Source organism: Athene noctua, chromosome 24 (assembly GCF_965140245.1).
Source record: "Athene noctua chromosome 24, bAthNoc1.hap1.1, whole genome shotgun sequence".
NCBI lineage: Eukaryota > Metazoa > Chordata > Aves > Strigiformes > Strigidae > Athene > Athene noctua.
Genome location: NC_134060.1, coordinates 6,147,803 through 6,203,676, shown reverse-complemented (window position 1 = coordinate 6,203,676; position 55,874 = coordinate 6,147,803). Strand labels below are relative to the sequence as shown.

At 45.2% G+C, this 55,874-nt stretch overlaps 1 protein-coding gene across 1 annotated transcript; it reads left to right on the top strand.

Annotated features, from left to right (window-relative positions):
• The first annotated feature begins 9,108 nt into the window (after positions 1–9,108).
• On the top strand, positions 9,109–30,240 carry MATN1 (matrilin 1). The gene is made up of 8 exons (XM_074926209.1): positions 9,109–9,196; positions 12,378–12,724; positions 20,436–20,658; positions 23,170–23,295; positions 23,585–23,998; positions 25,880–26,032; positions 28,600–28,680; positions 30,191–30,240. The coding sequence occupies exons 1-8, from the start codon at positions 9,109–9,111 to the stop codon at positions 30,238–30,240; spliced, it is 1,482 nt and encodes a 493-aa protein (XP_074782310.1).
• Positions 30,241–55,874: the final 25,634 nt, after the last annotated feature.

Sequence of the window (55,874 nt, the reverse complement as noted above, 5' to 3'; positions counted from 1 at the left end):
GCAGAGGTCAGTCTCCGTAGATGTTGGTCAATAGTGTTGCTGATGACAGTTGAAAGATATCTGGAATTTAGCATCTGCTAATGTTTTGGGGTCATTGTCTGCTTTTTAAAACAACTCAGTATGAAAGTGTAATTTGCTCAGTAAAAACTATTCCAGCATCATTCACAGTGTGGACCACAGCCTGGGGTCTTTCTTCTGCTCTGAAACAAAACAAAACAACAAGTTTCAATGGGAGATTTGCCAAAATATAAATAAGAAATGTCAGTGCTGCCCCATGCTCTTTTCACTGGATGTGTATTTATGTATATGGAGATGAAGATAGTGTTGTAGGTCATACACTTTCGATCTGGTTTTCTCATCACTGAAGAGGAGTGATGATTCCCTTTGTGCTTCACCCCCAGCTTGTTCTGCCAACCAGGATACTCACCAACAGACATGAAGTCTGGAAGGGTGTACCACAATGACATCTTAATGTCTCCAGTGCTTTTAAACATGCTTAAAACCACTCACAAAAGTACAAATCCCTCAAATTTTTCAAGCAGAAAATAGTTTTTCTGACCCTAAGTCTGGCAATTGTTTAACTGTAACCAAAGAGCAAGAGACCAACCCAAAATTCAACCAGAAAAACTTGCAGAAGCACGTGAGGAGCTCAGCTTCTTGCATCAAGGTCCAGGCCAGTCTCTTGCTTAACTAGGTGGAGAGAGAAAACATTCTTTGAAATACGAATAATCAATAGGCTACAGTACCTTGCAGACAACACCTGTCGTCCCTCTTGGTCATAGTCCCGAAGGCCAGGCTGGGTGCTGAAACTGGCTGCTTCTCGTTTCTCACCAGCTACCTGCCCACCTTGCTCAAAGCCACGTCTGGAGGAGGCCAAGGGTAGGCTACCTGGGTGGAGCTTCTCTCCTTGTTCATTTAGGGAGGTATTTGAAAGCACAGTCCTTCCCTTAAGATTCCTCACCAGAGTCTGTAGGTGCTGAGATAGTGTGTGACAACCATCACAGCACTGGGACACCCTCACCAGACTGCCTTCCACTGGCCAGGGGTGGCCAAAAGCCAGTTAACTGAGTCTGCCCAGAATATGGTTTTATATCCTGGCAATTCATTTGGCTTCTAAACCAGAAGAGGTTTCCTCAATATGATCTAACTAAATTGTGTTAAAAATCCTTTTCCATCTCTTTAAATGGTTCAAATTATACCTCTAATTAAATTCTCTTTAATAATGCTCTTGGCTATTTAGTTACTGCAGCAGGGTTAAACATTCCCTAAGCCTCTTGGTTTAATTGACTTTGATAATGCAGCTAAAGCAGCTCAAGTATGCTCGACACATCCCTTGCAGAGATGGGGTTTGTTTCAATGTGTATGAGGGGTCAAGCATTTGGGTACACACCTGATCCCCTAAAAGAACCTGATGTTTCATGGCTCTTAGCAAGCCAGACGATCCTTCTGCTTCATGCAGTATTTTCTGTCCAGGGCTCAGAATAGTTCCCGGTGAAAGCCTGGCTCAAAAAAACCCCTGAAATCTGATAAAATGTATAGATTTATTGTGAGTTTCCAGCCAGGTCAGGGGCTGAGTTCTAGACGGGAAGTGGTTTTGGTTTTCTGAAATGTTAGATGATTTGGCCAACACAAACTGAGCACAGCTGTCCCAAGGCTGTTAATAAGTCAGACGATGGCGCTATCAATGCTGGTTTTGAGACTGATAAAAGACCCTTTTAATATGCTACTGTTATACTGTTTTTTCTTCTCTGATTTACTGATTTACTGATGTCTCTCCAATACAGGCTGAGAACGTGTTAACACAACTATGCTTAATGCTGCCCCAGACATTGCTTATTTTTTCCCAATGCAGAGGAGAAATGAGCAGCAATTCTCTGATGTAGAGAGTAGGTTGAGCTGATGATCTCAGCACTGACAAAACAGATATGCAAGAAGGACTTGACCGCCTTTAGAAGCAGCAGCATCTCATGGAGATGCTCCAGGACTACAGAGACGTCCATTACATTACCTGACTGACTGTGGCTTTTCCCCCACATCTGACCCAGAGAGAAAGCTCCAGTAGAAAAAGGACTTTTTGCTCTGAGTGTATGTGTGCTGCTTTGAGCACTTCTGCTTTCTTTAATGTCTCGTTCTTCTCTAGGCATTCTGGTGCCACTGCCCTCAGTTGGAGGAGACATGCCTCTCCCTCTGCTCTGAAAAAAGAAACAACCAAACACACTTCACTGATCTCCCTATTCCACAGAAAGGGAAACTGAGGTATGAAGGAAAAGGAAATAACTCATGGACCCAGTCAGAGGAGGGAGAGAAATTGCAGAATGGGTGCAAGTGATGCTGGTCTGCTCTCAAAAGCAGGCTCAGCACCTGAGGCTGCAAGAAAAGCCTCTAAAAGTCTAAACAAAATCCTAGAGACTGCCTGCAGGTGGTCCTCACGGCTGGGTGAGATGGAGTTGTGCTCTACGCCATTGCAGAGGTGGTTTGTTTTATTGACACAGGATAGCCCTTCCTGAGGCTCCTTCCCCCAGCCTTGAGCTTGCACCAATCCCTTGCACCATTCTCAGACTTTTAGCCAAATGGTTGATAAAGCTGTCCGCTGACAGGAAAAGTTTCCAGATGAAGGTAACCAGCACAGGTTGCTCCAGCAATCCAGGCCACAACTTCTTGCGAGACACAATTTAACATAGAAACTCAGTAAAACTTCTGATTCTACAAATCCTCCTGGATGTTAAATGGCGCCAATGCTGGCAGAAAACACAGTGCCAGTAAAGAGCCTGGGGAGGATCGGAAGCATTTTTCTAGTGCCGGCTTCTATCAGACTTTGAAATGGCATCCGGGAACATGATGAAGCTGCTAGAAACTTGGCAAAAATAATGCATAATGCAATAGGAACAACAGCGCTCAAAACCAGGCAGATTGAGTTGTAACGTCCACTATGATGGAAAGGTCTCTCTTACCCCAAGGGTGTTCTGATGTCCATGAGTGGGTATAAATAGACCTTGAAGAGGGCAAAGACAGCAACTTGGCAGCATTCCCTGGCATCTCCCCGAGCTGATGTAAGCCAATGTGCTGACTGGCCCTGGAGCAGCGGAGGGAATCCCGAGTGATGGACGTGCAGCGTTTCTCCAGGAGCCTGTCACTGCAGGCTGTCCTGCACCACAGGGACTGTGCCTCCCTTCTTGGCTTTCTTCCTGCCTTGATTCCTGCTGATTTGAATGACAACTATAAACCTTAAGGATTCAGACCCTAGAGCCTGGGACAGACACCATTATGATTGCATAAATCAAACATCATTTAAAAAAAGGAAAAAAAAAAAAAAAAAGACAGGCTTTGCTTTAGCTTTCCCGGACAGTCCATTAAGATAATTACTCACTTGTATCAGTCAAACGAAGTCACTGCAAGTGCTGTCCCCCATGGTAGAAATTGGCGGCGTGGTCATGCATCAGCCCAAATCCTTTTGCTGCTGTTTGTGTGCCGTGTGTCCGTCAGGCCAGACACCCCCACGGACTCCAGCTGAGGATCTCTTTCATCCATGTGTCTGCCCACAGGATTTTTGTAATGTTTCTGCTAGTGAAAGTTCTTTTACAAAGATATTCCTCTTCTTGGGTGATCCCAGAGCCTTTATTATTACATCTTCTTCCCTTTGTATGGTTTGCCTTGACCCGGTTGGTATGTTGGCTCAATCACCTTAGAGAAAACGAGCTTCCCACATGGTGACTTTCATCTTCACAAGTCTTATACTGCTGTTTCATTCATAAAATTTAGTAGGACAGACATAACCTGAGAGACTTCTGGGCCAGGCCAGCACTGTTGGTGTCTCTGTACAGGTGGAGAAGTGGAGGCGTGGAAGGAGGACATGAGCTGCCCAGAGATTTGCAGGTGGTCAGCAGGAGAGCCAGGAATAGTGCCCAGGAGGCAACTCAGTCCCAGGGCGGAGATGTGGGCAAGGTTAACATGGCAAATAAAAAAAATGATCCCTCTGAAATAACTGTGACCCATAAAATACATAAACATTGACTAGCCATAAACAGCATGTACTATTTACAGCATCAGAACACAAGGATATTTGCCAGCCATTTGCAGCTTAAAGGATAAACAGCAGTTCTTTTGAACCTGAGTTGTCAAAAAGTTTATATTTAAAGCCATTCATTTCTCCCCGGTCTTTCACCCTTTACATCACTTGGTTTATGCTTCGCACTGATCCCACTGCTGTAAATATCATTTTTGCAGTACAGTGGCAATGCAGTAAATATCCTTTCTGGTAATGAAGCAGGCTGGGAGGGACTCCTCCACTCCCTGTAACAAACTGAAATAGAAACACCGTGGGGATAAAATACAAGAATTGGAACTTTGACTAAACGGCAGCTTTTGTCACCATTTCTCTGAGCATTTGAAAAATGGAAGTGTGAATCCAGATCAGAAACACTCACCTGGGAACATCAAAGGAAGCCTGACAAGACAAAAAAATTTTGCAAAAAATTGAGCATTTTGCTAAACCTTGGATTTTTCTGGTGGCTGGAGGGCAAGAAAGCTGTGTTTACTACAACTAACAGGTTTGTTTAGAATGAAATAAAAATCAACAGTAAACTACTCAGGATTTGGCTGCTTGTCCCTTCCCAAAACTCTTCTTGCTCTGCTGCCTAACTTGCATGACTTAGCCACATCTCCAGGTCCCTTCTGAGAAGTATTTATGGTCAGGGCTACAAACACTGTGCTTTTTTTAAAAAAAGAAAAATCCAATATTTTAAATACCTTCTGTTTGAACTCTATTGGAATTTTGGAAATGTCTTGAGATCCCTGAAGTCTGATTTCCTTTTTTTCCGCACAGAAAACCTTTAAATTCTTCTGGGTCCCTTACACAGAAGCGCCTTAGGGACTGATTCATTTTGATTTTATCATTTTGGTTTGTTACAGTGTGAAATTTATATTAAGATATTAAATGTAATAATGGTATGTTTATTGGAAATATGTAAATATAAAACTAAAATACTGGTTTAAAATAAAACTTGAGCAAAACAAATTGGAAAAGTAAAATACCAAATCAAAACAAAGCATGTCTGTACTATTGAAACTAAAATGTCATTTCTCTTGGCTTTTCCCATCTGATCTCCGTTCTTGTGAAATGTTATGTATATAGTGATAGAGAAAGACTCTGCATTTATATAGTTTATTTGTCTCATGATAAATGAGAAGTTACCACCTCTCCCAGCTGTATTACTATGTGCTTGATTTTTAGTACTTCTAGTATTTACTCTTAAACCGGGCTTTGCTCTTTCCTGGCCCATCCCAAGGGTGGCAGATTTGACAATCCAAAGAATGAAGGCATCCAGCAGAGTGGTATTTTAGCATCAGGATTTTACAAACCAGGAAATGTTGTTAGAAAAAGAAGGGAAGATAGGAAGGAGAATGCAGCACCATAAGCCATGCATAAGATTGGGTCATCGTGCACAACTTTGAGGTTCCAGATACTGAAAGAAAAACCTCTCCCTTGCCTGGGTGATGAGGATGATGCTTCCCCGATTGGTCGTGCTGGGGAGAACAAGCTGTATCTCCTGACTTCACACTGGAGTCTTCTGCTGGACCTGGCTACCTTTGGAAAGCCATTTATTTTAATTCAGTCTCATCCACCTGCAGGCAGGAGCCTTGGCTGCAGTTAGGCCGTGCTGTTTGTGAGGGCAGTGCAAAGGCTCTCCAGCTCTGCTCAGCACTTACAATATTATTGTTTTCCAGCTGAAGCGTCCCAGCAGTTCAAGCATGCTGACAGATAGCGTCACGCTGCCGTGTCATTAAACGTGGCTCATCCACGCTGTGACATCCAGACAAGCTTAGTTCAGGCAAGCTCAGCCATCCGACCTGGCTGAAAACAGGCATCAACAGCCAGGGTCTCACACCAGGGACAAGCAGATGACCTCAGCACCTCCAGCCCCTCTGCCCAGCACAGAGATCGTTTTTACCCATAGGACTGGTGGAGCAGAGCAGTTCACCCCATCTGGAGACTTCTCCAGAAAATTATATTTGTCACCTCCATCCTGAGAATAGTCCCGATGGTCATAATCTGAACAGAGATGTGGAGCGCAAGGGACCAGGGTGCAAACCCAGGTCAGGAAAACCCATACGGATGCAGGTGTTGTCTTTCACTATCGCCTTCTTTGCCTTGATACAAAGCATCTACATGCCTTTTCTCCTCCATCTTCACTCAGATAATAAGACAATGGGACTGTTGTTTGGGGAAAAAAAACCTCCCTGGCTATCCGCCACAACTTCCCATCAGCCTGAAGCATTTGATTTCAGCAAGAGCAACGTGGGGCCGGTCCCATCCAGCAGTGGAAGGAAACAGGGGATCTGGTATTTAATCAAGCACTTTTTTAGTAAGGAGACACGGACATGAATGTGCTGGAGGGAGAAGCAGCCCTTCTTTGTGCCAGGACACGTGAAGCCTACAATAGCAGCTCTGCAGAATGGCAGGGCTGCTCTGGGGCCAGCATGGGCCATTAATGGTTTGTCTGTTTACGGGAAGAGCTTTAAATGCATATTTTCCTCTTGAAATATTGAATCCAGTGTTTTCATTTTTGGAGGCCTGGGGAAAAATTATGTTTCATATTTTAAAAATAAACACTGCTTTTACAGAGGTATAAATGCAGACCTACAGTATCCAGCACACCTTTGCCTCTCACCTTATTTTCAAAGCTTTAATGTTGCTTGTGTGCCACAACCTCTGCTAGTGAAAATATTCACCTGAAATGTATTTATCTTTCTTTGCTAATTAAGAGCAAAATGACACAGAGAAACTTTATATTTTTCTCAGCAAGAACAGCCATAGAGCCTTCATTTACGGAGGGCTCTGAATGATCCCTATTCATGGCAAGCAAGTACTGTCTGCACCAATAGATCCTTGTATGCATGGCAGAGCAACAGGAGAAACCCCGTCGGAGACAGGGCTGGAGGGAAAATCTCCTGGATTTTATGTTTTTATATCACTTTGTTCCCTAATAGTTGCAAATGTATGGGTGTAGCTGTTGTATATATTTGGGGAGCAAACATCCCTATGTGCATATAATCACACAACGATATCGGCGAATAGTATTTATACATATCTAAACATATCACTAAACATAACACATCGACACATACATGTCTATACATATCACTCATCTAAATCCACACACATATAAACACATCTGTGAAAAGCCTGCACAGAGGACAGTGATATGTCTGCATATATATTCACACATACATATTTATACACATAAGCACATACGTGCAATCATGTTTATGTGCATGTATGGTCACATGTTACATATTTATGCATCCATTTATGCATCCATTCACAGGCATAAGCATTTATACATGACGTTTTTATACTGGGCTCTTTGTGCATGTAGATGTATACGTGAAGGTCTGCACGTGTTTTCTATACTACTCCACCATCATTATCTGCAATTTTCGATCCTGCGTGGTAGCCCTTTTAATCCCAGGGGCTCTGAAATAACAAGCAAAGCAAATAAGATGCCACCGAGCTTGGAAAAAGGCCTCAATGACAGAAGGAGGTGAAATGGGAGAAAAAAAAGAAAAAAAAAAAAAAAAAAAGCTCATCTGAAGCATTTGATCTTTCTGGCTAAAAATTTCCAGCTAGCTCCAGAGATAGTGGAAGGTCTGTGATTGATGGTGTGTACCTGGGAAGATAGCAGTGGGGCAAATCCATGCTGATTTTGCATGAGAACATAACCATCTCTTAATATTTTAATTAACACTTTTTAATGTTGAAAGAGTCAAGAATAACCTGGAAACGTCACTAAGGACAGGTCCTTTTTTTCCTAATCAAAGACCCTTTCTCCACGGGAGCTCTCAGTCTCTCTTGCAGCACTTTCGGAGTAAAGAGCGACTCTGGATAAGGGAAGAGAAACTGGGCTTTGAATTACAGGTAGTTTGCCATGGCACTGCACTAACACAATGCAGATTAAATGGATGAGTGCTTCCAGGGGGTGCGGCTGGAAAGGTGAGCAAAGACTAATCCATCAAAGGAGAAGGGCTTTAATCAACTGACAATAGTGTAATACAGTAGTTAAAAAAAAAAAAAAAAAAAGAAAATAGATGCACTGCTTTGTGATGAACCCATCATTAAATTCATTTTACTCTGGTACCAAATCTCCCTGCTGCTCTTCCATAAAGAAAACATTGGATTTCTGCTCACTTGTAGCATCATCAGTCTTATTTGTGGATTTAGATTATTGGCTTTTTGTGGCAGGAGCTGTATCTCCCTTGTGTGTACAGACCTGAATGCTACGCTCTAAAAAATAAATCAAACTTCTAATCTGTCTGTCTATCCTGAGTTCCTTGTCTGTTTATCTAGTTTAGGCTACTGAGTTCCTTCTTTCCCTCCCTGCTGTCCTGCACAGGGGGCACAGCCTCACAGAAAAGTGACTGTTTCCTGCAGGAATTCATTCTGCATCCTACGCCTTCACCCATGTCTCCCCAAGCCTTGCTCTCCTCCTCCTCTCCCCTCCTCCTGCCACTGAGAATTTGCCTGCAAAGGAAGCCAAGGCAGAGAAGCCCCCTGATCCCACAGGCTGGCTTCCAGCCCTGCACTTGGCAAACTCGGGAACTGAGAGATGATTTGTGTGACGCTATACCCGTCCCCCCCTCCCACCACCTCCCCCTCCCCGGGCTTTGCTGAAGGAAGGACACAAACCTGACACACCGCAGACCATTTGCTTACCGTGGCAAAGGCCAGGATTTGCAGACGGGAGCTGGTGATTGACAGGTTAACCCCAGTTCCCCAGGGCTGGTTTCACTGGTCCCACTGTTACAGACCCAGATTCCCCACATACCATGCCCTTGCGGGTCTCTTTATAGCTTCCCATCCCTTCGCTGAGCAATGAAGCCATTGTGGAGGCGATGGGGGCCGGCAGGGCTGGACATCCTCCTCCCTCCCCACCTTCATGCAATATTTTCTCCTAGTCCTTCTTGCTTGTCCCTCTCCCCTCGGTGCCCCCCCCGGCGCTTCACACGTGTCAGGGGCTGGCCCCATGCCTCCCCGAGAAAGGGCAGGTTAATACCTCTGGGCCAAGGCTCTTGCTTGCCACTCTGCATCCAGCCTCCGGCTCCTCCGCAGCCATGGACAGGATTTTCTCTGCCTTGCTGCTCTCTTTGCTGCTTCTTCTCCAGAGCTATGGAGTTTGCGGGGCACCTCCGCAGCCGAGAGGTAAGTGGGGAGCTCAGTGGTGGGATGCATGGTGTCTGTTGGTCCTCTACCTCCTTGCCACCAGCCTGCTTTGTGACTGGGAAGGCGATGAAGGGAGAAGAAATGCCCAACATCAATCAGGGAAGCAAAGGAGCTTTCTCAAATAGTTTCCCAAGGCAGCAAAACCTGGAGATGTGTTTGCTGGTGCCTGTTACATCGCTTTAGAGGAACAGTGGGAGTCTGTACAGGGGTACAGCAAAGGTGGCATCAGGTCAGCCCTGGCGCCCAGCATAGCAGCAGCCTTGGGGCTCCCTGCTTTTGGCTGGAGGAGGCCCAGGCAGGAGAAGCGCTCTTCTCTGCCTCCCAAAACTGCTTCTCCTCTTCACAGCTCTGCAGAGGGCTGGTTTTGCTGGGAGTGCAAGAAGGAGTTGGCCAGACACTCCAAGTTCTGGTTAACCTCACGGAGCAGGAAGGTCTGGGTCAGGTTGCTGAGGATGGGCCTTTCCTAGGTTTTACTTCATCCGTTCCTTGAGCAAAATCCTGCTCTGTTTGTCTTTCCAAGTGGGCTGTAGAGCAGCCAGATGGGAGATGAGCTGCCTGCTCTTTAGGTTGCACAGTCTCTAACTCCTAGTCTGCAATTAGTGTCAGCAAGTACTGAACACAAAGGGAGGGGCTGAAGGCTCTGGTAGTGAGGAACATCTCTCCTCTGCCAGGGCGGGATGCTGCCAGGGGCTCCGGCCAACCTGGGGAACTCACCGCAGGAGAGGTGGCCAAGGCAAAAATTACTGTTGGGTTTTAAAAACGTTTGAATGATCTTATGACGATGCATAATGCATATACCTGGGCAGATTGACAACTGTAAAATAGGCATGACAGTAACTGCAGTGTTAGCTGCTGCTTATGGAGGGGAGTTTTCGGATATACTGACCTGGTTCTCCTTAGCAATTTGGAAAAGGAGAATTATCTTTGCTGCAGAACCACTAAGCACTGCCCAAGTCAGGAAACTAAACAGACCAGTCATTCAGCTCAGCCCTACTGTGAGCAATTGCTATTTCTAAAATAAACACCTTTTAATTCTGAGTTACTAGGCAGGTTTCCTGTTTATTTTTAATGAATATGGCAAAGATGCCCAAAGAGATATTTTCTGCTAAATCAGTGCATGAGGTTCAGCTATTCCCGAATAACTTCAAATGTGGACATTTTTAAAAATAGAGGAGGATTTTATTTTTGGTTTAATTCAACTTTAAAATAAACTATGCTGAGTCAAGATGTCAATCAGATCAAGCGTGCCTGACTGTCACCTCCTGGAGGTAACCAAGGCCTGTCCTTCAGACCCTGATGTGTGCACAGTGGCTGTGACCAGACAGGCTGAAATCCCAAAGCTGCCATCTGATATCTTCTTTTCTCTCTTCATTACCTTGAAATATACTTCACTCTCATAGAAAGAGGTTAAAAATGTTATTTACAGCAAAATCACAGAGCTTCCATGCAAAAAAAAAAAAGAAAATATACTTCAAAACTTCTATTGCATCCAACTGTTCCTAAAAAAAAACCAACCCCAAAAACTTTTCTTCCTTTGTTTGTCACTAAAACCAGAGGTGATTCATTAGCTACAGTGACAAAGAGGAACTTGCACTTTATTTCTGGAGGAACTGATTGTGAGACTTTGAGTCTTTCTCTGTACCTTAATTTCTCACCTGTAAAATGGGCATAACCAACCCCTGGTAAAGGGATTTGCAGTACTGCAGATGGACTGCCAACAGAGTTTTTCCTTCCTCTGCAATGAATTATGGTGGCAAAGTGAAGTCACCTGTGTGGGAAAAGGTTATATCGCATTTCAGTGGAAACTAGAGCATCTGACAAAGTAACCACTGCCTGCTTCCCTTCCACACACAGCATCTTTTGGAGAGACCTTTCTGGGAGCCAAAAACAGATTCGTTATTAGTGTCTCTCAGGAAACTAACCTGATTATATTCTTTATGGATATATCACAGGGTATTTATTTTCATCTGTCTGAAAGACTGAAAGCTCCATTAGATTTCACACTGAGGACTAGCTATAATATTTATGTCATAATTTGGAACAGATTTGTTGGCACAAAAGCTCACATTTAAAAATCTGTCCTCAGAAATCTCCCTTATGATATAACCTATATGGTCCCTCTCTGCGAAAATCAAATATTAAGAGCACTTGATGCCCCTGCAGAGACAGGCTAAACGATAGAAAAAAGTTAAAAGAACAGAATGCTATAGATCTGGTGGGGAAAATGGGACAATTCATTTAGAAAATCATAAAAAAATATCAGTCTTTTTTATGTTTTGCCAGAGTTGAAAATGAAGATGGAAAACAGCATGAAAATGAGAACTTAAAAAAAATAAAAACCAAACAACAACCCCCTGAGCTCTTTGCATTGCCAGTGCTTCCTGTTTATGCCATTTACTTTCTACAGTGGATATTCATGTCTTACTATGGGGTTGTAGAGATTAACTATCAATTACGTCGTTCTACATCTCTCTATTGTATTCTCCCTCACCAGCTCACAGAAATAAAACAACGCTGGTCTTTGCTGCGTTACAGTATTTCATTATTAGTGCCACTAGCTGAAAAAACATGAGACTGGTTCGTGTTATGTTGGATAGTTAATCTGGGCATCTTGATTCACAACCAAATCTGAACTGCTGAGTTTCATGCCCACTTCTGGTCATGCATGATGAAGATATAATCTCATTAATTAATATTTATGTGAATTGCTTATCCATGTCCAAAATGTAATAACTCCTTCTGAGACTTTGTTTGGTGCAGAGTTGCATGCTCAGGCTTCAGTTCACAGCTTTGTTCCTCCCTCTGCACTGCCGTAAGTGAATTAAGTTTCATGTAGACATTAGCAACAGCCTGGGGTGACAAGTGGGTAACCTGCTCCCACAAGTGCAGGGCTGGTATCTCATCAGCTCACTCCCTCAGGAGTACATGTTGTCAACCAGTAACTGTGCTTTTCTTACAGATGCTTTCCTATGAAAGGAAAAAGAACATTTAGAAATATTAGGTTAAAGTGGTCTCACTGGGCCTCTCGGAGACAGGCAGAGAAAGGATTGAAGCCTGCCGGTCCTCTACCCTCAGCTGCTGCTCTAACAAGCCCATTCTTTCCCTCCTAGGATACTTTTCTTTTTCTTTTATTTTTCTCCTCCTTCCTTATCCTTTCCAGGCACCCTGTGTAGAACCAAACCCACTGACTTGGTGTTCGTCATCGACAGCTCTCGAAGCGTGCGCCCACACGAGTTTGAGAAAGTCAAAGTGTTCATGTCCCGGGTGATTGAAGGTCTGGACGTGGGCCCCAACTCCACCCGGGTGGGTGTGATCAATTATGCCAGTGCCGTCAAGAATGAGTTTTCCCTCAAGACCTACCAAACCAAAGCCAGGCTTCTGCAAGCGGTCCGAAGGATAGAGCCGCTCTCCACTGGGACTATGACTGGCCTGGCTATCCAGTTTGCCATTAGCCGGGCTTTTAGTGACTCAGAAGGGGCCAGGGTGAGGTCTCCCAATGTTAATAAGGTAAGCAAATTAGTCATTTCTAGAAAGCTCTTTCTTTCTTGTGACTCATCATGGAGTGTTTGGAAAAATTGGAAAAGGAGGAAAGGTGATTGTCCCTGTGCTTTGATTGTGTGGGGACAAGTGGGGGTTAATCGTCAAAGGTTTCCAGCTCCTGACTCATCTTGAAAACAAAGCTCAACTTTCTTTTGGGCAGAGCTGGCCAGAAGCTGTCAGGCTAAATTTAATCCAGTTTCACTAGCTCTCCTCTCTGCCTGGAGCGTCTGTCCTTTGGGACATGGCTCCCTGCTTCCAGTGTGCCTGCAACAACAGACTGCCCTGAGATGATGGCCTCAGCCAGGTTTGCTAGGCATGAACAAACTAGGATTAACAATGGTCATCTTCCCAAAAATATTGTAATAAAGATGCTTCAGAATCCACCATAGTAAAAAACGAGAAAACCTTCTGAAAGTTTCCTTTGAAGTGGCCCCTTTCAGCTGCAGATGTAAAGCAAAGTGCTGTTTCAATGCCCTCCACTGCTCTTCCAGTCTTCCAGAGGCTGGCTGATAGCTATGTTTTCCATTCTGGGTATTCTCTTCAGGTGCACAAACTTTAATGAGCATTTAAGGCTGTGGTATAAGGTCAGCTTAACTCTACATGTGGTTGCAATGGGCATTGCCGCTCCTGACCCATATTCCTTGTCCAGGAAGATCAGTCTTAAAAAAAATATTCCCCAGATACCTCGTTCACGCCTTTGGATTTGACCATGAATGAAATCAAACCTCAACCCAGTGACTGTCATCAGCAAAGCTCTCTTCTGAGCACGTGGAGAATGTATATTCTTGACAACACGTGCTTTAACTAAACATCGTGAACACACTTCCTAGGCCTTTGTGTTCCATGCCAGCTCCACTGGCTCTGTGCTATGAGGCTGGACCAGAAAAATAAGCAAAGGAGTGAGCAAGCAGCTCGAGCTTTCCACCAGCTGGATAGAAGTCCAACTGTTGGAGTGAGGAAGCCTGGGATTTTTCTCCTGACTACAACATTTTTGGAACGCCAGTCACTTTCCATTTCTCTCGCTGCTAGGAATGCTCTAGAGAAGGCTGAGCACAACACAGAAAAGATGCCCAGAGTTGGCAAGTCAAAAATAATCCTGAAAAGTGAAACATTGGCACTGGTAAATATCAGCCAACTCCAAAAATCATCAACCTGAAGGCTCTGCTGGTCTGGAATTCACAAGATACCCCTAAAAGTGAGGCAGTCACCTACAAGGATGATCTTGTGTGCCCCCTCACCATGTTGAACTAATTTTGAAACAAATTTGCAAGCAGCTTGCAAATATGAATGAATCCATCCTCATACAGTCTTTTATTGCAGGGTTCAGAGTCGGGAAAACTCTCTCAATTTTAGCCTAAATCTGGTTTGATGCAATAGGAAGAAAACCAGGAGTAATAACAGGAGAAAAACGCACTCTAAGAAACTTTCACGAAGACTCATTGGCAATCAGTTCCAGAAAGAGAAGCTCATCTGATGAGCCGTCATGATTACATCTTTACTCAAGCTTACGAGTCGCCTGGTGCAAGATCTAACAGCCCAGCTCTTGCAGGGAAACTCTGAGACCTAATTGCAATGGTTTTTATTCAAAAGAAGGAACACTGGTTTTGTTTGTCAAATTCTTTGAGGTTCACTCAAAGAAATCATTGCAGAATTGAAAGGCGTTATTAATACTGTGTTGTTATCGTTATTTTTTAGTAAAGAGCTTTAAAATCCTTTAGGTGCAAGACTAATTGTTCTCATTCATTTGGCTGAACTAATTCAAAGAGATCAAGCGTGGATTCAGGCTTTAGCTCAAATCTGCTATTTTCTAGAGGTTCAAGCAACTGTCTGTTGCTGCCACGGTGCCTTTTGCTTTCCCCCACTTCCCCAGCAGCAGTAAATCTGCTGCAGGGTCGCAGGAGAGGCAGCAGCGATCCATGCTCTCCACTCCCACTGGTCTCAAAAGACTTTGGGAAAGATTCATTTCTCAGAGAGCTCAGGCTGCCCGGTTTCTCCATGGATGACTTCACTGAAGAGCTGTTTCGGATACCGCATGGGAAAGAGCTGTTTCCTCCAGTGAAACGGCTCCAGAGGAGCTGGTGGGCAGGTGACAGGCCTCCAGCAGAGCCCTCCTGCCATCTCAGCCTGGCCAAATGGTGGAAAAATGCGAGGAGAGTGGGAGCTGCAGGTCTCCCCTAAGCAGGATCATCCATAGGCGCACACAGGCCTTTTGGTGCAGGAGAGTGCTTGGTTTTGTTAGGTGTTGTTTAGCACAAAAGCAGACAGCTGAGCTGAAACAAAAAACCAAAAAAATCTGGATGATAATATCTATTTCTGCTTTTTCAGAAATTTTTACTGTGATTGGAGTGCAAAAATTGTTTAATGAGAAAGAAAACACAAAAAAATCCCCACAGTTTGAATGCCAGAGCACAGAAACATTTCAATTCTTGAGTATCGATAGGGAAAAAAGACATTGACTTCTCACTACTTCTAATATGCCCTTGTGAAAAAGCTTATTTCTCATCTCACGTCATTAATTGTTGTTCCAATGTCCAGAAGTGCCAGAATCTCCAGGCAGGAGGGAGGCTCAGATGTGCTTGTCCTGCCTCCTACAGTACCAGCAGTAGCTGCCCACTATGTAACAGTAAATGTGGCGGCAGTCAAGAAGAGGGTGGATGCTGGCCCTTTCCTTGAGGTGGTCAGCTCGCACTGGGGGAATGATCAAAGCATTCATTTCCATGTCTCGTGTCATCAGACAGATCAGCAGAAATTACAGGCAGTTGCTAATTTGCCCTTTGGTGGACTTTGGGACCTAAGAACTCAAGGTTGTCACTGGAGTGAAGCTCTTCCTCAGGCTCCATCCCTCTACCCTCATCAGCCCAGAAGATTTACTTGTAGTCAGGGCCATCAAGGTGGCTGAAGCCGTTCTCCTCTTTCCAACACTTGTCCTGTGAGCAAAGGAGGGTGGCAGAGGAACAGCAAAGGGAGTTAAGGCTGTGCCATGTATCTGCTATCTTCCACATGAGGAGCTGCTGGAAGAGCAATTCCAACAGCCTCCATGGCACCAGTGATCCCACACGGAGCACAACCCTGACACAGCTCCAGCAGCACCCACAGAGCCCTCAGATCTCAGAGCTGGGCAGACATCTTCACCCGAAGGCAGGGGAAATCGAGAAACAGGAAACCTATGGCCAGTCATTGCACCTAGAATGGCACCTGGGTTAGGAATGAGGGATCCTGAGGGAGGGGTCAGATTTCCTGTCTTGTTGCATGAAGGCAGCTCCCGTTGCTTTCATTGGTTTTCTTATTATTTACCTTTCAAATGGAACAAATAATGGCATCTTTTTAGATCCACTTTCCTCTAAGACCACTACCCAATTCATTCACAAACCTTAGACATCTCACCATACTTCTTTATCTTCTCATGATTTTATCTAATTTCTCAATGTCTATTTAAAGACAAGGCGATCATGTTTAAGTCAAGACTGGGACACAGTCCTGATTTATACAGTATTATTGTAATACTTTCAGTATTAGTCTCTATTTTTTCCTTAATAAAGCCTGACACGCAGCATTGACCATTACTGTAGACTGAAGAGACATTTTCACTGAGCTGTCTATCCAAATGCCTGGATCCTTATCTAACTAATCTCTTCCACACCATTTAAGTAACCTGTTTCCTTGCGTACTCTTTTCCTGCTCTTGTCTCTTCTGCAGCTGGGCTGCCAGACAACTCTCTCAACATGATCTTGCGATCATTGTGGTTTTCTGTCATCTCAATACACATAAGAGCTGCTATGTCCTGCTAACGCACCAAACAAGCCTTTAGCTTAAATATCTGAACGCTTGAAAAAAAAAAATCAAATTTATTTAGTGGCTTTGATGCAGTAGCATGGCTAAAGCATCAATGTTTCTGTGGACGGTGGTACAAAGAACTCTGAAGTTGCTTTGTCTCGCTGCAGCTTTATTTCCTGGACATCTAAAAAAGGTGGAATAACAGTAATGGTCTTTTTCATTATTTATCTTAGGCATTAAAAAAAGAAGGGGGAAAAAATCACTACCGGCTTTTCCCTCTTTCCTTCCACTTTGGATCTGGTCAAAGAGGTAGAATCACAGAAGGGTGGGGGGTGGAAGGGACCTCTGCAGGTCATATGGACCCACATCCCCTGCTCAAGCAGGGCCACCTGGACCTGACTGCCCAGGACCGTGTCCAGATGGCTTTTGAATACCTCCAAGCTGGGAGTCTAAAACCATTTGCATTCCTTGGTTCCCTGGTTATTTTTTGCTTTTTCCCATGATGACTTGAAGTCCAGCAAACTTTTCCCTTCTGTGACCCCCACGCTCTTCAGGATGGTCCCATCACCTACCTGGAAGGATAAATAGGTCACGCAGTAATTTATGGAGATGAAGCTTCCAGAAGCATTGGACACGGTCCTTGCTCCTTCACACAACAGATGTCCAGAAGACCTTGTGAAACTGTGCTGTGATTGTCAGCCATGTGGGATACTGGTCAAAGCATCACAAGATCATTAGATTTTGCTGTGGTCTGTGCAGCAAATGTCACCCCAGAACAGGGAAAAACACTATTTGTTTCTGTAGAGGCTCAGAATAAAGTCTGTTTATACCTTTATCAAAAACTACAGGGGTGCCCAATTACTTTTATCTTTCTTTAGGAGGAACAACAAATAGATTTTCAAATTGCTGAGAAAATCAAGGGCTTATTCAACTTTCTGCCCAATTCCCCTTTCAGTGCTGCTACAACATTCATGTTATACACTGCATAATGAGACATAGCTACCTCATTAGCTGCTGGATTGCCTACACATGGCAGCCCTGAAATATGAATACCTAGGGATGCCTGTGAATACTCTGGTGTCTTAGTTAACCAAAAATAAATTGTGTCACGAGAACATGGGGGATTTCTATATCCAGAAAGTTAGGAATTCACGGGAAAATGAAAGGTAGTGGTTAAGATGAGTAGAAGTTTTGACCTTGAAAAGCAAAAATTTCTGAGTTTCCTTAGGGCAAAACTGGAGATCCTGTACAGCTATTTGAGACAGCAAAAGCATTCACCCTTTCTTAATTCTTCTCACATGGCCACCTGCTGAGTCGGGCACAAGCCCTCAGCTGCGGAGCAGTGTCAGCCTCTCCAGGCTGTGGCAGCTGCTTCTTTCTTCCAACCTGTCTCTTGCTCTTTACCAAACAAGGCACATACAAGGTCTGTAAGCTTTCTAAATGAGGCAAGGTCACAATACAGAGCATTACAGAGATCCTGTGACTGCAAATAATTTGGAGGTAGGTTTAGAAAAAAAAAACCCACCTTTTTTTCCATGCTGAAACTCACTGCCTCAGGCTGGCAGGGAGGGAAAATGTCTAGATGGAGAATCCTAGGAAAAAAAATCAGGATTTCCTGATTATCAAGATCACTATGTATGATAACAAGATCACTTTATATTTATTCTATTTCTTACAGTCTTTCTTTAAGTACCTGGTCCTGGTCACAGTCACAGACAGGCTCCCTGGTTCGTTGGTGCTTGGTCTGACTCACTGTTATGTTCATTTCAGCCATGGCTTCACTGATTAGTTCTGGATGCCTGATCCGGACTCTTTGTACCTCTAAGTTTTGTTCTCTCCAACAGCAGGTCAGAAGCAACATGAATTTTGAGTGCTCTATAGTAGATTTTCACATAGATCCATTGTGAAGATCTTGCCCATCAGATCCGAATGTGGATGCTGCTACCAGGTACCTCCTGGGTCATATCTGGGGCTCAGGCCTATGTAAAGGTGTCACCCTGGACATGAAGGACAAAAGGATCGGGTTAAACTAGGAAAGCCACTTTATTTAGACAGAGAAATGCCAGGAGGACGTGTAACATCTCCATCCTGTGAGCAAGATACGCAGCTACTGACAGAAACCTGTTCGTAGGGTGGTGTGGCTTGCAGAAGCGACGTGATAATGCATCTTGTTTCCTGACAGGGTGGCTTTTGATAAGCTCTAATTGACAGCCCCCACCTCAGAGCTGCTGCTGCACGCAGAAAGCAGAGCTGAGCGGCTGAGTCGCGGGCTCTCTCTCCTGGCAGAAAGCACGACTGCACGGCTGGCTCTGCTCCCGGGCCTGGCTGCTGGGGCACAGACAGCCCCCGTGCTCCTTTTGGATGACCTTTGATTGGCATGTTCATTCCCCTTTACCACACACACTGACATCTGCCACAGGTGACACTTCTCCTTGTTTTGGCCACAAGCAGAAGACAAATATTTGAATTTTTATTCCCCCCACCACCACCACCTTGGAAGCAGCTAGTTACATCATTGGGATGTTACGAGGAGTTTTTCATTTTGTAGCCCGTAGGAAGTGCTGATAAACACCTGAACTTACAGACCTGCACTAGACTGAAAAGCTCTACGTTTTTCCTGGTTCACCTGTATTTTGCACAGAAGGAAAGCTCTCAACAGGGCAGCAGATTACTTTGGTATCGCAATATCACTCTGGGGCGGATGTGCAGCATTCAGCCACCCCTCAGCTGAAGGGTGGGCAGAGGGGGAAGGAAACGCTTCATCTGCATGGCCAGCACCCCTTTGATGTGTGGGGCAGGGAACCCCCCTCCTGACCTTATCTGAGGTGACATTTTTCTACCCGAGAAAAAAAAAGCCATTGCACTGACCTAACTGAGCAGCTGGTGGGTCTGATTTTATCTTCAGAAAGATGGAGAGTATATATGGCATCGAGGAGAATAGCAAATACTGCCTTCATGACCAGATGATAACTCGTTCAAACTCACTGTTCCTGCCAGATTTTTTTTCTGCCTTTTTCATTTGATGTTTCTTTACTTTCTGTATTACTGAGGGTATTTGCCTGCAATGTGAAGGTTTTTTCTGCTTAGCAGCTCACCCCTTCCTGGTGATTATATTTCTCCATACTGCATTACATCCCAATCAGTTGCTCTGGAGCTGACAGTAGTGCCACAATAAAACAGTTGTAAGGGAAAGTGGCAGGAGCAGATGAATTAGCAAAGAACAAAAATTAAGATTTTGTGACAATGCCACTCATCAGAAGAAAAATAGAGGAAAATGGACAAACTAGCAACAGGAGCAGGGCTCTTGGAGGCTTTCCACTGGTTCAGGGCTCCATCCAAGCCAAGGTGAAGTCCAGTTCCTGATTATTTTGTCTCTGCTATTTATTGTGGGACAGGGAATCAGAAATCATGGCAAGCACTGACACAGTGTGGCCTTGGGCAGATCTCTTCCCCTCTTTGCTTCAGCTTCTCCATCTATAAAATGGGGAAGAGTCTTCATCTCATGATGCTTCCATGACATCACCTGAGATTCTTTAGAGTCCCATACTGAGTTAAAGTTGTCCTTAGTGGCAGCTGGGGGTTCATGAATATAGTTTGGCTTGAGCATTAGTTGGCGTATGAGGGACATAACCTTTACTTTGGTTTCCTTAGGGCGAGATGCATCAGTTGTCCCTTAACTAAATCAGTCAGGTCCCGGGCAGTTCGACCTTTTCCAGCTCAGAAGGAAACAAACTGCACATGAAAGAATGACTTGTGTGATCTCAGGAAGAACGGGAAGAGGGGAAGGCATTTCCTTTTTCTTTAATTTTAGTAATGTGAAACCTTCTTTACTAACCCAGCCTGTTCCACAAGCAACAGAGATATTAACAGAGCATACACCTTGCCTCTGCCCTCCTCTGCGTAGGTGGCGATCGTTGTGACCGACGGACGGCCCCAGGATGGAGTGCAGGATGTGTCAGCAAGGGCCAGGGCAGCTGGCATCGAGATCTTTGCCATCGGGGTTGGACGGGTGGACATGCACACGCTGCGGCAAATTGCTAGCGAGCCCCTGGATGATCATGTGGACTATGTGGAGAGCTACAGTGTTATAGAGAAGCTGACCCACAAGTTTCAAGAAGCTTTCTGTGGTAAGTCCTTGCCGCAACCCCTGGGGTCCTAGCCAAGAGCTGCAAGTGGCTGCCAGCAGGCTTTTTACGTGGAGGTTTTATGTGTGATCACCCTTCATCCATCTGCTTCCTTGTTCCAAGGACTTGGGTCTGCAGGAGCACGGAGTGGGATGGAAAACAGATGGTCTTTGAAGTTTCCTTTCAGAATTTCAGGTTTTGCTTAGGAAATTTCAGATTTTAGTTAGTCTCCAGACTTCCTCGGCACAGAAGAGTTTGTAAACATAACCCACATACTCCTCGAGGCATTGAAAAAGAACCTGGATAAACCTGATCTTTATATAGCTAAAACCATTGTCCTTATGTTTAAGCATACCTGGGCAGATCTGAGAATCTGGTTTGTAATTTTCCCCACCAGTATTGTCTTCTGAATTCCCAGTCAAGCAAGGGACGTTTTCATTTCCCTGATAGAGGCTAAAACCGCCCTTGCCTGGCTATGCTGTTGTTTTTGCAAGCTTTGTGAGGCAGGAAACTCTCCTGGTTGGTGCAGTATCTAATGCCTTCCTGCGCAGCATATAAAAAGAGCCTGACTATCCTACAAACACGCAGTCACTCCTACATGAACTGGTGAATGGAGTGAGAAAGCTTTATTACTTGCAAACGTACCCACAAGACTGTAGGAGATGGTCTATAAATATCCGTTTTATGTGTCAGGAAGAGAGGCCTGGGGGTTTGGCACACCCATCCTGCCAAGCAAAGACGTGTGGCAACACTTTTTAAAAGGTGTGATACACCACGGTGCCTGTGGCAAGGCATTGCAAACACATACACACAGACAGACCTGTAAAACTCTCTGATACCAATTTCTTCGAGGTGTAAAATTTCATGATTCAACCTCCAAGCTGAAAATGATGGGGGTGAGCAGTCAAGGGAAATTTCTTCCTCTGTAGGAAGGAGGAAAATTTTGAATATACAGTGAGTCATGTATTATAATCAGCACCAGAAACTGATGAAAGAGGGGAACAAATATACTAAAGGGGTGATATAGACAAAATATGAGAAAGTGGAATCCAGGCCATGAATATTTGTGAGAGTTTGTGTTGGCTGCCCTAGAGTCAGGAGTCAGCCAGAGAGGGAGAGGCCAGGCAATGTGTTCTGAAGTTTTGGCATTTGGTGTCATTCAAAAGATAAAGAGAAAAAAATCCTTTCTGTGCCTTGCTTTTCAAATTCATAACGTGCAGATGACAAAGTTCTCCCCATGGTAAAAAACCCTCAGAGATGCCTGGAAGGGAAGTGCTGTGCTAAGGGTTATTATAGCTAACAGAGAATAGCACCATATTAACTGCCAAGCGGGCTGTTATCGTGCTATGCAAGCAGCTGCACAAAACTGTCCTTGGAGATGTACCCAAACACCACCTGCTATTGCAGAGCACAGTTTGTGGGTACTGACAGCAGGAAGAACTGTGCAGCACTGTCCAAGCTGTTTCCCATAATGCTCAACAAACACATGGGGAAAAAAGGGAGACCCTCCCTCGGTGATTCAGTCACTAGTTAGACTAATAAAATCTCCATAGGTTTCAGAGAACTCAACCTGAGATCCCAACGTTACCGCCGTCTGCATGGTTACTAATTCTCCTAGTGATATGAGCTACATATACGCTGGAAAGGTCTACCAGTGTTGGCACAATATGCCGACACCTGAACTGGGAAGGCCAGAAGTACAAAATACAGGCAGAGCAGAACACAAATGGCTTGAAATAATTAATAGAAGCCCTTAACTTTGAAAGACTTTGTGCCACATTCGATCATTTTGATAAAACTCAACACTCAGTTTTCTGCACAGATTTCTTGCGTATTTGTAAACAAATTTGCTTCAACCAGATCTGTTTACTTTCAAGTTTGTTTTCCATCATCATTGCTGTAGCTGTGACAGGACTGTCAGTCACTGAATGCTGCTGGCTCAGACTGCTGCAATTCAGCTTCTGTTTGCTCAGCATCTCAGGAGTCAGATCCAGGTTAAGATCAGCAGGCAGAAATGTTTGTAAAGAGGGAATCTGAAAGCTGCACAGACGAGGGTAGCTCTGAAGTGAATTCCAAGTATGTTTGCAGATGAATCCCATCCAGGAAAGACAACTGTACATGGGGCTGAACTCACTATTCATAATTGTACTACATAGATGGGAAAAATGGGTATTGGCCAGCCCAGATGGTAGGTTGAAAACCAAAGCTCATCCAGTAGCTTTCAAGAGTGAAGTATATTGTGATATGCTCAACAGACAGCTGGTTCTTGCCCTCAGTATGGAGACTAGTCCTGGCTGTGCCTTGAAGTCAGGCGACCTGGGAAGATTTCTCCTTGCCTCTTGTATCCCAGTCACTATCCAAGAGTAATGACTTCTGCTTTGTCTTGCTGCAGAGTGGATTTAGTTATCACTGAGCGTAAGGGACAAATACAATGCTTTGTGCATGGGCTGCGTAGGGTCTGGGTTGAGAAGCCTTGGCATGGCCTTTGGTTTTAATCTGCACCTTTGCTTACAGTGGTGTCAGACCTGTGTGCCACTGGAGACCATGACTGTGAGCAGATCTGTGTCAGCACCCCAGGAACGTACAAATGTGCTTGTAAAGAGGGTTTCACGCTGAACAGTGATGGGAAGACCTGTAGCGGTATGTAATGATTTTCAGTTGCACTGAGCTGAGCTGTGATCTGCAGTGCTATGGTGGGGATAGGATTGAGACGGAGTAGATGTGTCCTGTTCAAAAAAGGCAGAAAAGGAAACCATGTACTTATAACCAAGAATCATTTTGAAAACATTAGTGTGAACTGTTGTTGAGTTTTGATTCATTAAACCTATTTCATTAGCAACAAAACGACACTAGGTTTATATTTTTCTACATAATTAATCGGGGTCTTAGTGGCTGTCTTTTTTCCCCCTCTTCTCATATCTTGCTTCAGCTTGCAGTGGAGGGTCAGGATCTGCTCTGGATCTTGTTTTCCTGATCGATGGCTCCAAGAGTGTGCGGCCTGAGAACTTTGAGCTGGTGAAGAAATTCATCAACCAAATTGTGGACTCCCTGGAGGTGTCAGACAAACAGGCCCAAGTTGGCCTTGTTCAGTACTCCAGTTCTGTCAGACAGGAGTTTCCACTGGGGCAGTTCAAGAACAAGAAGGACATCAAAGCAGCAGTCAAGAAAATGGCCTACATGGAGAAAGGAACAATGACAGGCCAGGCTCTGAAATACCTCATTGACAGTTCCTTTTCCATCATCAATGGAGCTAGGCCTGGGGTCCCCAAGGTGGGCATAGTCTTCACTGATGGGCGGTCACAAGATTACATCACTGATGCTGCTAAGAAAGCCAAAGACTTAGGTAGGTCTCCTGAATTCTCACTGAATTGTTTCTCCCTTGGACCAGGTGCTACATCTAGTATCAACCTAGGTGTGACTCTTTCCCTGGAGATGTCTCTTACTTAGGATAGAAGCAGGTTACCATAGAGTGACTGACTATCCTTGCACGCTTATAAAGAACTTAGAGCAACCCCGGCTGGGGTTCAGATCAATCTTGGTTTGCTAGCAGCTGGTTTTTGTTCCCACAGCTCCTCTGTGTCTTTAGTCTAAGCCCGCTGGAGGTCTCTCTGCTGGGCAGGATGGAGTTTCACACACTTGGTATGGGATGCACACTGATCTAGCATGCTTCACACAAATGTGAAGGAAACCGCAGGGAGAAGTTGAGGATTTGTCTGATGTTGGTAATGAAAGTCAGGTCGGCATCAGTGGCACTCATGATGAGGCAAAGACAACCATCAGAGAGCCCCTTGGAGAATAACAGGAGTTGTAGGGCCAAGTGCAGCTTGGCTGTATCAGCCTTAATGCCTGGAAAAGAAAAAGAAGAAATTAAACAATAAACAAAGAAGAAACACAGATTAAGGGAGTAACCATAGACACCCTGTTGAAACAGTCAGACACACTAATAAGAAACTTTCTTCAGCTTCTGCTGTATTATTAAAAGTGCACAGCGGGTACATATTGATATATTTATGTGTCTAAACACTGTGAAGTATAAATATCTTGAGATCTGCCCCTTTGCTGACCTGCTGAACAAGTTCCCAGTCTCCTGACACCTCTGTGTTAAATGGATGCAGCCCATGTGAATAAACTCATGAATTGCTAAATCCTTTATTTCCTTTTAGCTTCGGTCTCGACCACTAGATGGGACTAAGGGCTAACACATAATAATAATAAAGGTCAGGTACAAGCTCATGAAAAGCTGATGTTTACAAAGCAAGCTGACATGTTATGTGGATGTTCAGCTCTTATAAAACAAAAGATCCTTATAAACTGTATCTATAGAATTTATTCCTCTGAGACAATGAAACTTTATGCCTTGTTTCTTCCTCCTCTCTTGTCCCTACACAGAAATCTCCAGCATCTCTTCATAAGTTATTTCAGTGAGATAAATAACAAAATGGTTATAACTAGACTCCAAACATGTTCCTTGAGTTGAACTTTAAAAAAAAAACCCAATACTGGATACATCCAGAGGGAGAAAGACAGGCGAAAAGAGAGGAGGGAAAACATTATCAGTGTTTCGACATGGACAAGTAGAGATCAGTATTTCAGAAGGGTTCAAGTCAATGGGAAAACTGCAGTCCAGTTCAGTAGTAACAGGTTTAAGCCAGCGGTGGCCAATCACTCTCTTCACAGCGAAGCACAGTACCTGGACATGTTCTTAACTCACAGTATGGGTTGCTCTTGGCAGACTATATGAGCTGCAATTTTTGAAAGAGATTTAGCTACAGTTTTGCTGAACCACAGGTCCCCATGGCATGGGGATTTTGCCACTACATAGACTGATTAATGGGGGCTGCAGGATATTTTGAAAACTTCCCGTTTTCTTTTAGCTGTATTATTGCTTCTATACTAGTTGGATCATGATCCTGTCAGGGTGTTATGACCATCTGTCCTGTCTTGTATCTCCAAAACATTGTTCTTGTGGTGATAGGGGTCATTGTCTGGATAATTCTATTAAGAGTTTGCTTGCAAAAATATTTTGGAACCCTGGATGACCTGGCTGAAAAAAGTCTATAGTAGTAGAGGGTAAGTGTGTTCCTTTCCCAGTTAACATCCGCAGAGCTGTGTGGAGACCAGGGGTCCAGAAGGTGAGCAAGGATGTACAAACTGACAGGGGGTTGGTACCATAGCAGCATGATGCTCCATGGCTCTCCGACTGACAGGCTCCCATTGCTCGCAGGCTTTAGGATGTTTGCTGTGGGAGTTGGCAACGCAGTTGAGGATGAGCTGAGGGAAATTGCCTCAGAACCAGTAGCCGAGCACTACTTCTACACAGCCGACTTCAGAACCATCAGCAAGATTGGGAAGAAACTACAAATGAAAATCTGCATTGGTGAGAGTGGGGGATTGGGGAGAGGGGGGATTTAGTCATAGCATTTTGAAGGCTAGAAGCAGAAGGATAAAAATGCCCCTTCAGATGGCTGTTAGAAAAAAAATCTCTGTTCTCAGTGCATTGAGTTGGCAGGGTATGTGGAAAGATCATGAGATATCAACATTTTGGGTGGTTACCTGAATGACAGCCACCCCTACACCTCAGCCATCTCCCCCTCTCACAAACTGCCTTCTCCTTCCTTTTTTCTCCACCTTTCTCCCTTTGTCAACTTTGCTCTTCATAAATTATGAATTCAGCCTGTACCAGGTCCTGAGAATAGCCAAAAGTGACATAAAGAAAGAAGAGATGATCTTAAAAGAGAAGCTAAGGATTGATTTATCTGGCTTAATTTGATCATCACAAAACTGGACATCTGAGTTGAATCTTGTTAACAACTGGCTGCTTCTACAGTCAAACAGACACCACAGGGGTGACACATTTCAAGTTGAAATAAGCATCTAGTATCTTCTACATGACTTGTAGGTGTCTACATCTGGGCAGAGCGAATACTAAGTTGCTCAGGTTTGGACAGCCTAGTGAAGCAAAGGCCGAGAGAGGACTGAGTGGAAGACAGGCATGACAAGAGGAGTCAAAGAATAACATAAAATTTAAGGAATGTTGACCTGTAAATAACTTGAGTCTAAAAACGATTTTTAAAAAGAACTACCACAGTTATTTTAGATTCTTGTTTTGAAGGAATCATATGCCTCCTATGAAATATTTGCCCTTTGCAATGTATCTGCTTGATCAGGCAGATTATCGTGAATCCCAAACACTCAGGTTTCATTTAAGACATTGAATACCTCGCAGCACTTCTGAGCGCTATACTGCCAAGCTCATCAGGAACCTGGCACTCTCCTGTGGAGTCCAGGTGCTCAGGCTCCTTTATCCTGCTGGGCAAATATTTCCTTTCAGTTCCCAGCGAGATACATTGCACACAGATCTGATGGGGCTCATTTAGCTCCCAAGAGACCTCTGCCAAGCTCAGCTCTACTTCCCACAAGTGTGTAGACCTGCCCTTGAGTGTCCCATGGCCCCAGATGATTCAGAGCTCTCCACTGCTCTCACGGCATGCAGAGATGCCCTACAGCATCAACTGGATGAAATAATATACATTACCAAATGTTTGCTTTTCTTTGAAATTTTTAACATTGTTATTTGTGCCATAATCAAAAGATATCCATATAAAAATTAGTGGTTTAGCAGTAGGTGACTCATCTGCTTTTCTCCTTGAGTATATATTAAAGGGAAAAAGTACTTGGGAATTTAGGGACCTTGCCTCAGGAAAACCTGATTTGGTTGCTTGCGTGTTTACAGATGTCCTGGGTCATGTTGGGCAAGTGCCCTGTTCTCCAGAATCCTAAAGATGGGACCTTCTTTTCCTCCTGGGAAGTCTGAGAGGGACAACACCCTCCATAGTCCCATGTCTGCAGAGCCTGGTAGCCAGGCTTGCAAGACAAAGAGTCTCTTTGCCATGCTACCTTAAAAAGTAGGAGTCAGCCCAAGAACAAGATGATGGGAGCTATATGAAAATCCCCAATGTATTTAAATATCTTTTGAGAAAGCAAATACATTCAGGCTTCAGCATTCAAAAAAAAGTAAAAATAAATTTCAGAAAAAGTATTTGTTCGCAAAAAAAAGTCAATTTTGGTAAAGATATTAACATTTTAGGGTTTTTTTTTTAAAAAAAAAAAAAAAAAAAGAAAGGAAAGGAAATATTTCCATTTGTTTGATTTCCAGTGCCAGCTTGTATTTATCAACAGATGGCTAGAAATCTTCTCTTAATATCCAGCTTTAGCTTACTCATGGCTGGTTTAATCCTGTTGTGGTTTTGAGCAAGTGATGTCCTTTCCCTTAAAAAGTCCTTCTCCTATTTACTCCTTCCATTTGCTAGACAGTTGAGCTGGTTTAGCGTGGTCTTGTAAATATCTCCTTTCTTTTCCCAGTCATCTCAATACCCTTTTCTGATCCTATTCCAGTTTAAGTTAATTTTTCTTTAAGAAAATATGTACATTATTGACATAGATTTTCAAAATTATTAATGCACATCGCTTCTCCTGCTCAAGTAATGGCGTACTGAAGCAAATTTCTAACAAGTCTTGACTCTCAGACGGTAAAGAATGACTCAAAGTTTTATTTCACAGAATAAGAGCAAGAACCACCATGGTGATGGTATAGGGAAGACAGAGGTTGTTTTGAGCACTGTATTTAGTTGGATTCAAATTTTTGGGGCAAACTTTAAGCATCAGTAGTAGAGCTCAGTGGGTCAGGAAACTGGAAATCCAGGAAAGACTCTGCACAGAGCCTGACCTGTATAACAAGATAATGTGAGATTTTCTAGTTGACAGAGGTTAAATCCAGAAGTGATCAGTCAGACAATTAGAAGCAATGATATTTTAATTTCCTTCCTGTTTCTGATTAAAAAAAAAAAAAAATAATAATTTGCTTTATTTCACTTGTCTCAGTGGTTTTGATTTAATCTTTGTTTTGTGTCACTTTACTCATCTTCTTGATATTCTGATCTGCAGAGGAAGATCCATGTGAATGTAAATCTATTGTGAAGTTCCAGACAAAAGTAGAAGACCTCATAAATTCGTTGCAGCGGAAATATATCCTTCGGAAGCTGTCTTTGTTCAGAACTCAGTGGGTTGGGTTGTGCTTTCTGGAGGGACCAGTGGGGAAAGTCTACTTGTGGGTGAAGGAGGTTGGGTAGGTGTTCAGGAAGCTGAGAAACAAGACATTTGGGTTATGAATGTGTGTAACAAGAATAGTCCCTCCACCAAAGAGAATAGCTACTGGTCTGACACAGAACAAATGCACCAAAACCAATAGAGCCAAAGTAGAGTATCTCAAAGCATTGCAAGACAGCAGTGAGCTTTAGGCACCAAGACCCAGGCCAGTTTTTAGAAAGATGATTAAATGATGCCAGTGTGACATGTGTGGAAGCATGGGATGATGATTCTACCTCTGCAAGCTTGTGAAGCCAGGCCAGAATGCAAGGGCTGAGGGCAGCAGTGACTAACACTGAACTGTGAGCAGACAAAACCACCGGTGTACACATGCAGCTGATTCACTCAGTCAATAAAGCTCCACGGATGGGATTCTTAGATGGTAAATGTCTACAATGCAAACATCTGAGATGGCTGCCCAAATTCCTCCACAGCACTGGAGGGAAAGAGAGCCTTCTACAGCAAACCACCCTGACTAGATAGTTGGTGGTCTGGATGAACTCAGGTGGATAGGTCCAATAGTCATGGGTAGGTTCAAATTCTCCCAGCTGGCTAAAACTCAGTTCTGGGAGACTAACTTCCACATATCTGCTTGCTGCAGAGCTCTCCAGTGAGGTGAGCTGGGTCCCATCAGAACTGTTTGTGGGACTGCGTTCTGCCATGCTGGGTCCTGCCGTATAGACCATGAATAAGCAGTTGAAAGACAAACAAGGAACAAAAAGCTGTGAATAAGATTCAAACTTCTTATGAGGAGAGGAATTAATGAAACCTTGGGGTAGCTCACACAGGGCGAGGGAGATTTTTCATTACCGAGAATATAATTTTAAAAGCACCGTTCTAATTTATTCACACATTTTTGTGCTGTGTTATGTCAGTTGAACAGTATCTCTTCTACTCTTTAACTCAAACTGAGTGAAATCCACGACTTATGTTATGCAAAAGGTCAGAGTAAATCAGTAGTTCTCACTCAGCGTGTTGCCGCTCCCAGGCACATCATGAAAAGCAATTAATGAAAAGAGCAGAAAATTGCAACACTCTAAGAAAAGCACTCTGCTCCACTCTCCACACAACCCATACTGCTCAAGGTCAGGGGTTCTCTGTCAACCACTCAAAACACACTCCAATCATTCTCACATTTTTTACTCTTCCTTTCATAGTAAATGTATAGATGCATGTGAGAATGTGTGCATGCATGAACAATTTCTACCTTCAATAAAAGTTCATCAAGCTGAACAGTTCTGGAAATGCCAGAGTGGATGATGACAGCATTCCTCTGCTGCCTGCTCCCAGCAAGGTAACTCCATCCGTTATCTGTTCTGCGAGTCAGGGGAGGACTTGAGCAATGAATCACTGGTGTGCACTGTCATTTTTCCCCTTAACTCTTGCTCACTGGAAGCTGTGGCAAAAAGGATCGAAGCCCTGGAGAACAAGATCATCTAAGATCCCCAAACAGTATTCTTTCCCTTCTTCCTAATGTAACAAAACTAGAACTCCTTCACCTGCAACGGAGGGCAGCTCAGCCACAGTGCTATGGCCAACTCGTATTTTTTTAAAGAGTCTAGTCTACCTGCATTTCTTTTAAAGGGAAGAAGTATAACAGTAAAGCAGACATTGTATAACGGGCAGAGCACTGTGCGTGACTGAGAGCTAGACCATGCTAATGTTTGTTGCATTATATAGAGTGCATATATTAAAAAAAAAAAAAAAGGGAAATATTTGTTTTTGATTTAAAGCTTAATATATATATATATGTGTTAATAAGTACTTGATTACGAGTTCTGTGAATCCTTGCTGTGTTCTTCTGCATCTTTTGTTTCTGTGCATGAGATAATTTAATTTAAAAGTCAAAATGACTTAAAGTCAACTCGGATGCCGAGCGTAAAACATCAAAGCCGCTGATCAGCTTATTATTGTATGCAAGACGCATTTGTCAGTAAGTAGGTGAAATATAGTCATGATCTCTGAGTGTGCATTGCAGACAAGATAGCATAGGATGCTGCTGCTAGTTGGGTTTATCCATAGCTGCTGTGCAATATAGAAAGAAAACAAGCTCAGCTTTCCTAGCCAGTGAACGGTCTCACAATGTCTCAGTGAACTAGCACCTGAGCTAGACCTGTTCTGGGTAAGTCCTGAAAATGTGCAAGGAGCCAGTGCTGTGGCTCGTTAGAACGCAAGGCAGTACTGCTAACACCAGCCCCAGATGTGCCCCTGCTCCTCAGCTCTCTGGGCTCCACGTCCTCGACTGAAGCTACAAAACATCATTAGCACCCGAACCGCAGGGAACTGCTGCTGGAGCTGCTGCTGGTGGAAGCTGTGCCTTCGTTACTGTGCTGACCAGAAGCTCACTAGCTCCTTCCTTGCCCAACACCTCGAAGCACCTTCAGAGCCAGTAAGTTCATCTCAACAGCTTTCAGACTCTTCTTCTGTTCCTGGATTCCCAGCGCTGGCAAGACAAAAAAGCAATGTGGACTGGAAGCATCTAACGCTGCCTGTCTCCCACAGCTGTAGTCTGGCTAGGCACAGAGGGAAGAGGCTGTGCTTATTCACGGCACCGTGGCACACGGTTGAATGTGAGCACAAGGGGTTGGGTTTGGAAGGGGTTTTATTTTTATTTTTTGTATCAAAATATTTATACTTGAGACTATGTGAAAAGCTTTTCAGAATAACTTGGCCTGCTCAAAAATGTCACCTTAGCAGATGTATTTTGGTTGAATAATAAAAGTTTGCTGAAAATTTTAAAAGCGAATTTAACTTATTTCTTTGCGTAAGCTTTGAGGTAGTTGCCTAACAACAATACCTCTCTATAGTCTTGTTAGTGCATGGGAAAGTTTCCATCTCATGTCACAACACTTTATTTCAATGCAAGAGAAGAAACAGGACCATAGATAAACTGAGACCCTTCTTTCAAAACAAAAAATTTCTTTTACAATAACAATTTATTATACTCTTGGACTTGCAGGAATGAGTCAACACATTTCCAAGTATTAGCTCAAGGACTACGGTCAGTTCTCGTTATCAAAACCTTGTCCTCTCAGTCAAATCTTGTATACCCCAGATTCCAGAGCGACCCCCACCAACTCCTGAACATCTAGGGAAAAGATTTCTGTCACCTAATTTTACACATAAAATCTAGACCTCTGAGATTGAACATCTCATGTTATAGTTGTTTCTCAGTAGAAATAGGTACCACAGAGCACACTTGTCAGGATTATCTAGCATGCAGGTTTTAGTGCAACAAAGCAGCACCTGAGCCTATTTCTCTTTATAAATTATAATGACACCTTCAGACCTATGCATCTCACTTTTAAACACCTCAGCCAAGGCAACTGGCTCGCCTCTGCTGGCATCCAAGGAATCTTTTTCCCGGTTATGTGGAATCACTTTCCATCTTATTATAATGGGGAAAGAAAAAACTCTGCAATAAGCAGAAGAAAAGAAGCTTGTGCATGTCCTGGTTCTCAATTACTCTTTTTATCAAGGCCTATCGGCACCTGAGCTCCTGACACAGTGCAGAACCTCACCTTGCTGTTCATTGTGTATCAGCAATGTACTACAGCAAATCACTATTTAAACGGGGCTTAAAGATACTGACAGACATTTTACTAGGGCCTGTTGCAATAGCACAAGGATGACGGTTTTAAACTAAAAGGTGGTAAATTCAGACTAGCTGTAAGGAAGAAATTTTTTATGATGAGGGTGGTGAGACACTGGCACAGGCTGCCCAGAGAGGTGGCAGATGCTCCATCCCCAGAAATATTCAGTGTCAGGTTGGACGGGGCCCTGAGCAACCTGATCTAGTTGAACATGTTGCTGCCCATGGCAGGGGGGTTGGACCAGATGAGATTTAAATGTCCCTTCCAGCCCAAACCATTCTGTGATCCTGTATTCATGCAGACAGAGTTACACAAACAAATTATGGAAAGGACTGATGAGGAAGTGAGTGAGTAGCAATCCAGGAGGTGGGTGTGAAAATAAAAGGAACATACAGGGATGTAACTTTTCATCTCCTTGAGTCACAGAATCACAGAATTGTCTAGGTTGGAAAAGACCTTGAAGCTCCTCCAGTCCAACCATCAACCCAACATTAACAGTTCCCAACTCCACCAGATCCCTCAGCGCTAAGTCGACCCTACTCTTAAATACCTTCAGGGATGGGGACTCCCCCCTGCCCTGGGCAGCCCATTCCAACACCCAACAGCCCCTTCTGCACAGAAATCCTTCCTCAGAGCCAGCCTGACCCTGCCCTGGGCAGCTTGAGGCCATTCCCTCGGGGCCTGGCGCTGGGGCCTTGGCTCCAGAGACTCATCCCCCCTCTCTGCCCCCTCCTGGCAGGGAGTTGCAGAGGGCCAGGAGGTCTCCCCTCAGCCTCCTCTTCTCCAGACTGAACCCCCCCAGTTCCCCCAGCCGCTCCCCAGCAGACCTGTGCTCCAGACCCTGCCCCAGCTCCGTTGCCCTTCTCTGGCCACGCTCGAGTCATTCAATGGCCTTTTTGGGGTGAGGGGCCCAAAACTGAACCCAGGAATCGAGGGGCGGCCTCACCAGTGCAGAGTTAGAAATAATGGATCCATATGAGTTGTGGGTAAGAACACCTGGAGGTCCAGCAGTTGATTAAACAAGCCTACATATCATCTTTTGACTGTTGCTTAATGAGCTGTTGATCCTATTGTCTCTCCCTCTTTGAAATCAGGGTTCAAGTATAGCCCAGAAAACATCAAAGATGATGGAAATATTTAACAATTCTCACCATGGCCCCTACTGTCTTCATGGAGTAATGGACTGGGCTCACAAAAGTCCTTCCAGCACCATATGCCCAGAGATGAGTCAGAAGTGTTTTTTACCATAACAAAGCCAGGAAAAGAGATAACAGCAATTACTGGCTAGAGGAAAATCCAAGAATCAACTGGGCTTTGAGAAAGGCAGAGGGATCCCTGCAAACCACATGGATGTAGCTAGAAGCCTCATTTATTACTGTCAGAATTGAGATGAGGCTCTAGCTGTGTTGAAATTGTTGTATCGTGACAGAGGATTTCAAAGAAAACAGAACTTTTTGACCAGGAAAGCTGCTGTTTCTGTCATGTTCATAAAGCCTAGTACTCATCTGGTCCTCACAGAATACAGTTTAATGGAATGTCCAGGTTCCCTGACACATTTCAGGACTCCTTATTCTTCACTCTGTTTTCCTCCTTTTCCATTTTTTTCTATGTCTCTTCAATCTAACAGCTGATCAGAGGCAATTCACTTTCATCTGATAAGATGATGATAGCATTATTTTTCTTTTTTTTTTTTTCCTTCAGCTATAATCAGTTTGACAATCATGGAAATGAGCTCCTGTAGCTGATTTTCTTATATGCCTATTTATTCTTTAAATACCTTGAAAATAAAATTTAATAGTCTCAGGAACTAAAAGATGGATTTGATTTAATTCCTGTCATGTCACACATGGCTATGTCTACATGGTAAGATATTACTATTGTCATTCTGCAGTTTAAGCGTTTGCCTGACTTTTTCTGGTAATGAGATAAATTCATGTAAAGTGAGGGCTGGACCTTCACCTCCACAGAAAACTGCATCCATTCAGTTCACCTTGTCCATTGCCAGTTTAATCCAACAGCTTCCATAAAACTCAACGATGTTCATGACTTTGGGGAGCAAAACAATCCCCAGCCCTTTCTAGGGAGGCTGATCCGGGAAGGATCATGCCTAGGGGCTAGTGACTCCAAGTGGGATGTGAAGGGCTGATATATCAAGCATTGCTCCTTCAAACCTATGCCAGCCTCTTTGAGGAAGGACGTAGGAGACTCTGTGCCTTCCTAAATCATCAGGTTCCTTGTTTCAGAGCAATACTCCAGGATGATGAAAAGAAATGCTCCTACATGCAGACACAGCAGCTCTTGGTTTCAGTTTTTATGGAGAGCATAGCATTATATCTGTCTTTCCCTAGCTATCTTTCCTAGAGTTTATCCATCCATCCATCCATCCATCCATCCATCCATCCATCCGTCCATCCATCCAATCAGTCAAGTACCAACCTTTGTATTTCTCTATACTATGGTCTTTACTCATTGAAAACCTCAACCCAAGGTAAAATTTTGTCATCACCAGGCCTATTTCACACAGTAAAATCCTCCGCAAGGAACACAACATAGGAGTGGGCCATAAATAGTTTGCATGTGTAAACAGAAAATAATGTTTTTCCAGTGCTCTGCAATAGCAGGAGGGCCTAGATACATTATCAGGCATAGATTTGCTTCTGTAACTAATATTTTGTTGCATGTTTCAGATAAAGCAGAACTAAACTAATTAACATTTTTTTTTCATCCCTTCTCACTTCTCCTGGCTTAAAACAACAAAAGAGCTCTTGCATCTCCAAAGTCAATTAGTCACTGGGCTAGAACATAGGCTTTTGACATTGTAATTAGACTTCATTAATGGATAGCCAAGGGCAGCAAGATGGAAACCTACTAGATGAGCCTTTCTTTGCATTTTCTTTTAGCTAATTACATGCTTATCTTGGAAACAAAAGATGCTGCACACAACGAAAAAAAACCCACTTACATGTCCCAAATTGTGGAGTGATGGACTTAGAGTGAAAGCCCCTTGCTGGAGGTTGTAAAATGATCCTTCTGCAGACATTGAACTTATTTTCCCTCTCTTTGCTGCTGTGTCCTACATATGACCAGTCCTCTCCACATTGTCACCAAGTCTCAAGTTTCTTTAGATCTCTGGCAAAATAATTTATAAAACACTGTCCCTTGGGCATGGAAAAAAACCTTTGACCATTTTTTCCTTCCTTCCCCTCGGGTGCTGAGCGTGCCATTGAAAGACGGCCCTCAAAGGCAGGAGTAAAGCTCTGTCTTCCAGCAGAGATCTTTTGCCAACAAGATCCCTCTGGGAAAGCAATTTTCTCATGTAGGTCATTGATATTATAACACAGGGCCATTAGTAATCAAATTAAAAAGTGCTTTCAATTAAACTGAGAGCTTCTAGCTTGGTAACATCTTTCAATAGCAATTTGTAACACTAATACAGCGTAATTGCTGCTAATGAATGGGTAGGTAGCAGACCAGTTATTATTATGATTTTTCTCCAAGCAACATCAGGCAGTGAAACCTGTCTCAGGCTGTATGAATTTATTGTTCCTTGTGAAAAGCAGCAAGTTTCCTCTCCCTTAGTCCTCTGAGGTAATTCAGTGAAGAGACAGTTTAAGGTGCTAGTAAATTTATGTTGTGCGAGTTATTATTTGTCATTTTGTGTTCAACTTGGGGAGAAGTTTCAGCAAGACAGGGCACGCTACCCTGTGTAATTCCTTTAGTGATGAACTTGCTAAGGATCAGAGCTCTGGCAATAAATTGTAAGTGGCTTTATACTTCAGATAGTAATTTGGATTTTTTTTTTTTTTTAATCACCAATAATGGCAGGAACTGTTTTGTGAGTTTTACAATTATTGTGTTATTTTACTGTTCTGTGGCCTATTCTCACTGTTATATACTGCATAGATTAGACTAGAGATAACAATAAATGCTGAGCAGTTATCTGTCCTCAGGTAGTGCTGTGTTCTGTGGTGGAGATCAGATTGTTATCCCTCTCCTCTGGATGGAGAAAGTGAAGCCTAACGACACAGAGCAGGCGGCATCGTGAAGAGCTTGAGGCATTGTAGAAGTCATAGGGATGGGTAGGAAGGGCTCTTTGCTCTCCGGGGCAGATGAAGAACAAGGCACACAGGTAATTTTACAGCTGAGCAGTGAGATGTGTTATGCCCTACACCTCTGAGCACACTCTCACACTCTGAATCTCCATCCTGGATGATGGAGACCTGCCCACAACCGGCAGACGGCAGCTCTTGGCACAGTGATGTCTCAGGTCACAAGAGACTGCTCTCACACTGCACTGAGAGTGAGAGTTCTCTGTCCTCAACTCGTGTGACTTTCTCTTGTTGAAAACGTCCACGTTTTGGAGAGAGAAGGGTAAAAAGCCTGTTAATGTACTTGGAGCTGCGGGGCCGTGCTACAGCCAGCTCGCTGCCTCACGAGGGGTACAGCAAGGGAAGCCCCAATACAGTGGGTGTAGGAGTTAGAAAGGGGCAACTTCTCCACACCCATCATTCTGCAGGAAATGGGGACTTTGGCACCACAGCACAACTTCACACGGATTGGGCTGCTAGCAGGTAGCAGGGAGCTGGCACGGGCACGTCTCGCCCCAGAGCTCCTGGTGAACGAACACGTACAGGGTCTCTGCAGGCAGCAAGGAACACGAACGAGTATTGCAGTGGTTGCACTCGGATCATGTGTCAGGGATCCCTGGAGTCTCAGGGATTCTGTTGCTAGACCTACAGAAAGGCATAAAATTAATAAACCACCTACATGGGGGAAATCACTTCCTGACCTTTCATGCAGTCAAACTTCAGTGTAATCACCTGACGCTTCTGGGTTTTATCAGTGTACCCACAAATTAGCCACTGTGTCTCACCAACTAATAGGAAGAAAGTAATTACTGGTGCTACGGCTAGAGCTGATAGCAAGGGCTACTCTGGGAAATAAAGGATTAATTTCAAATATATATGTAGGGGATCTTGATAGCAGCAGGTAAAAGGAGAAAAGAAAATTTGAGGTAGTCATAACTGTGGGAAGAGAGATACAGTAGTAAAGTGGAAGCATATTTGGAACTGAATTTCAGTCTTTTTAACATGTAGGACAGCAGTGGAGATTCCTCAGACCCACAGGCTGTTTCCTTCTAGTAATAACTGTACAAAATAAGAAAACTCACAGTTTTTTTCATGTCTCAAGGGCCTGTCCCCAAAATCAGAATTAGGGGAGGGAAGGGTGAGATGAGGGTGGCATTAAGCCAACAAAACTCCATCTGCTTAAAATGGACCATCTGAGACGACACGTTGCAGACCTCCAAGTGCTGGGGTGTGAGGGCTGGTGGCAATTTGGCTGAAAAAGAATCAAGCCTGTGTTTTCCCAGTTGCTAGGGTGGCACAAAGGGACCGGGATGCTTCTCCTCTCACCACGCTGGCCCCTCAGAGCACCAAGTGCTCTTCCAGATGGGAGGTCTTCTTTGAGGGCATGTCTGGGTTACACTTTCACACTCTGTAAGATCATACTGGGACATATTTTTTACCAAACCCTCCAGTTTCTTTATATCCCCAGCCTCTTCTGGAAAGCCTCAGAACACCAAATGCTCAGAAAATAAGAAGATAGCTGGCTGGGTGTGTAAAAGGGAGCGTGATAGGTGTAAGAGAGAAAGGATCCTTGCTTTAAAATGCGTACAGCTTCCTGGCCTGGACGAGGTCGTCTGCCTTAGAGCATGAATGAAAGGAAAAAGCTGTGCTTTTCAGGCACATTTTCCTGAGCAGAGAACATTTGGGACAACAACAACAGCAGAGAGGGGCTAGAGGGGGGCAGAGCAGCTGGTGGGACGGAAGGTCCCCAGGCTGTGTCCATGTGGACAGGAGCTCGATGCAGACCTGCCCTGCAGGAAACCTGGTTCCTGGTGATCACCCACAGCCTTGGCCATGCACCGAATGAAGAAACGCCTCTGGATGAGGGAGACACAGAGCAGGAGTCAGGTTGGCTTTTCTGGCAGCATGTTGGACCACAGGATGTATCCAGGGGTGGAGAGGGGCTGGGAGCAGTCATTGCCCAGTGCCACACGAATTAAACTGGAAGCATTGGGACCCCGTCCCTTCTGTTTCACAGAATCCCAGAATCATCTTGGTTGGAAAAGCCCTTGAAGCTCCTCCAGTCCAACCATGACCCTCACCCTGACCGTTCCCAACTCCCCCAGATCCCTCAGCGCTGGCTCAGCCCGACTCTTCAACCCCCCCAGGGATCCCGGGGACTCCCCCCCTGCCCTGGGCAGCCCATTCCAACGCCCAACAGCCCCTTCTGCACAGAAATCCTTCCTCAGAGCCAGCCTGACCCTGCCCTGGGCAGCTTGAGGCCATTCCCTCGGGGCCTGGCGCTGGCTCCTTGGCTCCAGAGACTCATCCCCCCTCTCTGCCCCCTCCTGGCAGGGAGTTGCAGAGGGCCAGGAGGTCTCCCCTCAGCCTCCTCTTCTCCAGACTGAACCCCCCCAGTTCCCCCAGCCGCTCCCCAGCAGACCTGTGCTCCAGACCCTGCCCCAGCTCCGTTGCCCTTCTCTGGCCACGCTCGAGTCATTCAATGGCCTTTTTGGGGTGAGGGGCCCAAAACTGAACCCAGGAATCGAGGGGCGGCCTCACCAGTGCTGAGCCCAGGGCTCAGATCCCTTCCCTGTCCCTGCTGGCCTCGCCAGTGCTGACACAAGCCAGGATGCCATTTGCCCTCTTGCCCCCCTGGGCACACTCTGGCTCATTCTCACCCCCCAGTCCCTCTCTGACTGGCAGCTCTCCAGCCACTCCTCCCCAGGCCTGTAGCCCTGCTGGGGGTTGTTGTGGCCCAAGGGCAGCCCCTGGCATTTGCCCTCAGTGAAACTCCCCCAGTTGGGCTCAGCCCATGGCTCCAGCCTGTCCAGGTCTCGCTGTAGATCTCCTTCCCCATGCTGCACCCTGGTGTGTTCAGCGGATGCTCACACCACCGACCCTCTGGCACACAGGGGCATCCCTTGTCCCCGGGTACATCCCTGGGTACCCAGAGAAGCCCGGCGCTTGTGCCAGGCCCTGCTCTTAGGGCACATCCTCTGCCCCACACAGCACTGGTAGGAAACCTGCTGTGGGGACCTAGCTTTGGGGAAACCCTGCAGCGTGGCAAGACACCCAAAAGCCCACAGTCCTTTGGGAGGCAGCTGAGGGTGCCCCTTTGCAGCTGCAGGCGGAGGCGAGGTGGGGGGAGCGGTACCAGCAATGCAGAAGGTGCTTCCCAAGCGCGGGGGGAGCTGCCAGCCCGGCTTCCCATCCCCGTTACAGAGCCCCGGGATGCTCAATCCCTGCAATATGTCACCGTGGGCACTAGATGTCCCCATCTGAATACAAATGACAACCTGCCACCCCCCCACCCCACCCTCCCCCGACAAACCTCTACCCCCACACCGCTACCTGGTTGTTCTCGACACTGACAGTAATTAAAGACAACACCACTTAGCCTTCTGTCATTTGCACTGAATCAGTAATGCTCGATTTGTTTAACCTTTGCATCAAAAAACGTTACGTAAATAAATAAGCCCCTCTGCAGGGTGTGCAGTGCCAAACAAGGAACCAGCAGCAGCCGTGGGTAACGTGGGGCTACAGGAAGGTTGGGCTGAGGCCATGCTTGCTCTCTGGCCATGGTTTGATGCACCCTGTTTGCCTTCTGCAACCTCTGCTCATCACTGGGCCAGCGGGACTCTTCCCCGGTGCTGCCTTCTCATCCTCTTGTTGGAGGGAGCAAGAAGGAAAAGATGCTGGTTCCTGCCTGAAACGGTGCTGTGCTGAGCCAGAAGGGGCATAACGGCTGCTCCCACCTCACCTTTCATTCTGGGAGCATTAATGAACCCCGAGGTTGATCGGGGTTGTCTGATTACCTGCTCCAGGTAGCTCCAGAAGAGGGAAAGCAAAGCACAAAGATGATGTGAATTCCTCAAGTCCAGCGAGTCACGCTGGAGGTAGGACATGGACGGCCAAGCCAAACAGCAAGAGCTGGCCCTGAGTAAAGGATGGATGTGAGATATTTCCGAGGTTCAGCAGCAGGGGTCAGGGTAGGGACACTCCAAGCGTTCAGAGATCAAACTGCACACAGCCTTGAGCAACCTGCTCTGCATTTGCCCACTCCGAGCAAAACAGAACCAGAGACTTCCAGATGTCCCCTCCCATCCATCCAACTCTGTCCTAACACCTCTCCTCTGTTCCTGGCCTGTTCCTATGGGCCTGTGTGGCCACTGCTGTCTGGATCCTGCTGCGACCCAGCTGGCTGCCAACACTGCAACGCTGCACAGAAGATTAATGGCAGTACAGCATCCTCTGCAGCTGCGGTGTCCTGATCTAAACCCTGGGCCAGCAGGTTCTTGGTCCCAAACCAGATTCTCTCCACTCAGACTTCAGGAGGACTCAGAAAGCTGTGACCTCCCCTCACCTCCCTGTCTGCAGCCCTTAATGCCATGGCAAGAGCGAGGCCTCATGGAAAAGGGTTGGATGCCTTAAGGGGCAGACTCTTTTCTCCACGGGGACAACGTCCATCCTTGGTCTCACACTCTGGGGAGTGTCAGAACATACTGCCTTGTGTTGGGCTGGTTCCCAGAGAAGGGTGGTAATGCAGGAAGCAGTCCTGTGGCAGCTGTGAGCTATCCCCTGCTGTCCATGCTCCTATTTCTAGCTCCTGCCTGGTTTTACCTGGCTGCTTATCTCAGACTTAATATTTCCAGGTCATTTAAGCTGCTTTATTTCTTAAGGAGAGGCAAGTGGAGACTGTAACCAGAGTAGATAAATCCTTGGACTTTGACCTCAACATTTATCTGCTTAGGATGATGCTCTGCACTTCTTCAGGCTGTGAGGAGGAGGAAAAGTAGCTCCATTTCCCTTGGAGACAAGCTCATTTAAAGGCAGAGGGTGACTCCGTGGCAGCCCTCCCCACCCGCTCTTGCAGAGTGACCTGCTTGGGGATGCTGAGCTTTAGGTTCAGGGTTTATACACCCTAGGATCAGCTATTCCCTCTTCAGTGGCCTGATTTTGTCGTGCTGGCACACAACATCCCACGAGTACATTTTTCGTCTTTCTCTTTCAGAAGAAAGATCACAGAACTGATTGGGCTGTGTGACAAGGCTGATCCTATAATATGTCCAGGAGCTTCAAGACATCATTTCTCACATCACAGGAAAATGGCCCACAGTCATCAGAAGGAAAAAAAAAAATAAAATAAAAAAAACATCCTCTAATAGCAGACCATTATCTCATGACAATGGCTCTGTTAACACATGCCAACCCTTCCCATGTGCTTAGAAATCTGAGAAATGAAATGAAAGGTGCTGTCGCTAAGGAGAGCTTGTATTTAGTGTTTCTGTCCAAGTGGAGAAATGGGAAGTGGAATTTGAGACAGCAGTCCTGCAGGCTTAAGGAAATAGATTGAAAAATGCATTTGGAGTGCGGAAACAGCATAAAACATGTTGCAGTTTGGCTCATTTGGGATTCCAGTCATACAGGCAGCGACACCGTGGAGGATTTAGCTTGCCAATCAACATCTTATTTATTTCCTCTGAACAGGATATCTTTATTCTGTGGCCGTCTCTGCCTCCGACATCTATGGAGATTGCAAAATCAAGCAGCTTGGCTCATTTTTGTTGTTGTTGTTTTGTTTTGTCCAGAGCAACAGAAGTAGGAAAATATCGATACTAAGGAGAGAGCTCCTTGGCACTGCGGGCTGTGTGCAGGTTCATCCCCTCCAGGTCACCCAGCTGTGTCTGGCTCAGATACAGGGATTACATGGTGGTGAGGCTGGAGCTCAGCTTGCCAGGGATCATCCACTTGGTCTTGGGTAGAAATATCCACCTAAGTGCCTTGGGCTGGGTGGATGAGGAGGGGAGTGAAGCGATTTAGAGGACAAAGACAGATTGATAAAGAAAAATCCAGCTTTCATGTCCTGCATACTCTCGCCACTTGAAGCGGAGTCCCAGCTGCACGGTTCACATCTGGTGAAATGAGTAACGGCCTCAAGCTCAGAGCTGCTCTCAGCTGCCTGCACTGGAGGCAAAAACCTAAGCAAAAGGCTCGGGCTATGGACCCAGAGCCTGGGGGAGGTCCTGTTTAAAGTCCAACCGCTCCCCAGCAAGCAGTATGGCACCCAGGGGAAGGCCATGGAGCCAGCACCCCCAGGGCTTCCAGCATCTCTGAGCTGGAGCACCAGTGTCCCTTCACTCCCCTCCAGGACCTCTCAGATGGCTCCAGCTTCATGGGGCACCCTCATGATCTTCAGAGACGCCTGGAGCTCCCAAAAGTAGGAGATAGTCCTGCTATTTTGTAAACATGAAGACCGCCCCAGTAGTCTGGGCAACCAGAGGCTTGGTATTGTTTCAGGGAAAACAAAACAAACCATTTCAAACAGAAACAACTGATTGAGGTTAGTTCTTTTTGTGTTTTGTTGCCTTTTTTTTAAAAAAAAAAAAAAAAAGCTTTTCTAGAACTCCCAGGGTGGAAAAGAGCATTCAAATTCTCATTTTCATTCTGCTCAAGAAATAAACCTTTTCCTGCAGTTGTTCCCTCAAAAAAGAATCTGATTTTTTTCACTAACCCTCCCCAAATCAAGTAAAGAAAAAGGGTCATTTAAATGAAAGCCAGTACTCAGAAGGTTTAATACTTTAAACTAGATGCAGTGAAATAAAACCACACTGGATCTGTTTCTTTAATGAGGTATTTAGACAAAAGATCTCCCTATTAAAAATTAATTTTCTGCCACTGTTTTTCCCTAAAAATACTTGAACTCTACTACAAAAGAAAAAAAACTTTCCAAAAAGAACCACCAGAAAATAACTCTGGATTCAAATTAATGTAACATTGTGTTTTGTTTGGGAATTTGGAACTGGAAAAATAGACTTTTTTTCCAGACAAAAATACAGTAAATGCAAGACAGCAGGGAGGAAGGCCACACACCAAAATATTAGTGCAAAAAATGTTTTTTGCTTTAAAAGAATTTCTTTTTTTAAAAAAAAAAATCAAGATTCACAGATTAGGTTGAAAAGAAACAAACAGTATAATTTCAATGTGTTGAAACACAGCTAACTGTTTTCATCTTGGTATTTGTTTGTTGTGGGTTTTTTCCCCAAAATTTCATGTTCTTCCCAATTAAAAAAAAAAAAAAAAAAAACAAAAACAAACCCAAACAAACAAATAGCAAAATCTAGTATAACGAAATAATCCCACTTACTTGAAACACTTTTAACCAAAGGTTTACCTACTCATTTTTTATGGGAAAGATGCTGGCTTCCCCAGGAGCTCTGTGGTGGCTCAAGCTTCTCCACCATCAGCAGGCCTCTGCCTTTCGCACCTCCTGGCACCCAGCCAGCTCACAGGGCAGCCAGGGTAAAGGTTTCTGACAGACTAAAGAGCAGCTGATTACAAAGATTAGCACCAAGAATTTCTACTAAATTAAGGTCTCCTGCTGCAGAACCCGGGATATGCTGATTATCTTCAATTCTCCACATTCCTTCACAGTTTCAGCCCATCACATTGCAGCTTCCGACAGCACCATCTCCCCTCACACCACCTCTCCTTTCACACCCATCTGCAGGAGGTCCCCAAATATTCACAGGCTGCTGCAGCCCTTCCTCACATTTGGAAGGTTGAGAGACACAGTCATAAGGCTCAACAGCCCCACTGATGGGGAGAACTTCCAATAAAACCCAGGTCCCAGCTGTGAGCCATCTCCACCAGGCTCAGCACCTATGTTGGTGGGTCAGGACCCAATTAAATTCAGGTGCTGATGAGCCGGGTGCTGCCCTCTGAGAGAGAAAGATGCTGTGCTGAAGAACTCACAGGTAAAACACAACTGTGTGTCAAAGGGCCACGCAGCAGAAAGATGATAGACCTGCCACAGACTTGCCTTGCTCAAAGGGAGTGGTCCACAGGGCTACTGTAACCTTCAGGGGAGCACTGAAGCCTACCCAGGAGAAGTTTCTGAAGGAAAAAAATGCTCTACACTTGTATTCAGGGGGTGAAAGCCAGCACAGGGATGTCACAGTTAAAACCCAAGGACCACGTTGAGCTACAGATGTTGCCTAGCAAAGCTAGTGTCTAGGCTTCAGTGGAACTAGTGTGTCCCTGAAGTCTCATTCATCTTCTCTGCATGTGAGTCAGTCCCACCCAGAATGGATACTTTTTCTTTCTTTTCTTTTACTCATTTGTTTCATCTTTCTGGGAAAAAAAAAAAAAAAAAAAAAAGAAAAAGATAAAATATCAGCCCCTTTTTAGCGTGGGGCAGAAGGGAAGGAATCTTATTGTTAATAATAAGTGCTGATGAAGAGAAAGCACATCTGCAGAGGATACTTTCCAATAGATTATTGTCTGCTGGGTGTCGCCGGCCCATTTCCTCCCATCCGAATTCTGCTGGTGGAAGCATTCCCGAGAGACACAGCTTCACATCTGTACACAACACCAGAGCTTAGAAGAAATGTGAATCCTGGCTTTCAAATGCCAGTAATGAGAGAAGAGCGGGGGAGTAAGAATTGCTTCTTTTATTAATCAGATTCCCCCCTCCCATCTGCACTGCCTGCCATCATCCATTCTGGAGAGCATCCTCGAAGCGTGAGGGCATGCCTGCCTAGCTGCTTGTGAAGTCTATTGGTAGAGTAGCCTCAGGTACCACGTACTCAATTTGACAGTGCTACCACTGCCAGGGCTCTGCAGCTAATGGAGGACTTTGTTTGGCTGCCTGAAGGGGTGATCCATCACACAGAGTTCAGGCCTGTCTGGGAATGGAGGATGCCTGACTCCTGAGAGGGATAGCTATCAGGTATCTAGGGTAAGGACAAGGAAAGAGAAGTGTTCATACTCATCTGTTTAATCATCAGTGATTCCTAACCCATCACCTCTCAGCACCGAAGTGCTGAGATGCCCAAGGGGAGAATGCAGCCTAGGGCAGAAGCAGGCTCGCAAAGAGGAAGCTGTCAGGAAATACAAGGGAAGAGCAAATCATCTAGGCATGGACAAGGTCAGAAATCAAAGATCTCCTAATGTTCCCTGGCAGAGAAAACTAGTTTCAGTTTACTGCAAGCAAAATGGATAAAATGAGGTTGTCTTCGCAGGGAAAATGATAGGAGCTGAGTCTCAGCTGGGTTTCCAGTGATGTTCCTCCTGGTGATTGGTAGCTGATGTCAGGGATCAGTCATTCCCAGGAATTCAAACAACCAATAGAGCCATTAATTCCTCACAGTTACCCAGCTGGGACCAGTAAGAACCAGTTTCAGATTTTCAAATTTTTGTCACAGTCTGAGAGGGTACTGGGCTGAGAGTCACAGAATCGCAGAATCATCTGGGTTGGAAAAGCCCTTGAAGCTCCTCCAGCCCAACCATGACCCTCACCCTGACCGTTCCCAACTCCCCCAGATCCCTCAGCGCTGGCTCAGCCCGACTCTTCAACCCCCCCAGGGATCCCGGGGACTCCCCCCTGCCCTGGGCAGCCCATTCCAACGCCCAACAGCCCCTTCTGCACAGAAATCCTTCCTCAGAGCCAGCCTGACCCTGCCCTGGGCAGCTTGAGGCCATTCCCTCGGGGCCTGGCGCTGGCTCCTTGGCTCCAGAGACTCATCCCCCCTCTCTGCCCCCTCCTGGCAGGGAGTTGCAGAGGGCCAGGAGGTCTCCCCTCAGCCTCCTCTTCTCCAGACTGAACCCCCCCAGTTCCCCCAGCCGCTCCCCAGCAGACCTGTGCTCCAGACCCTGCCCCAGCTCCGTTGCCCTTCTCTGGCCACGCTCGAGTCATTCAATGGCCTTTTTGGGGTGAGGGCCCAAAACTGAACCCAGGAATCGAGGGGCGGCCTCACCAGTGCCGAGCCCAGGGCTCAGATCCCTTCCCTGTCCCTGCTGGCCACGGCAGTGCTGATGCAAGTCCAGCAACAGCAGCTCTGCCCCAGGCTGTCACGTACTGCTGGCCCTCTGAGCCCTGAGCACAAGCTAAGGGCAGGAGAAGGTGTCCAGGCCCCTGAGCTGTTTTAGCACGATGCCTCTGCTGACAAGCACAACCCAAAATCTTGTCACCAGCGAAGTGGAGGTGAGTTTGCTTCAGAGTGCAGCTCACTCTCTCTGCTCAGCCATTCCGCTGCCACGGGCTGTTCATACAGTGACGGCCTGAGTCTGCAGATGGTGCTGGGTCCCCAGTGACTGGGATAAGTGACGTCTGGAACACAGGGCAGTGTCCACCTGCAACACTCCTGGTGACCTCAGGCCATCAGCTCATCTCACTGGTGTCAGTGTTGGCCAGCACCAGCTGCTGCTTGTTCCCAGGCTGGCATGCCTCATGATTCCTACCCTTCTATTTTTTCTCCCTTTTTATTTTTTTGAGATTTCTTTGACAAGCCAGTGGGCTCAGCTGCAAAGCATCAGCTTCTCCCTGGCCTACCAGGGATATAATTTATACTCTCAGAAACGAAGCAGCTGTGAGATGATCCAAGTATCAGAATGGGAAAACCCCCACTGCAGATTGGCAGCAGGAGCAGAATACCCACGGCTGACACCGGGAGATCCATGGTGCAGGGGTGGGAGAAACAGCAAGAGTGCACTGCCCTGCTACTGCAGCGCTTTGAGCTCTCTCCAGTACGGCTCTTTGGGGGCCCACCAACTCCTGGGAAGCAAGTTTTGGGTTCAGGTACATCATAGCATTTTGCAGCCACTCAGAACAGGCCTATAGAAACCCCTGCTGCCTGGCTCTGTACTGCAAAGTCGGTCTGGACATCAGCACACCTGGTAGAGCTTCCATTCAGGGCACTGTGCAATAGTGGTGTCAGGCCTGGGAAACTGTACCTGAGCACTAGTCTGTGCTGGAAAACTCTAAAGAGTCCAGGTCCTGCTTGCTCTTGGAGGGTGGAGATGCTGGAAAGACCCAGATCTGCATGAGGTATGCTTGACTGCTGTTGTGAAGAGTACAAAGGGCTAAGAGTAAAAAAAAATGGTCAGGAAAAAGGGGGCTTGGCCAGTTTTACAGGTAAAAAACCTGCAGTGCAAAGGGTGACTCACCCTAAATCACCTCTTCAGCACAGGGTTCTCTCCAACATACTGCAAGACCCTCTTTCGAATGAGGCACTTTCTGATACGTGCACTCTATTATTCTGGACAAAGCCATTTCCAACTTGAGGGTAAAAGGATTTGTGTAACTTCTTGTGGCCCTGTTGCCAGCAAGAATGTGTGATTTCCATTAGCATCGGCAGAAGTGATGAACCTGCACCTGTGAGGAAAAAAGTGCATACCCCTAGATAAAAGTGACCCCATGTAAAGGATAATACATTTGAAGCTTTTAATCAATCCCATTAAAGAGAAGTGGTATCTACACTCCTGTAATCAAAATCCTACCTGCAACACTGCCAGTCTGGCTTAGACAAGCTTGTTCCTCCTTGCAGCCTTTTGCAGATATAGAGATTGCCTTGTGCTGAGGTGATATTGAATTGATTCAAAACAAATTTTAGGATGTTTCAGGCATTAAAGTTCTTCGGGAAGGTCACTGGTTATGTGGTACAAGCAGCTCCTTTTCAATCTACCCTTTAGTTTCAATTTACAGTTCTGCAGAGAAACATAGAGTGGTCTGATTCCTGGTTTTAGAAGAAAATAAAACAAACTCACGTGGTGAACATGGGCAGAAGCCTTTGAATTAGATTGTAGCAGCTCCTCTGTTTGTGTCAGTAGTTGGAGCTTGGATCTCATGACTAAAAGCACATTATTTGCTGGTATGAGATTAAAGAAAAGTGTAAAACTAAAGAAATGTTGCTACACTTGGATCTCCTTGATGTAGAGCCTGCAGCCTGCTCACTTACTTCTGGGCATGTGACAGGCCACCAAGGGACCTTGCAAAATCCAGAGGGGAAGGTGTGGGGGGGTTATAGAGGGAAAGTTAGAGACTGCAGGTATGGGAGCAGACTCTTGCATGCAGTATTGTAGTAGAGGTCATACATCTGACTCTTTTCATGGGCTATTGAGGAGAGAAATGTGACAGGGAATGATACACGGTATGAGCCAGCAGAAAGTGGGGGCAGACAGGTCTGTGGATAAGGGCTGTTGGAAGTCTCCTGGAGGACGATGTGGTGAGGCACCTGAATGATGGAAGAGTGCTAATGAGATGGATGTGCAAGAGGGGAAAATGGTAGTGGCGCTTTGACCATGATGGTCTAAGGATTCCATGGAGACAAGGTTTGCAGGGAGAGGTAATAGCTTCTATTAGAACAATTGGTATCATTGAGGGGAAAAAATGACTAGCTTTTGAGCACCCAGCCATTGCAGAGCTATGAAAAGGAAATTGGGGTGAAGTATTACGAAAAAGTACATGGAGAGAGAACCTGACACATGCATTCATATAGCTGGTGGGCTGGTTGGTAGATCTTCTGTTGTCTGATGCTCTTTTGGGGCATTTCCATTCATGCAGGCAGGGTGTAAAATGCTTCTGAATCAGAGTGGAATGACTCACATTTCCCTTGCTCTCACGTTTACTTATGTAAAAAACAGTAAGCCCAGGACAGATGGAGCTGGATCCTCACACAATGTACATTTTCCCTTCAGTGCCCAGGACTACTGCTATGCATTATTATGCACTGCAGTCAGAGATACATTGGTGCAGCGAGCCATACAGGAGATGTACAGACAGCATGAATCAAACCATATATCCTCAGGGTGAAAGCCAGTGTTCTCTATTAACGGGGAAATGGAAAATTCACCTACTCAAAACCACCAAGTCAGAGGCAATTTTCATTGCCAGGGTGGCTACTAGGGGGAGACATTGCCACGCTCTCTAAACCAGGGCCACCTAATTCGTGGCAGTATGTCCATAATCTCTCTCATGTAATGAGCAAAATGAACGCATTAGTATCAAACCCAGGTGAAAAGGAGCATTGACCTAGCTGAATCACCAGCAGTCCCTGATATCCTCACATCTGCTTTCATCTGCAAGTGGTCCCTCACTACCTCCCACTGCTCTAGAAGCCATGGATTATTCTGGGAAACCTGGATAATTTATCGTATTTCCAATGTTGAAAACCCAGCCTCTCTCCTGTGCTGTCATCCTTGCCCCTTTTTAAGGAAGGTCTCTCCCCATACAATGCATTCCTTTCAGCAGAGGGGACTCTGCAGTTGTTTCTTGGCTTCCCCTGTGGTCTCCTTGGTCTTCTGTTTTCCAACTTTTCTAGCCTGTTCGCAAACTGAATTGCTCCTTTTATTTCTGAAAGGGCTAATGACCTCTCTTAGCAGGGCATCTTGGAACCGTCGCTTGTTTGCAGGTTATTTAGCATTTCAATGCCAGCACACTGGGTAAAACAGCACCAATACTCTTTTATTCACTAGCAGTCGTTAAGTCAGCTTGATCCGTATCGAGGGCTTTTTTCTTTTTTTTTTTTCTTTTTTTTTTCCTCATTTAAAAAAAATTTAGATTATATAAAATGCTAACATGAGAAATTTTATTATTTATCATTTGATGAAAAAACGGATCAACTAACTTAAAAGGTTATAGCAAGTTTTCACAAAACTATGCCATGATTGCCAAGCGGGTTTCCTTCTACTCTGACCACCTATGGCTGGGTTTAGGTGGTAGTAGAAAATGTTTGTCCTCTCTTCATTAGGACAGAAAGCAAGTGCAAATTTGATGGAAATACTTGAGACTTGAAAGCAGAAACAGACAATTCTGTCTGCCTCATTTGTCTTTAGAGAAAGCAGGAGCCATGAATCAGAGGGAAATTGCTTTAATCTTGCTATGTATTAATAATACTCAATTTCATTTATTGTGAGCTAGAGGAATACAGACCTCCCTTGCCTCCTGCTACGTTCATAATTTATCCCCAGCCAATTAACTTCTTCTGCTGCAGAATTAATAAACTATTGTATTATTGATGCCAAAAAGTGGGTATGGCATTCTCTGTCTTTCTGACAGTGTTGTGAAAAGTTATGTATATCACTGCAACAGAAAAGAGAGTTTTCTGAATTTCCTTCTGCATGAAGCTGTGGGAGGTGATCCCCTGTGGGAATCACTTCTCAATTCTTAGCCCATTGCTAACTCTGGGGCCACCCTCATCTTGCTTTTTTCAAAATGCTGAAACCTGTCTATGTCCCTCAAAGTTTCCAGAGTCAGTGGTATTTCTGAGGTATTAACGAGGTTAAATGGTGAATTTTCCATGTTTGCCTCAACACTAAGATACACTAAGATACACTTTAGATACTAAGAGAAAAAAAAAAAAAAAGAATTAGAGGTAGCAATTAAGTTCAGGATAGGATTCATCTCACTTAGCTAGAAATCAGTGAAGTGTGCTGCTACAGCTGAAATAGACCCTACAGACTCCTTTCAAAGTCAGTGAAGAGAGACCGGCACTGTGAGGAGCAATTCTTCTAACCAGTGTAGACATCTATTTCAAAACAGATAAAACACACCCCAGGCAGCGCTGACTCTACCAACCGGATCTGCACCAGAGGCCGGCACTGCAAATACCTACCTGTAAGTGAGGAAAGCCCCTTGCTGTGCAATCTCAACACTTTCCAAGGTCACTCATGCCACCTTCTCTTGAGGTGGTGAGGTGCAGAGATGAAGGGAGACTGCGTGACTACCTTATCCTGGTGCCAACCTTTCAGACAGTTTTGGAACTCAGGACCTGGGTTTGTCGGCCCATGGAAGGGTACAGCGATGTGGGGAGGCAGCCTCTGACTCCGGTGGTGAAGTGCTTACTCATCCCAAGATGCCTTTTGTAAAATACCACGGTCATCTGGTCTCAGGTGTCATCTTCAATTCCCTTCCTACCCAAGGACCTGCACAACAAACCCACCCATTACCAAGGGATCACTGATGGCACCTGGCTCTCTCTTCTAAGTGCTACGACTGTTTATGCCCCTTGTGCAATACAAAAGGATTTTTAGTGCAGTAGATGCAAGTTATTTCCACCAAAAAAGCCACTTTACAGTGCCATGACTATAAGCAGCTTTTATATATATTACCTCATCCCCGCTCTCCTAAGAAGCTCTAAAGCAGTGGGTAGTGTGGGACAAAGCCATGGCTCTTCCAAGCAGCTTCTTGTTTGGAAATGTGGTTTTGTTCAAACCTAAGCTATACGAGGGAATGCATCTTTTCTTTTCTGTAAGTAAAAATTTCTTGGACCTACAATACCTCTCATTTCAGCCAGAAACAGTAAACAGAGCCTGACTGCTCCATCATCTAAGACCAGGCTGTTCTCTTTTCAGCTAACTGTGACTGAGGCAAAAGACTAAGGGGTCCCTAGGACCTCTTGAATGTCTGCACTGGAGTCTGTATCTTCTGTGGTCCAGGAATTTCTATAACTGAGCCTTGCAGCAGAGACTTATCTCCCTTATCCAGCTGAACATCCAAACTGTAACTGTCTCTTCCCAGATAGAACTCTCAACTTTTCTGGCCTCTCAATGGGAAAAAAATAAAACTCATAAAACAAATATCTCACTAGCTAGCCAATCAAGCAACCCACCCCACCTCCCAAAATATTGTTGTTTCAGTGCTCTATGAAATAGAGAAACAAATGTCGAAATACTTGTTTAGTATCTGCAGTGATAAAATCCTCCCTGCTCCGCAGTGGGCTGAAGGCTCAGTTGCTGGCTCATGTCAAGTTTTATATAAAAACTGAAATGTCCATGTGAACAAAGTTGAAGTGCTATTGTTTCTAAAGACAGCTCTGGGCTTTTCTCTATGGTAACCTCGAAGAAGGTAATTAGGGAGTCATAGCAACAGCTACACCTCCTGGCATACTGTCTGCTCTCTCTCAAATACTGTGCAAGCTCCACAACGTACAGGCAAGCATCCTGGGGATGCTGGGCTGGTTTACATTATGTCAGAGGCAACTGATGTTTCCCAACATCACCTGGGGCTTTGTTTTTGACAATGTTCTGTTTATTTCTGCCCCAGTGTGTGAACAAGAGACACTGGCCAAAAGCTGGGAAGCCAGGCACACAGCATGTCTGTCCAGAGCGGGGAGCCTTGCCAGATGTGAATGATCACATGCTGTGCCTGTGTCCCTGTCCCTCAGGCATCTCTGCAGTGGGGGTGATGCTCTATAGCTGGGGAGAAATCGTGGCCTCAGTGTTCAGCCCTCCCCAGATTTGAGCTGGGTACTTTGGAGCTCATGCGATTTTGCTCCATCGCTGATACAGGTTGTATGAAATTTGGAGTTACCTAATTTGTGCTCTACGTCCTGTTGTTCCCTGATGAGTATCTACAGCACTCCTCCCCGGTGGGTCCCTCTCATCCCTCGTATAAAACAGGAACCGTGAGAAGCCCAAAAATGTGGTTTGGCAAAAATCCCTGAGTGGGGGTGGAAAAGCTGTGAGGCTTTGTGCTACATGTGACATCCAAACACCTAAACCAGTGATTTTCCCCAGCTCTCCACAGGTGTCTTCCTCTTTGTAAAATCGGCCAACAACATTGTTCTGCTTATGAAATTCTTACAAGAGACATTCAAAAGATCTGACATTCAAAAGCTCTGACATTCGAACTCTCTGACATTCAAAAGCTCTTTTGTTACAAGAGGGCAGGAAAAATGCCCTGACAAGGTGGCAGTTTCCATCCCTCTTACAGAGCAGCTTGATGTAAACTGTGATGGAGGGTAGGATACTGCAAGTAAGCATGTTTGACTATATAGACTGGTCACTGCCCTCCTCTCAGATGCAGTGGCACAGGATATAAGGCACAGGTGTCCTAAATAAACCTTAGAACTCAAGTACTCATGGGGCATACAACCATACCAGCACTCCTGCCACCTTTGCTTTGAACTGGTCCATGGTGAAACAGAGATGTGAACTCAACAGTCAGAATCCAACAGAACTGTTACGCAGAGATTCTTTATCAGCAGCACTGGGGTCACCCTAGGGATCCTCCGCCATAAGGACTCCCAAGAACTAGAAAGGGACATCAGTTTACATACACACAAATCATACATATTCATTAGGTTTCCTGGAAAGGTGTGTCTTATGATAACAAGTTCCCAGAATTCATTTACATAGTCCAAGCACATGTAGTAAAAACAAGTGAGGGTCTTTGGTGGTCGAGGGATAAAGTACATGGTCTTCTTCATGGTGTCCGCTCTTTCCAGAGCATGTGCTGTGAAGTCCAAGTGTCTTCTTCCTAAATCGGTGAGATCATCCTCCCTAGATGGTACCTCTGTGACCTGTTGCTGGAGTTTCCCTCATCTTAGTTTGCCCAAGTGCCCACTGAAGGCTCTGAGTCTGCCATCAGTGAGTTATACAGGGAGTGGTTTACTTTTGTCTAGACAAAGAGGCCCAGGGAAAATGATTGAGGAGTCCTTGGGAAACACAAGCAAAACTTTCATGCATCACAGTTTAGTCTTAATTAGAAATTCATTGTTTTGAGCCCTTTCAATGGAAAGCATCATCTTGGCCTGCCAGAGTATAACTTCTGCATTAGGATGGACAATGGGCCTGGGAGACCCCAACAGAGGTGATTGTCTTCAGATGGATGATTCTTCTGAAATAGGACTCTCTTGCCGGAACACAATACGCTGGTAATAAATGAAAGAGGCAAGGATGGCAAAGCCCTTTTAGTACTTGGACACAGAATGGGACTCCGGGGCTTGGATTACATCACTCATTTTTCCCTAATCTAGTGTTCTCAGGCTGCTTCATGTGCCTCTTGCCTCCATTTGCCATGTCTGTAAAAGGGGACATCCTTTGTAACACAAACCAAAGCCTGGTGACAGAAATGCTGCTGCCAGAGCTATTAGGAGCAGCATGCACGTTCAGCCTTAGAAAGGCAGTGCACCTTCCAGAACTTGCCCACTGTATTCAATTCAGTGGCCATCTTCCACCTCTGCAACGAAAATTTTGCTCCCCTGGAAGAGGATGAACCTCAGGGTGGTTACTGTTCACTGGTGAATGTGCTGTGGTGGTTTAGAGAAAGTCACCTCTTGGTGCTGCCATAGCAGGCACTGGGGGTCGCAGGGGAAGCAAGCAGAGCAGAGGAGAGCGTGTCCTGCCCGCCCTCCCTGTGCCACTGTGTCTGTCCCCAGACACCGAGAACAGCAGCAGAAATTGCTGCTAGAAAGAGGAATGGTTTGGAGTGCATTTAAGACTATCCACCCACTTAGGCAAGGTATTAGGATGCAACAGGTCTCTGGTTTGGAGCTGACAGGCGTTTACTCTATCATGACATGAAAGCTGTAATTTCCCATAATGAACAGCAACTGCTTATCAGCTGATCTCTCCTTTCCTAATTTTATGTTCGGTCTTGGCAGAAGTGCAGCCGCTCAGCTGCAGGTGGGAGATAGGAAGTAAACTTAAATATGCAGGAAGAAAGTAAGAGTATATCAGAAAAATGTAGTAAGAGAAATTAAAAACTTCTGTAGAGAGGGATCAAGGAAGGGATCAAGGGTTCAGGAAACATTTTACTCTCAGGAGTCTTTCAGTCTGACCTGTGTGTGGGAGCACAGTGGTTTTCAGTCTCTCCACAGCAACTTTTATCAAATATTGCTAAATATGGCTGTTCAAGATCAGGACTGGACACAGCATTTAAATTTCTCCTCCTCAGGCTGTGGATGCTAAAAAAAATACAGAGTTGATTAAGTTCAAGGACCTGAGTGACACCCAGTAATTCTCTCAGCATTTCTTCTAAGAAGAGGCTTCTCTAGCTGCCTGCTTTTGCCATCTGATTTCTATTTGTGATACCTCTGAGCCTCACCTACAGCTCTGTTTCCCTGAATGATCCCATAAATGAACATGATTTGAGTGTTTTGTGACCTCTATCTTGTTGGAAGGAATCGGTCTTTTTATGTCGCAGGAGCCTAACAGGTCACAGGACTGTAATTACCACCGAATGATCCAGATGGGAGTGAGACAGGTGGGTCTGAAGATAAAGGACAAGCAGCCACACCACAGTCATCATAACCACTAAAGCCTAACTAGGGCTCTGGGGCTGTCTCCACAGGAAAGCTGGCTCTGAATGGACTGTGGAGAGAAAATAACACTCTTGTGCCCTCTTGGCAGTCCCATTAGTGTTGTCAAGAGACTGGCAAAGGTTTGACCTGTCATTGTCTACCTTGCAATCATTCTGCAAGGGGAGTATCATCATCTTCCAGGCTGTCCATCAGGGAATAAAATTTCCCCTCCAAGAAAAGGAGAGCGGAGAAATGTCTTGATGAGGATTGTTAACATATAAATGCAGTCACCCTGAGTTCTTATTTTGTTGTTTTTCCATCCCAAGAAAGTTCTGTTTATTTTAAGCTCTTGGTTTCCCTGCTCGCAGGAAGGAATGATATAATGCAGACTTGGTTCCTGCTATGGTCTTTGGATGGGGTTACTGAAGGCGATGGGGTGGGGGGTGTTGGTAGTTGGACCTTTTCACTACCAACTGCACACAGACCGATGGTTACATCATGGAGTTAAACGCTAACAGGAGTGATCAGCTTTAGAAGGTGTGATTATGTACAGAAACTACTGTCAGACATTACAACCTTAATCACTACCTTCTAATCCAATCTGTACAGGC

Coding starts and splice junctions, on each gene's coding strand:
- MATN1 (XM_074926209.1), top strand. CDS start 9,109: ATGGACAGGATTTTCTCTGCCTTGCTGCTCTCTTTGCTGCTTCTTCTC. Junction 12,725..20,435: donor GGTCTCCCAATGTTAATAAG/GTAAGCAAATTA, acceptor TCCTCTGCGTAG/GTGGCGATCGTTGTGACCGA. Junction 23,296..23,584: donor TGATGGGAAGACCTGTAGCG/GTATGTAATGAT, acceptor ATCTTGCTTCAG/CTTGCAGTGGAGGGTCAGGA.